Consider the following 72089-nt stretch of genomic DNA (forward strand, 5'->3'; position numbering starts at 1 on the left):
AAGTTATGAGAACTTTTCGAAATCCTCAAAAATTAATTTGACAACTGCAAACGACAGTTATTGTCATTTCGAAATTGATTGAATCCCCATTCTCCCATCTGTAACTAAGCGAGGAACAGATCAGATGTTTAGTGACTACTGTCTTGTTTCTGTGCACTCCGTTCTAATGAAAGTATTTCTGTATTCGTGACAGACAATGTGGAAATTTTGTGAAATTCTTCACTAACGTGCTAAATCAATAATAGGTAATTCTCGATATGTTGATGCTCAAATCTTCTAATAAAACTTTCCTCACGCTGATTTACCTAGCCTGATTACTTATGATGTCTTCCATAATCATAAATTTTCTCATTTCTTTCTTGTCTCCAATGTTAATTCTTCAATTTGACTCTTATATGGTTGTTATCTGTATTATTCAAATTCTTGCATTATATATACGTGAATCATGGAATTTATTATAACTATTTCCTTCCCATTTCATTTATCTCTCAATAAAAAAATTTGTTTAATTTGCCACAATCAAAACTTCAGTAACTATGATATATACGCACATTGATTTTTCATTCAAAAACAATAACTGAACAAAACAATTATTTCAGCCGAGATACCTCTTCTCTTGAGATTTTGTGAGTGCTATTATGGTTACACCATTTTTACGTTAATTAAGACTCGGCTTACAACTTTGAACAGAAATGAGACGGGTCACAACAAAAATTTTGTGAATGGTTTTAACGAATTTTATTAGCAAGTTCATTGAACTTCAGTTCAATGAAGAAGACATCACGTGATAATGACGCCATTCTGTTGTGTTCAATTTGCTACTGCTAAATGTACTGAAAGCTATGCTTAGAGTCACATAGAATATTATGATATTCTTCGAATTTTCTGGACTAGGAGTAAAGAGTAAACATAAAATATGTATGATTCAAAAATATTTATATTTTTATGTCAAATATTATAATCCATTGTAATCTTACATTCCCAGCAAACCAACATGTTACATGCATAAGGGTGCTACATAACATTTGAAACACAACTGTGGATTTATAAATAAATATTCCATATACATAACGTTCTCATTTCACGTGATACATATCAAACATAATATAATATTTATGTATCATATACATTAATTTGTTATGTTTTTCATGGAAAGTATATGGTATATCAATTTCGTATTATCTATGATATGTATCATTTTGAATGAGAATATTATAAAATGGTGTGATATATACAGATATGATATATATTATACTTTATTAGAGTGGAACACATCCCTTATAGTTTTAAAGTGATTGTCAGAAATAAAGCAGCCAGTAGCCAGTTGACAGCCAACCGTCCTTTGATTAACATATCCTCTATCCTCTATGACACGTTACATGGCGCAGTCTCAAACGGATTGAACAAAACGCAAAACCAAGGTGGGCGCTAAAGTGAACAGGAGCCACCAACTATATTCAAAATGGAATTTAGAGGAGTACCACCCATGAGATTCACAGGGAACTTGTCGGAAAATTGGAGATTCTGGAGGCAGCGATTCGAGACCTAACTTTTAGCCACCGAAATAAGTAAAAAGGAGCAAACAACACAATGTGCTCCACTTCTGACGCTAAGGCTGGAAACGCACCGGATGCAACATTTTGTTGCGAGACGTTGCGCATCATTTTGTCTCGCAACAAAATGTTGCAAGCTAAAATCTAATTATCTTTCGCTTGCAACATTTCGTTTGCAACAAATTTTTCCTAGTGTATTTCTGAAGTTTTACAGAATCACACGTATTTCGACTTTCGTGTTTTCGAGGTGAATTAATTTGTATACGTATAAAAAATGTACCCGAATATCCTTATATGGCAATTTCTTCAATTACTGGAACCTGAAAAGAAGATTTGGATACATCCTTTCAACAAAAAAAGAAACATACTGTGGTTCATTGGAGAGCTCAGGAATGATCCAGAGAAATTTTATAACTATTGCCGAATGAACATCGAAACTTTCGACCATCTTTTGAGTTTAATCAAAGAAAAAGTTCGCAAGCAAGATACGAATTATTATTATTATTCATATTATAATTATTATTCATGATTACTATTATTATTTCGGAGGGTTTGGAGGTCATGGGGACTATTGAGAAATGTCCTATAGTATATAACATTACTAGCAAGGTAAGAGGGTTTTACCTCCTTGAGCCAGTAAAACCCGTTACTTTGCGTGTATTGTTTTATATTTTATTTGTTTCTCATTTGTAAAAAAGTTAGATAAATTCAAAAAAAATCTCAATGATTTGTCGCAAATGTCGTAAGCTATGGAAGCGTTGCCATGAACATGTCTGTTTATTTTTCTTTACATTTGTTTTGGCGAAAGCGAAAATTAATGTAACAGAAGAAATTATTCAGGCTGCCAGCTTCAAGTTTATTACCTGCAAAATCAGCTTCAAGGTACGAGCGAGAATACGACGACTTCAAAAAGTGGCAAAACAAAAATAGTGTGATTGGGGTAACTGAAGATGTTTTGTTGGTCTACTTGAATCAACTATCAGCTAGATTCAGCCCTAATACTTTACGGGCAAAATGGTCTATGCTGAAAAGCTGCTTGGAAATGAAAGAAAATGCCCCTGTTCACAGGTTTGTTTTCCTTAAAAAATTTATTGAAAAATATGACGTTTAGTTGTCATTTGCAGATTTCAAAAGGTAATAGCGTTTCTGAAACGAAAAAATGAGCGTTATAAGCCAAAAAAGGCCAAGGTATTAAGTAAAGAAGAGGCTGAACAATTTCTTTTACATGCTCCTGATGATCAGTGGTTGCTGGCGAAAATTGTAACAATATTTGTGATTTTTGGATGTTGTCGATGTGACGAAATTTTCCCCTCAAACATGAATGATGTAAAAGATATGGGAAAATACGTTATTGTGTTATTGCGGCAAACAAAAAATTCACCATAACCGATGATGGCTGCAGCTTCAAGCCCTGCATGTTGTACAGAAAATATGTAAATCTTCGGCCTCCTGGAACAGATAGCCTAAGATTTTTTTTGACATACCGACATGGAAAGTGCATTTCCCTTAATGCTGGCCAGCACACTATTGGTGGTGTCCCAAAGCAAATAGCGAAATATTTAGGTTTAAAAGACCCAGAGTTATACACCGGCCACTCTTTTCGCAGAACTGGAGCCACTATGGTTGCGGATTCGGGTGGAGATATTTTAGCACTAAAGCGTGCAGGGGGGTGGAAGAGCACCGAAATTGCGATAAGTTTTGTCGATGATTCGGTCAACAAAAAAATCGAAATGTCTAGCAAATTATTTAGTAGTAACGAGAGTACAAATGTCCTTGAGTTCAGCAGTTTCTGAGTTGACAGATGGTTCATCATCATCAGTATCAACTCTTTCATCATCAAAAATCTGAGTTGCTGGAAATAACAATTGTACCATGATTTTCAACATATATGACGATAAAACAAAATTTTCTAATGTAAATAATACTACTAACTTGTAAAAATTTTGCAAGTTAACTGTCAGTTTTACAGTTAGGGACTCGATAAAATAAACTTTCTTGATTAATATTGTGTTTTTGGAAACTGACGTTTACAAATGAGAAACAAATAAAAACATTAAGTGCACTGAATAGTACAGGTATAAATTTTCTTGCATTGGTGACGCAATGAGATACAGAATGCCTCATAATGTGAAAGCAAAAAGTGACCTAAATCAACTATTGACTAAAGTATAGTTTGTATTATTTCTATTCATCATCTGGACAACAGAACTTCGATCAATACTCTAGTATGTTTCAAGGTGAATGTTGCAACCTCTTCGGCAGGGCTGCTTCGCCTTTTTGTTGCGAAACGTCTCGCAACGTTGCAAGCAGTGACTTTCTTCCCATTTCATTCTGAAGGGAACGAGAAGCTTGCAACATCTTGAAACAAAATTTTGCGTTCGATCATTTCGAACCTTCGGTAGAGCACCTACTAAATTTGATGCGAAACATCTTGCAACGTCTCGCAACGTTTCGAACCCGTGTTGCAAGCGGTGCGTGCCGTCCCATTTAATTCTGAAGAAAATGCGGAGCTTTCAACATCTTGCAACATCCCGCAACGTCTCGCAACAAAATGTTGCATCCGGTGCGTTTCCAGCCTAAGGCTGGAAACGCACCGGATGCAACATTTTGTTGCGAGACGTTGCGCATCATTTTGTCTCGCAACAAAATGTTGCAAGCTAAAATCTAACTATCTTTCGCTTGCAACATTTCGGTTGCAACAAATTTTTCCTAGTGTATTTCTGAAGTTTGACAGGATCACACGTATTTCGACTTTCATGTTTTCGAAACGCGCGCAGCTGCATCGGCGGTGTCTTTGAAGATTTGCGGAGAAGTGCCATGGGTTTGAATGTAGTTGGATGAATTTCATCTATCGATTGCCCTCATTTACTAACTGAATTTCGCTTGAAGATTCATTTAACTCTCATTTGAAAATACATAAGTTGTATTTATGTATGAATGGTACTGAAGGAGTCAATCATCACAAAAAGCTGTAGTTTCAAAATAAAAGATTATACATTGTCCAAATTATATTTTTTCCAAAGTGTAAAAAAAAATTTTCAATTAATGGTTGAATTTGACTGGGTTATATTTTCATGTTGTTGATTTATTTTCTCATCGATTCATTTTTCATCGATTTCTTACAACTGGAGATTGCTTCAAACTTGAAAGGGGAACTCTGTCAAAAATATCGAGTGTCGCCTGACTATGTTTCGGGTGAAAAATTGGAAATGAATTTAAAAATAGAATATTTGTCTCCAAATATGTAATGGCACTAGAGTTTGATGATTGCTGTGGATATAATCATTTCCACTGCATGAGTTTACTCAATTATGGTTGTTTTCTGCATTTCATCTGTAAGTTACGAATATGTAGCCTACGATGAAGAAAACAGTCAAATTTTAATTACAGAATAGTACAGGTATAAATTTTCTTGCATTGGTGACGCAATGAGATACAGTATGCCTCATAATGTAAAAGCAAAAAGTGACCTAAATCAACTATTGACTAAAGTATAGTTTGTATTATTTCTACTCATCATCTGGACAACAGAACTTCGATCAATAGATCAGTCCTCTAGTATGTTGCAAGGTGAATGTTGCAACCTCTTCGGCAGGGCTGTTTCGCCTTTTTGTTGCGAAACGTCTCGCAACAACTTTCTTCCCATTTCATTCTGAAGGGAACGAGAAGCTTGCAACATCTCGAAACAAAATGTTGCATTCGATCAGTTCGAACCTTCGGTAGAGCACCTACTAAATTTGATGCGAAACACCTCGCAACATCTCGCAACGTCTCGCAACGTCTTGCAACGTTTCGAACCCGTGTTGCAAGCGGTGCGTGCCGTCCCATTTGATTCTGAAGAAAATGCGGAGCTTGCAACATCTCGCAACATCCCGCAACGTCTCGCAACAAAATGTTGCAAGCTAAAATCTAACTATCTTTCGCTTGCAACATTTCGGTTGCAACAAATTTTTCCTAGTGTATTTCTGAAGTTTGACAGGATCACACGTATTTCGACTTTCGTGTTTTCGAGGTGAATTAATTTGTATACGTATAGAAAATGGACCCGAATATCCTTATATGGCAATTTCTTCAATTACTGGAACCTGAAAAGAAGATTTGGATACATCCTTTAAACAAAAAAAGAAACATACTGGGATTCATTGGAGAGCTCAGGAATGATCCAGAGAAATTTTAGAACTATTGCCGAATGAACATCGAAACTTTCGACCATCTTTTGAGTTTAATCAAAGAAAAAATTCGCAAGCAAGATACGAATTATTATTATTATTCATATTATAATTATTATTTCGGAGAGTTTGGAGGTCATGAAGATTATTGAGAAATGTCCTATAGTATAGAACATTACTAGCAAGGTAAGAGGGTTTTACCTCCTTGAGCCAGTAAAACCCGTTACCTTGCGTGTATTGTTTTATATTTTATTTGTTTCTCATTTGTAAAAAGGTCAGATAAATTCCAAAGAAATCTCAATAATTTGTCGCAAATGTCGTAAGCTATGGAAGCGTTGCCATGAACATGTCTGTTTATTTTTCTTTACATTTGTTTTAGCGAAAGCGAAAATGAATGTACCAAAAGAAATTATTCAGGCAGCCAGCAGTATAGCTTTGTTTATTACCTGAAAAATCAGCTTCAAGGTACGAGCGAGAATACAACGACTTCAAAAAGTGGCAAAACAAAAATAGTGTGATTGGGGTAACTGAAGATGTTTTGTTGGTCTACTTGAATCAACTATCAGCTAGATTCAGCCCTAATACTTTATGGGCAAAATGGTCTATGCCGAAAAGCTGCTTGGAAATGAAAGAAAATGCCCCTGTTCGCAGGTTTGTTTTCCTTAAAAAATTTATTGAAAAATATGACGTTTAGTTGTCATTTGCGGATTTCAAAAGGTAATAGCGTTTCTGAAACGAAAAAATGAGCGTTATACGCCAAAATAGGCCAAGGTATTAAGTAAAGAAGAGGCTGAACAATGTCTTTTACATGCTCCTGATGACCAGTGGTTCCTGGCGAAAATTGTAACAATATTTGGGATTTTTTGATATTGTCGATGTGACGAAATTCTCTCCTTAAACATGAATGAAGTAGAAGATATGGGAAAATACGTTATTGTGACATTGCGGCAAACAAAAAATTTAACAACAAGAAGATTCACCATAACCGATGATGGCTGCAGCTTCAAGCCCTGCATGTTATACAGAAAATATGTAAATCTGGAACAGCCCCCTGGCCTCCTGGAACAGAAAGCCTAAGTTTTTTTTTGACATACCGACATGGAAAGTGCATTTCCCTTAATGCTGGCCAGTACACTATTGGTGGTGTCCCAAAGCAAATAGCGAAATATTTAGGTTTAAAAGACCCAGAGTTATACACCGGCCACTATTTTCGCAGAACTGGAGCCACTATGGTTGCGGATTCGGGTGGAGATATTTTAGCACTAAAGCGTGCAGGAGGGTGGAGGAGCACCGAAATTGCGATGAGCTATGTCGATGATTCGGTCAATAAAAAAATCGAAATGTCTAGCAAATTATTTGGTAGTAAGGAGAGTACAAATGTTCTGCAGTCCTCGAGTTCAGCAGTTTCTGAGTCAACATATGGTTCATCATCATCAGTATCAACTCTTTCATCATCGAAAATCTGTGTTACTGGAAATAACAATTGTACCCTGATTTTCAACATATATGACGATAAAACAAAATTTTCTAATGTAAATAATACTACTAACTTGTAAAAATTTTGCAAGTTAATTGTCAGTTTTACAAGTTAGTGACTTGATAAAATAAACTTTCTTGATTAATATTGTGTTTTTGGAAACTGACGTGTACAAATGAGAAACAAATAAAAACATTGACTGCACTGAATAGTACAGGTATAAATTTTCTTGCATGGGTGACGCAATGAGATACAGTGTGCCTCATAATGTAAAAGCAAAAAGTGACCTAAATCAACTATTGACTAAAGTATAGTTTGTATTATTTCTACTCATCATCTGGACAACAGAACTTCGATCAATACATCAATCCTCTAGTATGTTGCAAGGTGAATGTTGCAACCTCTTCGGCAGGGCAGCTTCGCCTTTTTGTTGCGAAACGTCTCGCAACGTTGCAAGCAGTGACTTTCTTCCCATTTTATTCTGAAGGGAACGAGAAGCTTGCAACGTCTTGAAACAAAATGTTGCATTCGATCATTTCGAACCTTCGGTAGAGCACCTACTAAATTTGATGCGAAACACCTCGCAACATCTCGCAACGTCACGCAACGTTTCGAACCCGTGTTGCAAGCGGTGCGTGCCGTCCCATTTGATTCTGAAGAAAATGCGGAGCTTGCAACATCTTGCAACATCCCGCAACGTCTCGCAACAAAATGTTGCATCCGGTGCGTTTCCAGCCTAATAGGAGATGAAGGTATGAGAATTTATAATACTTTCACTTTCACAAACGACGAGAAGAACAAAATCAACAACTTGCTGACGAAGTTTGATTCCTACTTCAATCCAAGGAAGAATCTAACTTACCAAAGGAACAAATTTCTGACGTGCAAGCAAAAAGAGGGAGAAACTATTTAACAATACATCACAAATTTGAAAAACTTAGCACTGGACTGTGAATTGGGTACACTGAAAGACGGTCTCATCAAGGATATCTTGATATGTGGAATTAGAAATGAAGAAATGAGAGAAAAATTGCTTCAAGAGGACCATGACCACCTCGATGATGCAGTGAAAACTTGCATAAATATTGAAGGTGCAAAGGAGCGAAACAAGGAGATCACAGGTTCGTCAGAGAATGGTTCAGCACAGGTTGACGCAATCAAGAACAGAGGTGACAGAGGTGTACGTTTCCACGACAAGAAGTACAGAAGAGGCCCCAGTACGAGCACATATAATTCCAAGTCCCTGGCATCTTGTGGAAAATGTGGACGAAACCATGGAAGAGGAAAATGTCCAGCCTATGGTCAAAAATGTATGGTCTGTGGAGGAAGAAATCATTTTGCTGTGGTGTGCAGATTCAAAAAGAAGGACGGCATCAATTTTAACAAATTTACTAATAGAAAACAAAAACATTTTAGTAGAGTAGATAGTATTCAGGATAAATTTGCAGAAAGAATAGATGATTCTGTTGAACAAAATTTTTCTGATGATTGTTTGTTCATAGGTACAGTGGAAAAAAGAAAATCTGGAGACCTCGGGCGAGATTCGTGGGTCGAGACAATCCTGATAAATGAACATCATGTTCCAGTCAAGCTGGACACGGGGGCAGCAGCCAATGTCATGTCTCGGACAGCCTTGAGTAAGATCAATTTTAATTTGAAAGATATTAGTAAGTCAAATGTAAGCCTTGCTTCATTTACTGGTGATAAATTGCCATTACTGGGACAGTGTAGCTTTAAATGTCGTTATGAAGATAAGGTTGAAAATCTCATTTTTCATATTGTTGATTTTGATTGTATTTCAATTTTGGGATTGAAAGATTGTGTAAGGTTAGGCATGATAAAGAGAGTTGACTCCTTGCAAGAGAATATTGTAGACCAGCCCCAATTAGATGTTCTGTTGAAGACCTTTGGTCATTTGTTCCGGGGAATAGGTTGCTTGGAGGAGCCATATCATTTGGAACTCAACACTGATGCGAGGCCAGTTGTGCACTTGCCAAGAAGGGTACCTTTTGTTGTTCAAAGTAAATTAAAAAAGACTCTCGATAAATTAGAGAGTGATGGAATAATAATTAGAGATGAAGGTAGCGCTGAATGGGTAAATCCGATAGTGTTGGTTCGGAAGCCCTCTGGGGACATTAGAATTTGTATAGACCCAAAGTACCTGAATGCTAGTATTAAGTTAAGACAATATTTTCATATACCAACAATTGAGGAGCTGACTGTGAAATTTGCTGGGTCTGCAGTATTTAGTACCCCGGATTGCACACAAGGATTCTGGCAGGTGCGATTGGACCATGAGAGCTCCAAATTATGCACTTTTGACACACCAATGGGCAGGTATCGTTTTTTAAGAATGCCTTATGGCTTATCCAGCGCTTCAGAGGTGTTTCAGGAGCGGATGCAGGAGATTTTCGGTGATATTGATAATTGCGTGGTGTACATTGACGACCTGATTATGTTCTCCAGAGACATAAGAGATCATATAAAACTATTGGAGAGAGTTTTCAAAAGAGCTCAGGACTATAATTTACGATTCAATCTGGAAAAGTGCAGGTTGGGTCTCAGTGAGGTCAAATATATGGGTCATGTTTTCTCTGCTGAAGGTATAACACCTGATACCTCAAAAACGGAGGCAATCAAAAATTTGCCAACTCCTAAGGATAAAAAAGATGTCCAGAGATTTTTGGGACTTGTTACATATGTCGGCAGATTTGTTGAAAACTTATAAGAGAAAACAGCTGATCTAAGAGCCTTACTGAAAAAGGACATCATCTTTGAATGGAACGAAAAACAGAATAGATGCTTCAATGAATTGAAAGAATTAATAAGTAAGGCTCCATGTCTGAGATATTTCAATCCGAGGGAGCCAATGGTGATACCTGTTGATGCATCTGGGGAATGAATGGGTGCATCACTGATGCGGAACAATTTACCTTGTGCGCATGCTTCTCGAGCTTCAACTGAAGCTCAGAAAAACTATGCCCAAATAGAAAAACAGTTGCTGGCCGTTTGGTTTGGTTGTATCAGGTTCCATCAGTATGTTTTTGCTAGTCACTTCAAGGTCGAAACTGACCATAAACCACTCATACAAATTATTAAGAAGCCTATAAGCTCTTGTCCAGCCAGGTTACAAAGAATGCTGGTGCAGTTGAAAAAATATGACTTTGAATTAGTCTATAAGCCTGGAAAATATTTAGTGGTTGCTGATGCACATTCTCGAGCATATGAAAGGCAGATTTTCGACGAAAATATAGATCTTGACTTGGAGGCTAAAGTCTGTTTGATCGAGGAATCTTTGAACGCAACTGAAGAAAAAGTCAAGGAGATTGTACAACTCGGTCAGGAGGACGCTGAAATTGGCGCTCTCAAATTGCAAATAAAAAATGGATGGCCAAGCAATATAAAGGCAGTGCCAGAAATAATCAGATTTTATTTCAAGTTCAAAGAAGAAATAACGGAAAATAGGGGGCTTGTCTACAAAGGAACTAAACTCATAGTTCCGAAATCTCTCCGCGAGGATATTCTAAATAAGCTACATATTGGTCATCTTGGAGTTAACAAATCGATCATCAGGGCAAACAGTTCATTTTTTTGGCCCGGTATGAGTAAGGCTGTTCGGGATATGGTTTTGTCCTGTCAAAAATGTAGTAAATTCAATAGGTCGGATCCCATGATTCCGTACGACGTCCCTAAATTACCTTGGTGTAAGGTAGCCGCTGACCTCTTTCATTTTAACAATGAAGTGTTTTTAATTGTGATTGATTACTACTCAAAATTTTTCGAGATTAGAAATCTGCAAGGGGATCTCAGTAGTGAAAATGTAATTTCTAACTTAAAATCCATCTTTTCTAGTCAGGGGATTCCAAAAGTATTTGTATCAGATGGGGGACCAGAGTTCACAAATTTTCCAAGGAATGGGAGTTTGAACACGCATATTCATCTCCCAGGTATGCTCAATCTAATGCAGAAGTTGAACGGCGCATACAAACGGTGAAAACAACTCTGAGAAAATGTAAATCTGATAACACAGATCCCTATTTAGCCTTTTTGGCTCTTAGAAATACACCTGTTGAAAAAGAGAATTCTCCTGCTAATATTTTATATTCTAGAGATCTGAGAGAACTCTTACCAAGACGAAACTCACTGTATAAGTCCAAGCAGATTGATGTTGAGAAATTTGATGATTTCATTGCCAAATCGCAATGCAAGCAAAAAATGTATTATATTATGATAGGAGAAAGTCGGTGAGAGAGCTCCCAGAGTTAAGTAAAGGAATGTTGGTTTTAGTCAGAAAGCAAATTGACAGTGGGTGGCAGAAGGCTACTGTTTTAGAAAAAGTTGGAATTCGATCATATAAATTGAGATTACATAACATAACATAACATAACTTTATTCACAAATATGGTACATGGTCTAAAATAGAATTTTGGAATGAAAAGAAAACCGTGAAACATGAGCCAGGCTCGTGCGTTTCCAATTTTCCCCTATGTATTGAATAAAGAAAAAACATCCGACCATAATACATACACATCATTCTATTCATGAAATAGGTACAACCAGAAAAGAGCAGACAAACCAACGCGACGCCCCCGAGGAGAGAGAGAGATCGCCAAGTAGCCAACACAATTGAAAACAACTTTTTTCAATCACTTCCTCAAAACATCATTGAATCTTTCAAAATTTTCCATCACATAGTTCATTATTGCGTTACGATTGGTTTTTTTCTTTGTATTTATGTTTCTAAAAGAAGCCGGAAGAAGATTGAGAAACTTGGGACCCATGAAGCAGATATTCCTCTGTAAATGACTTCTCTGCAGGAACGGGACCACCACTGATGCATTTTGTCTAAATCTAGTGAGATAACTGTGTTCAACATAATTTCTGTTGTTCTTTATTTGATGAATCACAGAGTTGAGCACATATAGCTGTCTTATATTAGATTTTTTGGATTTCAAAAACAGTAGTTCGGAACTGAAAGTTTTTCTCACATTGAGTATGATTTTCAAAATGTACTTTTGAACTATTTGCAAGCCCTCCAGGGCATTGTCATAAGAGCCACCCCATATGGATATTCCATAGCGTAATATTGATTCCACCAACGACTCATAAACCTTAAGTAAACACATTCTATTCGTAGTTTCACGGAGTACATAAAAAACAGGTATTAATTTTTTACATCGCTTTTTCAAGTACTCAGTATGGGCTTCCTATCTTATATGCTGGTCAAAATATACTCCCAAATATTTAATCGATGTTTTTTTTTGTACTTTTGGACAAGAACATTCAACACGTCTGCATTGTGTCTGGTGGACGGACATGGAAGTGAAGTGTGGCTGTCCTATCATGCTGAGAGAGAATGTGATAAATTTGGTTTTTTTCGAATTGAGGCTCAACCTATTTTCACTCAGCCATCTATGCAAGAGCTCCATACCGTCTTCAGCTCCCCGTAGCACCTCATCCCGAATTTCGAACCCAATCAAGATTACTGTGTCGTCCGCGTACGATAAAATCTCTCCACCGCGTATACCAACAGACAACATTTCATTAATATAAATGGGGAACAGAGTTGGCCCCAGAACTGTGCCTTGAGGTATTCCCATCTCGATCCTACGCCGCCCACTCACCACCTCGCCCATCTTAACTCTCTGGTATCTCCCACACAGATAGTTCCTAAACAACACCAAGGCATAGCCCCTGATTCCCACATTCTCCAATCTCTCAAGTAGTATGTCGTGTGCAACCGTGTCAAAGGCCTTCGCTAGGTCTAGAAATATAGCCATACATTTTTTGTTTGAGTTTATATGGGAGATCACAGAATTTATCAGTTTCTCCATTGCGTCCTGTGTAGTCGTGTTCGCTTGAAATCCAAACTGTTTCGGGTTTATAATACTAGAGCTTTCCAGAAATTGTGTTACACGGTTTTTCAAGCATTTTTCAAAAACCTTCGCGAAATTGTTTATTAGAGCAATCGGTCGGTAGTTAGTCATATTTTCTTTATCTTCAGACTTATGTATACAGACAATCAAAGATTCTTTCCATCCGACAGGAACCTCAGATGTTTCAAATGTAAGATTTATTATATGAGCCAGGGGCATTTTCAAGTGGTGGTGAATGGTTTTTATGAGTTTTACACCAATTCCATCTGGTCCAGGCGAAGCACTGTTTCTCAAGGAATCTATGACCTGAACAATCTCATTTTCTGTTACTGGGCTCAAAAAAATTGATGAATCGTTTGATTTAGATTTCCGGAATTCGGAACCTTCAAACCTAGGTATATCAGACGCCATTCTGCCCCCAACGCTCACAAAAAAATCATTGAATTTGTTCGCCTTGCTTATATCGTCCACGATCAATTCTCCCTCTTCATCCACTATCACTTGAGGTTTATAGGATCTGAAACCTCTATTAGCCACTTCATTGATAACCTCCCAGACTTTTTTCGTGTCCTTCCCTGCATCTCTTAACTTTTCTTCATAAAAATTTCTTTTTGTTAGTCTTATAAGTTCACCCACTTTGTTTCTATATCTTTTGTAATTTTCTCTGGCCTCGTCACTACCATTATGTTTTGAATCTTTTCTCATTTTATCTCTCATTCTAATTGATTTAACGAGCCCGATAGTAATCCACGGTTTCAGCTCTTTCACATATGGGGGTTTGACAGTTCTTTTATATTGAGCACTATTGATTATTGCTCTTATTTTATTAATAAACGTAGTATAGGCAACCTGTGGGCTATTTCTCTCAAGAATTACCTCCCTCCAAGTCTCCCGCTCCAATCCCTCAGTCAGAGTCCTATAATTTATTATTGAGCCAGAACCGCATAGTGGTCCGTTAAAGAAGTTTGATAAATTCCAGATTTAATTTTTATATGTTGGCGTGATGAATTATTTGTTCGCACAAATATATGGTCCAAAATGCTGGACGAATCACCAGATTCTCTAGTTATCTCGTTGATGTAGGAAATGAAACCATTTTGGCCAAGATTACACTGATATAAGGTGGTTATATTATCGCTATTTTCTTTTAGATCGATATTTATATCGCCAGTAAAAATTTCGATTTCAGATTTTTCCAAGTCTAGGAAATAATTGTTCAGTTCGGTAATGAAATTCATACAATTAGTTGAAGGCGGCCTATAGGTAGCCATAATGGAATAATATTGATAAGAAATAGAAAGTTCATTAAATGTTTAAAATTAAATTCAGAATTTAAAAGACCTAGGGTAGCTACATCAAAGGCTACTCAAGGTCCTGGAGAAAATTATAGAAATCTCTACTTATCAGTACAAACTGATAATTGTCAAAAGAGGGATGAAGTGGGGACAAATAAATTCTTGAACAATCAACTTTCAGATCAGAATATTATGAACAATCAACTTTCAGATCAGAATACAAATTTTGATATTGAAACTCCACCAGTACTAAGTTCTTCAGATGAGTTATCTTGTAGTACAGACAATGAGAAAGAAACTGGACAACTTAATGACAAAAATACTGTTGTACTTTCTAGACAGACCACAACTACAAGATCAGGTCGAATTAGTACATTTCCTAAAAGATTTGATATATTCAACTTTTGAGTAGTTGTTAGATGTGTTAATCTGTAGTTGTAAGATGTGTAAATCTGTAGTTGTAAGATGTATAAGTCTGTAGTTGTAAGATGTGTAAATCTGTAGTTGTAAGATGTATAAATCTGTAGATGTAAGATGTGTTAATCTTGTTGTTCAAAGAGGGAGATGTGATATATACCGATATGATATATATTATACTTTATAAGAGTGGAACACATCCCTTATAGTTTTAAAGTGATTGTCAGAAATAAAGCAGCCAGTCAACAGCCAACCGTCCTTTGATTAACATATCCTCTATCCTCTATGACACGTTACATATGGTATATCAATTTATAAATGCACAATTTTCATTCAAATGTTCTGTTAATTTTATGTAGCAATCAGAGCATTAAATCCATATTATTACAATAAGAGACTATACACATAACATAAACTTATAAGTATTAATTTTTCAGCAGTCATCCCGACCATGAAACTTATGACGGTATGATGTATTGAATCGTGAAAAAGTACAAACATCAGTACTGAAAATAGCTGTTATCGAAACTGTTTTATTCAATTCCTTACTACTAGCGGATAGAATCCGCCAAAATAGGCGAATTATAAATGAACTTTGATAACTCAACTTTCATAACCTCAATTATTGACGTTCGGAGGAAAAAGAAGGGTTGTGTGATTATGATGAATGTTCACATTCATGGGTCAGTATGACAAATTTATTATATATATTATAATATTTGCAGGGATAGTAAACCTGATTCCATTCATCAGAGATACAATATTGTGTATATCTGATGATTTTTTGTGACAAATGAAAAAAGCAAATACTCGAGTTATTTTTTAGAACATAAATAGTGCGATTTTAGTTAGAGTTTTGAGAATTATTTGGTTTCCGCATTGATATAAGAAGCAATTTTTATTCCATACAGTTAATATGGTGCACTTATATGAAAAGTCACATGTTTCCATAGCTAGATAGGTTGGAGGGACCACTCAGGAACACAAGATGTCGAAAAGTTAAGCAGATTCGAGCCCGGAATGAGAAGGTATTTTAGGTCGGACCGGGAGACAACCACGGATCGTAGACATAGGTTACTACTAAAGATGTCTCAAGTATGAAAACTGACAATCAATCAGGTGCAACAATAAATTATCGTTTTGGTACAGTTTTTGCCCAAAATAAGTACGTATTTCATCAAATATGGCGATCCATTGAATTTTGGATGTCCTTGTATTTAGTGAGTTTAAATTTCAAATTGGTAGCAGATGTTCTGTACCAGAGCTATCATCCTTTGCACATAGCATGTAAGGTACAAAGTACCTATATGTGTACCGAACAAGTAATATTGCAGTTTCGTTACAGTATACATAGCGAAATGCGGACATAGAGCTCTCGTTGGACAAATAACGGATAGATCGTGTACGGAACTTAGCTATGTAACATAGAACGTTGCAATATGTATGATACGTTGATGTTATGCAATTGTGTTTGCTGGTTTACTAATTAAGTATTTGTTACTGTGTAGTTATATAAGGAAATTAAAGAAATTTAATTATTTTCTATATTCTATGAGAATATGAATAATTATGCATAATAATTATATAATTCTTATGCTTCTTGCAATGTATTGAGCAAATCTTTTCGATTTGGAGGACTGTTTAGTGTCCATGGATTTCTCAATAACTTTTTGAATATGAATATTTTCATTTGAAAGCTAACATGTTCTCGATGAAAATGAGAAAGGATATGATATGCATGTGATTCATACTCATCATTTCTCATTTTATTTGGTCCACTATCAGGTTCATGTGTCGATGAAATCTTAATGACGCGCTTATTCAAACTCATAATCGGAGCGGTCATCCAGGTACCGAAGAAAGAAAACCGATTAAATTGAAGATGCCTAAAACTCTGCCGAACTCTTTCCATGAACAAACTAGAACTACCCTGAAAATTCCAAAGGCGCATAGTAAATGTCGACATTCAAAATTTATCTGAAAAAGCTGTATATACCTAAAACTAGGTTGTTAGGACTTTATGGGCTATTGCCATCATTCTGTTCAATTACCGCGTTCGGCAATTACCTCAGACATTTCGGATTAGTATGAATCGTTCGTTTACTGTATCCAGATGCAGGATAAACGTTCTATTGAACAGAGGATTCCTATGATAACCTATGATCTGTAAAATATTCGTCCGCTCTCGGATGGTATTGCCGAACGCCGTAAATGAATCCTAGTACAAATTTTCCCTACCTATTTTTTTCAACAATATTCGATATGTTTTTATTGCTCACAGTGCTCACTATCCATGCTATTAATTTTTTTTCGGCAATTTTTGACAGGAATAAAATTAAATATTGATTTAATGTCCTCCATGGGAGCCAAAAATAAAACATATTCGTCTCATGCAATAAAAAAAGTTAGATTAATATATTTTCTAAAAATATGTCATTTCAGTTATTAAGAATGAGTTTTTTATTCTCATCACATATGTGGAGTCGGTACCACTTCAAAGTATTATTCCTCTGAAGTCATCGAAACATACCGCCCCTAGAATGGAAAATATATTTTCTAAACAATTCTTCAGTATATACCTGCTTAGTTCATTCATTTATATTATTTCTTTCAAATCCTAACAGATAAATGTAGATGAGAAATATATAATCAAACTTCCTTTTAAAATATTTTTCGACAGCCATAAATGAAGAATGTTGTCTACATAAGAATACAAATATGAGAGCAATGAATGAAAAATTGTCCGAAGATAAGAGTAGCAGGTAGAAAACACACCCTTTCGGAATCACGAATATGCCTAAGTTTCTAAGGAAAATTAAGAATTCCGAGAAGTATTTGAGAATCAGTTTTACTTGAATGCATAGAACACTTATGCGGTCATACCTAGATGGAGAACCTCTTTATATAACACTAATAGTAGTTAACAAAGCGAGGCAGCTAATTTTTGAAAGAAAGGATTAGAGAAAATAATGCACCTTATGATTGGTATTTGATTATTGAATGAGTAATACTGAATTTTTGGCGGTTTTCATTGGGAAATCGTTTGCTTTTCTCAGAGTTTTATGTGAAGAGTTACTAGCTTTCGAGTGGTACACAGTTTTCTAAACATTGTAAACATATTCACTCTGAATTATTTGAAATCGGCAATGTTCTGTAGTACCACGCTCGGAAATACTTTGTCCTCCAAACACTGGATAAAGAAAAGACTGAACCCTTATATCCTAGCTGGAGGTGGTATCTTCAAATTTTGTGATTTGAAAAGCTTTTTTCTTGTGATGATATCTATTGTTATAAATAATTGGGTTCTGAATTCCTGCTGCATTTTCACGAAACAATTAGAAAACTTGATTTTTCGATCTGTCATTTTTGACTGAAACATGGTGCATCCTAGAGGTAGGTAGAAAACAAGGGAGCAACTGTACCTAGTTGCTGAAGACGAGTTGTCCAACGTAATGAGGTGTGCCTTCTCGTCAAATCTCGTTCGAATATCTCAAGTCGTTTCGAAAATATCGCACAATTAGTTATGACACTTGTGTTATTGTTCAATACTTCCCTTCGCCATATGCTTTATAATACAATTTATTTCCATCCTAATTCGAAAACGGAGAATTGAATTCGTCCCATTTTTAAGATGTACGCTCAGACAAACTAGAACTAGAATTCTTAGGGGATAATGTCTTTTGTGGGGAATAGTATCTGTTCTTTTCATTATTGACTTATCCTAGACATACTTGTTTGTCTCGAAGGATTAATAAAATTCTATTCTATTATGGTCATAATGAGAAAACTGGAAGACGTGGTTAATAACATCAGATAAATGAAACACTATATACCGAAATTCATTTAATCCAAAAACAGTTTGTGAGATAGCACTAAAAATAACTTTTCTTATGGTTTTTCAACAGCCTGTATCTTTTAAACCGACCCAGTCAACCAGAAATGTAACATTAAGTCGCAGGGAATACCCAAAAATATCGCATTGAAGCGCTTCTTTGAGAATTTTCATGGATGTACATAAGATTTCACATTGTGGACATTAACGTCCGCATATTGTTGAGTTTGCGAATTCCTCAACTTTACATCCCTAGTGGTTGCATGAAACATCATATCGAGATGTTCCGATGAAGTGAACATAGGTACTACTATGCGACTTCTCTCTGTTGATATTTTTGAAATATTGAATCTGTGATATTTTTAGAACATGAAATGATGTGTTGTGAATAAATTTCGATGAACTCTACCCAGCGACTTCTCTAAGAAAAACTTTCAGTAACTGTCTGAAATGTTCTATTTATCAACACGTGGTCTCGAGGTTAACTTATAACCTAAATCCCGCATGCAAAACGTGGTGTGACTATTCGTATTTCGTGCTGTGGCTGCGTTGTGTTGAGAGAATAAACAAACAAAATCTTTATGAATGAATTTTGAGAATAATTTTTTTAACCGACCTGTTCATCTATTATTAAATTTCGTTTTAGTTAAGTGTAACTCGACGTTGATTGATTAATTAATATGCAGTAAAAGGTGAGTAGTTATATAACCTATTGAAATAATGACTATATCATGATCACTTCTTGGCCCTCTTATCCTCCCCATTTTTGCACCTTTGTAACGTTCAACTTTTAACATACCTCATATGAATTTAGGTGATTATTAAGTCATAAGTAACATTCACAACCTTCAAAATCAAATTTGGAATTGATTTGAATCATCGATAGAACTTCAAATTATTATTTTAGATACTGTGCTGAAAAAAATTACCTTTTACTGTTGTTAGATTTTTCATGACACTCAATTTATTACTATCAATACAGCTCTGATTTTTTCTTCTTCAGCTGGACCATGCCGTTCCTGAAGTGGAATGAAGGTTTATAACAAGATATACGTTCTTTATTTTATATAGTTGGATTTGTATGAAACATATTAATCTTGAATAAAAAGATATCAGTAATTCATATAGTTGTTCAATTTCCCTTTTGAGGATGAGAGCAGAATGCGAAATATATGTAGGTAAGAGTAAACCCAGGGAAAAAATGAGGCGTTCAGAGCTGAAGAGGCCCAAGCTACAATTTTTCTGAAATTGAGTTTACGAGTATCTATAAAAAATTTTGATTCATTTTTAGGCAGTTCGTAATTGTTGTTAATTCAATTCCAGAAAAATTGTAGCTTGGGTCACTTTTGCTCGGAACGCCTCAAATATAGAGTGCAAATTGATTGCCACGATGGTAATTATCAAATTGAACATGAATATAACTTCAATAGAGGATACACTCTGGTGGTTTATTCTGTTGAATAATCGTTCCAAAAACCTTCAAAATGAGAAGTCGCAATGTTGCTGTCTATGGTGCTTTTTTTACACCTACTATGTGATGTACTGGGTAATTACCCGCGATATGCGATGTTGCGGACATTAAGCACTCTCCAGTAAGTACTGGTGGCCTTTTTTCAAATCAACATTGTGAAGTCGCATTTCCACAGTGGTAATTCCCAACAACTTCCCTGTGACTGAAACTCGTTGACTGGGGAGCCAATTTGGAAAAATGGTAGAGGAAAAAATGTTTACTTTGATTTCAAGAATCTACTGTTGAAATATTTGTACGAGTCAAAGTGTTGGGGTGGTATCTCAATTTTACGTCAAGTTCTAAGAGTTCTGGGTTGGTGAAAACTTATGGACTCGAGGATTGAGATTGATAATGCGGATCACTTGATAATGAACGTTTATTTCCTAATCTAACAAACTTTATATAGTAAAATTGTATAATGACGTCAAGACCACATAATCGAAATCGACTTACATTTTGCATATTCAGTACATTTTTCTTTACTTGCAAAATTGCTGCAGTTGAATTAAGGAATGTTAGATATTAAAACAAACTATTGCAATCCTTTGTCTCACCTGACCTACTTACACAGGAAATAACAATTATGAAAGAGAGAATGATCTAAATAGTTTCGAATGGAAATATTTGGTTGAATTCAGTTTATGAATTTTTGATATATCTAATTTTGGGTATTTATTGTACGTTTCGTACATATTCCCGGCGGCCAAGGTGATGTGGTTGGGGTCTTGATGTCTCTGTTGGTGGTTGTCATCCCTGGAGATGGCTGCCTGGTCTGGGATCATTGTATATTGGCTGCAGCTCGATCTCCTCATGATGAACTGGTCTACTGCTCGCGTGTGCATTAGCCGGTGCTTGTTGTTGTTTCCTATGTTTTAAAAAGTAAACAATAAGTAAAACAATGACAATGATTATTACGATGTTCGTGCTGGAGTTTATCGTTGAATGCAAGTGATATTGTTTCCAACGGTAACTTGATACTTCGTCGCCCAGGTCAGATTGTTTTACCAGGAGTTTGTTTATTTCTCCAGATGTTTGGAGTTCTTCTTCTTCCGCTATGTGATGTGCCACTGGGAATTCCTGCGTCGTCAAGTTCATGGTCATTGCATGGACGTATGTTCCAATGACGACCTTTTCGTCGAAAGTGTCGGCTCTTAAGATGCTCCCGTCGGTGTGTATCGTACAATGTGGGGATACTTGTACTATTCCTGTTCCGCGTATATTGATTTCTTCTCTTCCACCATCAGATGTGATTGAAACTGTCACTGCATGGTCGGAAATGTAGAGCCAGGAGTTCGGTTTTTTCAATTTTCTCCACAATATACTGGATACCCGGTAGCTGTAGGAAGGACATCTTTTTTGATTTGGTTGTTTGAATAATTCGTTGATTACGCAGTTGGGGTGCTTGTCCATGTTCCTGACGATACTGGGGTTGCATAAATCGATGTTATCTGCAACTTTTCTTGTCTTGGCGTCCTTCCGTTCTGTGAGCTCGAAGTATTTTTGAGTGTTATACTCAACTCCAAGAACTGAAGAGGATATCCCTGGTTCCACAAATGTTTTGTTTGGTTTTTCTTCTGGTATCGGTTTTATGAGGATCTTCAGGTCAGATGGCAATTTCATTTCAACATCCTTAGCGATTTTTCTTAATGCTGACGGTGTTATGAAGTCTATTATGTGCCCTTGAGAGTAGTGGGCTTTCATTATCTTTTGATACTTTTCGCATATTTCTTCAAGGTAGTTGCTTGCAAGTTGGAACTTGTTCATCGCTTGTAAATTCAAGGAATTTTCATCGACTGTTTTATACCATGCGTGCATATCATTGATTACTCTTATTCCTTCATTGAATTTTCGGCGGAAATTTTCTTCTGGTTGATTCGTGTTTCCGTTGTGTTCAAAGTGGCCAGTGTAGATATCATTATTTTGGATTGATGATTTGTGAGGCTGATCAAGTGTTGTTGGCTGTCATGTAGGTCGTCGATATCACGGTATACTTCTTCATTAACTCCAAAAACAGCTGTCATGAGTTTTCCAAGGATTCCTCTTCGTTGTCTTGTTTTTCCATCAAGCAAACTTTCTATCAAGGACACAGCTTCATTTTCCATTACCCTTATATGATGTTCAAATTCTCTGCAATGTGTATTTACTGAATGAGTAGCGATCCTTTCGCAGATGGTGTGAAATTGTAAGGAGGTGTTACTGACGTTATCTCTGTCCGCTGCTATTTGTTCCCTGGATACGTTTAGTTTGAGTTTGAGTGTGCCAGCATTTATACAGGCTTGTCCCATATGTTCCTCTTAGAGTCCGGGTTTCATTGGACTTTTTGTGAAATCGGCATATGATGGGGTGAAGATGCACAACAAGGTCAGAAGTGTTGTTAGAAATTTGTTTTTTCCTTTCCTTTTTGTGTAGGTGCCATGGGAATTTTCAGGTTTTCTTCTTCTTCGCTTGTGACGGGCAGTTTACAGATTTTCGTAATTGGTCTTTTTAAGTTAGGATTATCTTTGTTGCGTAAGGTCACCACTCGTACTAAACCATCGTTGCCGTGGTGCGTTTCACTCACTTGTGCGAGAGGCCAGTTGTTTGGGTTGATGTGTTCTTGCTTTATTAACACAATATCTCCTATTTTCAAGTTCTCTTCTCTCCTTGTCCATTTCGATCTATGTTGAAGGCGAGTCAGGTATTCACTGGACCATTTCCTCCAAAAGTCTTTCTTTATCGCCTGGATGAGAGACCATCTATTTCGAAGACTCCATCTTTCATCCGATGGCTGTGATGATTCTGGAATCGCCTTGAGGGGGTGACTGATTAGGAAATGTTCTAGTTTAATGACATCTATTTCCTCTGGATCTTCTGAGAGTGCTATTAGTGGGCGTGAATTCAGGCATGCAGTTGACAGAGCAACGTTGACAGTTCTTCATATGTTAAAGTGTGATTGCCGATTGTTCGTTTCAGATGATATTTGATGGACTTGACTCCAGCTTCCCAAAGACCTCCATGATGGGGAGATGCTGGAGCGTTCCAGTGCCATCGCACGGCTTCGGTGGCAACTGCTTCTTTTATGGCTTGTTCGTCAATGGCATCTTTTGTTTCCTTGTCCAGGATTTTCTTAGCTCCTACGAAGTTTGTGCCATTGTCTGAGTACAAATCGGTGCATATTTCCCTGCGCGAGATGAATCTCCTGAAGGCAGCCATGCAGGCGGTCGATGTAAGGTCCGTGACAGCTTCTATGTGGATTGCCTTCGTTGATAGAAATATAAAAACTGCTTTGTATCCTTTGTAGGATTTACATCCTCTTCCTCTGGGAGTCTTATCTGTATCGGTCCAGCGTAATCGACACCAGTGTGGGTGAATGGATCAAGTATAAGACAACCTAAACCAAACTATCAACCCAGAGAAAATTATTTCAGAGCAAGAGCACCACCAAACTTTGTATCGGAAGAATTAGCTAATACAGAAGAACAAAATGAATTTCTGCTAAATGAACAAACAAATAAAAATTGCGATCTAGATTATGAATACGTTCATTCCAGTAATTCAGAAGAGAATCAATGTATAGCGGAATAGAGGATGAAAATTTTCAGGAAACTGCTTATCAATCACACATGACCTAAATTTTAACGACGAAAGAATTGCAAGTCTTCCTTATATCAAGTTAGAAAATCCACCATGTAAGTTACTAGTAGATTCCGGTAGTTCGATTTCTATTATAGATCCCATGATTGCAAACAACTATTTTCCTGATTCGATTTATAAAGAAAATACATATTTCACAACAGCTACAGGTAAAGAATCGTGTAATAATAATAATAATTTCCTATAAATATTTTCGGTTATGATACAACGTAGCCATTTGTTGTCTATAAATTTCATCCCCAATACGATTTAGATTTAAAAAAAAGGATATTAACCAATGGAATTGTTTCCTACGAACTCCATTTACAACAAGTAAAACCCCGTGAAAATCTGCCTATAGACTCAAGTCATTTGAATGGAAACTTGAAAAATCAATTGACAAAAATTCTGCAAAGTAACAAATCCGTTTTACAGTTACCAGGACAACCTATAAATTTCACAAATAAAATCAAGCATAATATTCGAACTATTGATGATAATCCAGTGTATGTTGAACGATACACATACCCAGAAGTTCATAAAGAAGAAGTGAAACGCCAAATTTCAGACCTCTCAGATCAAAATACATATAATCAGACCAAGTATATCTCCCTGGTCATTTCCTATTGTTATTGTTCCCAAAAAAGCAGATAAATCCGGAAAACAAAAATGGCGCATTGCTATAGACTATCGTAAACTTAACGAAAAAACAGTTGATGATAAATTTCCTATTCCAAACATTGACGAAATCTTAGATCATCTCAAAGGCGCAAATTATTTCAGTACACTTGATCTTGCACCGGGATTCCATCAAATCGAGTTAGACGAGGAATCTATTAAAAAAACAGCTTTTGCCACAGATGAAGGACATTTCGAATTTTTAAGAATGCCCTTTGGATTGAAAAATGCCCCTTCAACTTTTCAAAGAGTAATGAATCGAATTCTCCATCCTATTCTTGGAATAATTTGTGTTGTCTACATGGATGATATTTTGATATTTTCTAAAGATCCAGATAAACACTTAGCAGATATCCAAACAGTCCTACTGTTACTTGAACAAGAAAATCTTAAAATACAGTTGGATAAGTCTCATTTTTTCAAAAGCGAAGTAATGTTCTTAGGCTTTAAGATCTCAAATAAAGGAGTAGAACCTAACCCAGAAAAAATTGAAGTTATTAAAAATTTTCCAATACCGAAAACCCCAAAGGAAATCAAATCATACCTAGGCATGATAGGCTATTATCGAAAATTTATTCCAAATTTTTCTAAACTTACCAAACCATTGACTCAATGCTTGAAGAAAAATTCTAAGAAGATCAAGAAGCATTCAATATCAGTAAAAATATGTTGATAAATCATCCTATACTTCAATTTCCAGATTTCAATCAACCCTTTGTTCATACTACGGATGCATCAAAATACGCCGTTGGTTCAATTTTATCACAAGGAAATCCACCTTATCATTTACCAATAGCCTTCGCGAGTAGAACTCTCAATACTGCCGAAATTAATTATTCAACTATCGAAAAAGAATTACTTTCTGTAGTATGGGCAACAAAACATTTCCGACCATATTTATTTGGTAGAAAATTCACCATTTATACAGATCATCGACCTCTTACTTGGCTATTTTCACTTAAAGAGGCCTCTTCGAGATTAGGAGCGTTGGAGAATTAAACTAGATGAATTCAATTTTGATATCAATAATCGAAAAAGTGTCAATAATAACGCAGATGCTCTTTCCAGGATTAAAATCGATGAATTCAATATTACAGAAAAAAAACAACAATTGTTATCAGATTTAGAATCAATAATGCCACAATTATCACATGAAGATCTTGACTTAAGAAAAGAAGATTTCAACGAATTAATTGCAATTAACCCAGATGAAAATTCAGATGCGGAAACGGTACATTCTAATGAAGAAGATCCAATTTCAGAAATACTGGTACTGATGACGTCAAATAAGCCAGAAACTGATCTACCTAATTCTCTTTCGATCGATGACGGCATGTTCCATGCAGTTCACTTCTCAATTTAGATTTCACTAGTCTATTTCCAGTGTTGAATTGAGAATATACAAGACAGTAGGTAATAAGGGCGACAATAACACACGCAGCGTAGAGTTGGAAGGAAAAAAATCCATAACCTCTACCTAAGACAGGCAATAGGATCTGCAATGAACTGATTCACAAGACATAAACATGACATTATTGAACGGCCATGCAATGAAAATAAATGAAAACCTTGCATGAGAAAATTGCAAAAATCACAGCAATCCACAAATCAGGAAAATAATGGAATAAAATCAAGAAAAGAGAAGAATACTGTCGAACAAATTACAAGACGGCCGAAAAAAGAAAATAACTTCGCAACGCGAAAAAAAGGGAAAAACACGATACAGTAAATTGCTTTCGAAATTGACAATCGACGCAGATTCACAGTGACATTTCAGTTATAAGTTATATAAGATGATTATACAGAGCATTTGCTGCCGACCCGAAGCTATTTCTGTCGGTTTTGTCATTGTTTTATTATGGTAGATTACTCATTTATTTTACTAGCTGTCTTCAGAATAAGTGGACATTTTTGCAAAAATTTCACAATGAAGGATTCAAAAAGAGAGTTTAAACGTGACATCCGAGTAAAATTTCAACTCTGAATAAGCAGAAGGGGATAACGGTAAACGCATTTCTTGGAAGGACTGTAAATACCAAAATGATTTACTGAGAGGACTTGAAGCTTTGTTTGCATAATACTTTTCGTGCAGTGTTCGGTTGTAAATTCAACCTCACTGGGTGGAATCTTCCTCAAGGTTGTTTAAATAACGACAAATACAAGATACAAGTGTTATAATAAAAATATTTTATAAAAAAGAAAAAGATGTAAATTTATGTTAGTCTAGATTCTATGATCAAATTCGATATGGTTAGGTAAAATTTTAAGAAACAGTAAGATACGAGATACGAGTTGAGTTGAGGTGAGTTGAGATTGTTGAGAATTAGTTGTGTGTAAATTATTTGTGAATAAACTTTGTTAAACGTTATCCATTCTGTTGAGTTTGAGTAATAAGAAACAGTGCGATAAATAAATAGATATAGATAAATATATAAATAAATATATATAACACAAGGATCCAAGAAAACATGTTATTCTGCAACAACAACAAAATATACGTGTAGGATTTATTGGGCTATTACCGCTTTCTCTCCAACGTTTCGGCAAGATTTTGCTAGCCGTCTTCAGAATCATAAAATTTATTGGGTTATGAAGTTGACATTTTTGCAAAACTTTCACAATGACGGACTCAAGAAGTGAGTTTAAACGTGACATCCGAGTAAAATTTCAACTCTATGTATACTAACAATTTTGAAAAATTCGTTTCGTATATCATTTCATTTTTCATAGTTCAATATTTAGTGATTCTATATTCACTAATTACATAATTTTTGGTTGAAATCTGTCAAGAAAAAACTGCTCTCAATGTAATACATATCTGGCTATTCAAAATTACACCACAATTATTAAACGTTTTTATCTTTCGAATACTGAAAAAACGTTTCATTTGAAAATTTTCAGTTCAGTTTCTCTTATCATTCCACAATTGATCTGTGAAAAATTATGCTGGATAAGAGACTCAGAGATGGCGTACCCTGTAGACAAGAGAAAAAAAATTATTTATTCAGGACAATATGTACGAAGTGTGGTCCATTAGCTTTACAAGATGTGGATAGGCTACTATATAAACAGATCTTGTATAAATGCTACACTATTAGTACAATGAGAATGAATCAAATGAAGCTTAGAATAATTGAACAATGATTTCAGTAGTTTCTTTTTTTAGGTGTTGTAGTGGGGGTTCCATACAAGAGAGGCGAAATTCAATTTGCTGAATACATATAGAAGTCATACAGCGCAATGAGAGATCTGTAGATGGAAAACGATAAATAATCTATTATTCCGAAGAGAAATTTCACAGTTCACACTATTATAGATTTTTGAAGTCTGAAATATTCTTGTAAAAATTGGGAAAACATATAAAAACTCATTATATTTTTGAAAAAGATGTGTTCGTTTCGAAGGTATTTGAAAAATTTTAGTGTCATCTGGCGAACACTTTTCGAGATGCAAAATGTTTTTGAGATTTTATTTTCACTTTTTAGTGATACGATTTCCACAAATGCTCCATGAGTCTAGCAAAATTGAATTACATCGAAATGTTTACAGGCATGTTTTTTGTTTTTCAAATTAAGATTTTTTGAATTAAGGTTGGAATATTGGAAACACTTCGAAAATTAGGAGTCTCAGAAGTGATTCCAGTTATTAATGTTTATCACAGGTGTCTATTGCATAATTTCTTCAAGAAACGATAAATATAGGTAACTCACTGATAATTTATGGCAATCGGATTTCAGAACTAGCTCTCAACTTTCATCTTTCGAAAAATATTCCTTTTCTAAAAATCTGCCTCTTACTTATGAAAGCTTGATTTATGTATAAAATTTTCAGAAGTAAAAACAAGGTGCAAATAAATACGTACCTACTTGTTTGCAAACAAACTAATCGAGTGTTATCAAAAACCAACAAACTGACAAATAGAGATTGAGCAAGCGAAAAGGTTCTCCAAAAAGTTTTTGCTGGTGTTTCTCTGTATGATTGCGAGATGAAAGGTGTAGGAAAAGCTACCGCTTAAGCATCTCTCAAGCTTGTTTCCCGAAAAATATTTTCCTTATTCTTATTATGCCATGGAAATAGTTATTTTCCCAACAAGTGTCGAAAGTGAAACTTTTCCGCAAGAGACTCCAGTTGACAGAATGACGCGGAGCGGAGCGGAAAAATATATTTAAGAGAAAGTTTGATTCACTCTGAACAAATGAGGTCTCTTATAATTTCCTACACAACGTTTTAGAGAAAAAAATAATGAATCAATGGATTCGTAGAGGAACAATAAAAAATTTAGCATGACAATTCGCCTATTTTTTATCTATTTTCCTTATTTTTTACAATCCAAGGGGAACATCACTTAACATTGAGACCAAGGTGCCTTCTCGGTCGCATAAAATCGCCCCCTTTTTTATGAACTGTATATTACCAGAGGCTCAGAGACCACCCTCCTTTTTGACAAGGAACCACCATACAAAATTTTCCGCAGCTTTTATTCACATCCTGTACCTATATTCGAAATAGTCATAATTGATATTTAGAATATCAAACGGTAATAAAAAAAAAACCGTGGTACCCCTGAAAACTTTAAACTTTTTCTCTGCTCCAGCTTATCATTAGTAGAAGAATTTTACCCTTTCACAGTCGAGAATTCCTGGAAGTATGACTTCACTTCCAATAGTTGTTAAATACTTTTACCCAGAACTAGCAGGGATGCTTATCTTCAACAGACTTGAACGAATGGTTCGTATAAAAGGTACCTGTTATAAATGTTTAGAATAGGTATAGTCGTAAAAGAAGTGGAAGTAAAGAACAAGCATTATTTACAATATGAGTAGTGATTCACATGTACCGACAGGTAACAAATTTCATTTTACACTCTGTACCTGCGCAGATCTGGATTCCATGCCCGAAACGAGTTGCAGCTTGTATAAAGGGTACTGCCAGAAAAAAGAATATTCAAACGAAAACCGGGATTCAGAGAGTTCATACCTTAAGTTTTAGTTGTGAAGAATCTTCGCTCACTTTTTTTCTTTTGAGATCCATTCCAAAACTATTTTTCTAAATTAAATTATTTCCCAAGTTCGTTGAACATCATGGAGTACAATTACAGAAACGTTTCAGCTGTTCAATTCGTCAAGAATGTGAAATGTCATTGGACCGTCGAAAATGTGGCAGACTTTTTGGAGAATAGGCTGCCGCATTTGGATTTCAGTGTGGACACTTGGAGTTATCAGAGGAAAACTGCCTTAGAATTATTGGTAGGTGACAAGACTCGTCATAGTTCCAGGGACAAGTTAGTGATGTGCCTTCTTCTGAAGCATGGAGCAAATCCTTTGAAATGTAGGAGCAGGGAAACCATTATGCAGAGGATTTTACGACATAAGGGTAAGTTGTTCATATTTCTGACTCGGATATTACTTATTTTGCTATGCGTAAGCATCATTTCGCACAATTCACTAATCTAAAATAGATTGTTATTGATATATATTTCATTTCAACGGCTATTTTGATGTTTTTTGATCAATTTAATTGTTCAATTCAAAAATCTCGGGCTCATAATTATCAGTTCATAGTAATAGTTGGGGAGCATACAAAAAATTCATTAATCTGACACTAATCAGGGGAGTTTCCTTAATCTGATAGTTTCATAATAATAAGGCATTTTTTTTTAATTATCTCCCTTCCTGTACCTCTAATCGTTTCTGTATTCTTTTTTAAAGCTGTAGATAATAAAATTCTTTGCAACTTTTGTCTGCAGCAGAGCAAAAACCCGTACCAAGTTTATCACGGAACTTCAATATGCAGACGACTGTTCACTCATCGCTAGCAGCTCAGAGGATCTACAGATAATGATGGACACCTATAAACATATATACGAAGCTTTAGGCCTTAGACTCAATATTGACAAGACCAAAATCCTGGTAAGTCCGCCAGAAAGCCTTCAAACAGATATCAGCCTGGACAATGAAACTCTAGAACAGGTCGAGCAGTTCAAATACTTGGGAAGCTTCATAAATACTAGGGCTAACCTTGACACGGAAATACACAACCGTATCAATTCGGCATCACGGGCATTCTGGAAGCTGAAGGACAGAGTGTTCCAAAATCACGACCTCAATCTGAAGACCAAGACAGCTGTTTACAGAGCAGTGGTCCTCCCAACGCTTCTTTACGGAAGCGAAAGCTGGACTCCCTACAGGCGACATATTAAACAGCTTGAACAGAAGCAGCAACGTCATCTAAGACAGATAATGCACATCAGATGGTTCCACAAAGTTTCGAATGCAGAAGTCTTGCAGCGCGCGAGTTGTACAACAATTGAGACTCAAGTAACGAGGGCCCGACTCAGATGGAGCGGCCACATTCTGAGGATGCAAGACACAAGACTCCCCAAAATAGCTCTATACGGCGAACTCACTGAGGGAGCCCGGAAACCAGGAGGCCAGTGTAAGCGGTTTAAGGATACACTACATCAATCCCTAAAATCAGTTAATGCTAATCATAACTGGGAACAACTAGCGTTAGACAGGTCACAGTGGAGGTCTTTGGTCCACAGTTATAATGGAGAATCGAGAAGGATACAGCGGCGGCCAGATCTGGTTGGAGACTATCCATGCCCTGAGTGTGGAAGGATCTGCAGGTCACGGTTGGGTCTCTTTAGTCACAGGAGGGCACACAATCGCAACTAGCACTAAGAAGTTACAAGTCTGTTCGAATTTATTTTTTTTTTTTTTCTTCTTCTTCTTTTTGTAGATTTATTTCCGGTAACGGGATACAGCAATGAATGAATGAACTGCAGCAGTTTTATAACAGTTTCCGAGTAATAGGGCGATAAGGGCGAGGAGCTTAGCCAGAAATACGAAAATCCAAGGTCGATGTAGAATCACAGTCTAATATACACTTATCGCCATATATCTCAAAAACGTTCGAAAGTAGAAAAAATTGCTTCGGACAAAATTCATAGAAAATGTTATGCTCTATAACTTTCATGTTGAATGCGATAACAATTTGAATCCCAGGAGAGGAGATAATTCAAAAAAACTGATTTTAGTGACCTTTATGGCCATTTTTTTTTGTTTCGGCTTGCTGAAACTGTCATATTTTATTTCTTCTGTTATTCTTGAATCATTAGCTTAAAATTAGGGCGCTAAAACGTGCCAATATCCTAAACGAAACCACATGGTCGAATCGATAAGTTTTTTCCATTGCTTTGTGATAATTCAGCTAACAAAAGGTCTAGGGTCGTATCAGGATCTATTTCAGTAATTTTTTTCAATTATTTTATTATTTATTTAATTAATTTTTGTTTTTAGATTTGTCATTTTGAAAGTTTTGTATAGGTGATTTTTGGTGAAACGCTTCATTTCAACCAGTTATATTATACCTTCTGTTAAAAAAAGCCTCACCTTTAAATACACCCTTATAATTTATATTATAAACTCTTGCCTATTTTGAAAAAAAAGTGGAAAATGATGAAACAAAAAATATTTAAGAAAATTTTATCGGAAAAAATTCTTGTTATCACTATTTTTTTTTAACTTCTCTATCACAATATCATCTCCAGATGGGTGAAAGTAAAAGATGTTGGTGAAAATTATATATTTCTGTTTTTAGTTTAAATATGGATTTTCCTTATGTATCGGCCACATCAATTCAACGTTTTCTCAACATTATTTTGTTACAGATTCTGCCTTGATCATCAACTTTCTTATGTTCGTGAAAGATATAAACATTTTTCATGGAGGAAGTACTGCCTTACATATCGCCGTTAGTAGAAGATTGAAAGACGTGGTGGAATATATTATCAGTAGGAACGAGTTAAATATAAACATGAGGACGAATGGAAAATGGACAGCTTTACACGAAGCTACAAAAGCAGGAAGGCTAGATATCATTAAAACCCTCCTGGACAATGGGGCGGACGTAGAGGCCAGAGATGAAGCTGGGCAAACTCCACTGCATTGGGCTGTCAGTATCCATTCTTCCATGGATCTAGTCAAGACACTGGTTGAAAGCGGAGCGGATGTTAACTCGAAGGATGAATATGGATGTACACCCCTGCATATCCTCTGTACTAAAGGAGCAGGAGTGAATATGGATATATTTGATCTCCTGCTCCAAAAAATGGACAATCCAAATACAGAGGACTCAAAGGGATCTACACCAATTCATAACCTGATGAGACTCTTACCAGTCAATTCCCTGCCTAGAAATAAGAAGCTCGTAGAATTATTTTTGAAATATGGTGGAAGCTTGAACAAGGAAGACGGTATATTTGGTACCGTGCTTCACGTGGCAGCTTGTTCAAACCATTCTGCGAATTTTTTGATGTTCCTTATGGAAAAGGGAGCCTATGCGTGCATTTTGAATGGGGCAAACTCAACGTTCTTGGACTACATTATACGGAGCGATAGGAAGAAAGTGAAAGAAATCGTGAAAAATATGATTGTCCAGGAGTTCAAGGGAAGATTCGATTTGGATCCCCTACTTTTGAATTGCGTGAGGACAGACCGTGAAATCAATGAATATGTGAGGTCGTGTAAGATTGAACTCTGCTTACTTAATGGCCGTCAACTGGGGAACGAAAAACAAGTATCCTTATTCACGGTCTTGTCCTCGGATGACAGAACCCTGGCAAATATTTTCAGAAATGCTCTTACCAGGAATGAAATGGCCAAATTTCATAGGCGAAAATTTCCTATGTTCAAGAAAAAAATTCCTATTTATGGGCGGAATTTGATTTGTAACTATAAACTTGGTTTGAAAAGGATGCAGTCTGAAAATATTTTTCACGATTTCTTAACACGAATCGGTGGAAACGATCTGAGCATTTACTCAGTGGAAGAAATAATAAGACTTTGTCCTACTGAGGAAATGATTAAACTGAAACCGATTTCATTCCAACGGTCTGCTCCTATAAAGAGTTTGATCACTGAAAGAGTAGCGAATTTCCAAAATCACAACGCGGACAATTTTGTAAGGAATATTTTATTCAGTATTCATTTGTATATTTTCGTTTATCTTATTACCATTTCTTTCAAATCTGACATTTAATAATTCATTTAAATGTATTAATTTATATATTATTCATTTGATATTTATGTTTTAAATACTGGTGAGGTTTAATTTGTGTTGAAACCCTATTTATACCTTTTGTTAACTTATTTTTATTCTATGATATAATATATATTTTGTTATGATCCGTTTTCATTTTCTATTTTATATATGAAGCGTGAGTCTTTGACTTGTACCGTTAAGTATTAAATATCAATACTCAAATGCTTGTACACAAATTTTCACAGATAATTTCTGAAATCAAAAGAAACCCTTTTTTCCTTTACCATCCTTTACATGTTGTTGAAAATCCATATAAAAATGTAATATTCAGAGTTATATAAAGCCGTTTGTAAGAGCCAGAAATTCTCTACAGAATTTTGGCAAGAAAAGAACAGAAAGTCTATTTTTAGAAAATACCTGCAACGGCAAATTTGGGATTATAATTTGAAAAATGAACACTCAGTACCAGTACCTATTGACACACACAACTTAATCATGCAAAATATAACGGGAGACGGACATCGTTTCAGACAAAATTACTTTCATACAATATAAATCTTTGTGTGTGAAGATTTGTGTTTCTTGACGAAACTTGGATTTACCAAGTGGTTTCTGTTCGACAACTGATGTAAGGTCTTCAACCTTTAGCCAAAGAAGATAACCAACATTAACTCTTCTCAAGCAACTGTATATTATTATATTTGTCATCAAATTAATTTTCACCCATTGCGAAAATAGATATATTCAAAAAATGATTTCTAGTACTTTCTATGCAAATAACTAGATAAGGAATCCCTTTCACCAGTTTGTTTAAACGTAAGTTATGTTTATCACTTATAGTCATGTTAAACATATATATTTTCGACTTAATTTATTTTTTGAAGAAAATACGTAATTACTGAAACTTTTACGTATAACGGACAACATAACGCTGATTTCAAAACAAAAATGTTTCGACAAGTGTCATAACCTCACATTTTCGTATCAGTGTGGAATGTGTCAAATTTCCACGTCCAATAACCGAGTGCTTTCATAAAAAAGAATGGAGTATATATAGTCACTGTACCGAGAAACAAGCTTCAGCGCTCCGTTTCACGGTACATGTACTAATTCGAAAAAACAATTGTAAATGATTCTATACCGCACATTTCAAGTTTTCTATTAGTAATCCAGACAAACATCTGTGAAACTAGCCAAAGGAAAATCAGAGAAAGATTCGCATCAGTTGTTTATTGCGAAATTGTTTTTAATGAAGAACTAAAGCTAAAAAGAATCTTATTCTATTTTCTTTCCTCGTATTTACGACCATGTTCAAAGCCACTGCACTTTCTTGTAGTGTAGAACTACCAGAAATATTTGGAAGATATCACCGAGCATTTCTCTGTCTCTTCACTCGATCATATTCGATCGAATCCATTTCATTATGCAACTATTTTACAGAAAACTAGAAATTAATTCTTTAGTTTTCGAATGATTTATTATTTCATTGAAGTTTTTAGTTCGATTATGTTTTATAAAAACGTTTTCATCATAACGTGATCTTTCGAACTTTTTCCTGAGCTTTGCCTGCAATATTCGAAACTTATCTGAGTTCATCGAAATTAAGGTTGATGCTAACGAATCGGAATTAACTGATTCCTTCAAAGAGTCCACTCAATTAGTTGCCTGATAGTTAGCTGAAACGGAAATTATTCATGTCGGACGCAGTAGATCACTACAGAACACAATGTTGATCACGATCATTCAGGAGTGGCCACGATCTGCTTTCTCCGAATGCAGCTACACCCATCAGCCATCAATTTCAGCATAATTTTTGTTTTTTACTGTACCATCCTAACAGGTGGCGCCAGAAACAAGAGGTTCATATATGTTATTAAATTAATCTTTTATGGATTTTCAACAAACTGTATCTTCTGAACCGAGCAGAAATGGAAAAAAATGGCGAAGAAAAAGTGTTTCTTTTGATTTCAGGAATCTTCTGTAAAAATGTTTTCACAAGTCAAGGACTAGCCCACTGTATACTTATTCATATAAAACTGGGTGTTCTCATATAATTAATAAATTGATTATTATGTATTTTTAAAATGTTATATGTGGCCCCTTCTACGCCCTTCTGGGCGGAAGGAAGTTCCTATAGTTCATAAATATCGAAAAGGATGAATCAGAAGATAAAGGCATAAAAACAGGAGTCCGCCAAGGTTCAATGTTGGGATTTGTCGAAAACTCCAAACACAAAACTTGCTAAGTAGGTACCTGTGCAAACACCACAATAATAGCCAATTTAAGCAATTTAACAAGTATATAGCATGATCTACTTTGGTAGGTTATGTGCTTCCTGCTAGATAGATGGATTGAATTAAAGTGAATCCAGTTGTACTATTTCATTATGAAAAAACTTCGAGCAAATCTACTAGTAGTATAAACTTAAAAAGCATCCCAATCTCACCAAGTATTTACGAGTAATATTCGAGGAGAAACTCAATTTCAACGCCCATATCAGACAAATGAACATATCAACGCTAGAAGAATGAGAAGCTTTCTCTATTCATTACTGAACAGGAACAACAAAGTCATAATAAATAATAACACCGGAAATGGACCAGTGGAAATCTAAATTGAGAAGTGAACTGCATAGAACGTGACGTCATCGATTGAGAGAATAGTAGGCAGAAACAGGTTGTCTGTGGTATTAGGCTCATTTGCCGTCATCAGTACAGCCAAAATGCAATTAATATAAGCTCTGCATTTCATTTTGGTTGTCATCATCGATTTGAGCCAGGTGATACTGATGACGTCAAATAAGCGAGAAACTGATCTACCTACTTCTCTTTCGATCGATGACGGCATGTTCCATGCAGTTCACTTCTCAATTTAGATTTCAACTAGTCCATTTCCAGAGTTGAATTGAGAATATACAAGACAGTAGGTAATAAGGGCGACAATAACACACGCAGCGTAGTGTTGGAAGGAAAAGAATCCATAACATCTACCTAAGACAGGCAATAGGATCAGCAATGAACTGATTCACAAGACATAAACATGGCATTATTGAACGGCCATGCAAAGAAAATAAATGAAAACCTTGCATGAGAAAATTGCAAAAATCACAGCAATCCACAAATGAGGAAAATAATGGAATAAAATCAAGAAAAGAAAAGAATACTGTCGAACAAATTACAAGACGGCCGATAAAAGAAAATAACTTCGCAACGCGAAAAAAAAAAAACACGATACAGTAAATTGCTTTCGAAATTGACAATCGACGCAGATTCACAGTGGCATTTCAGTTATAGGTTATATAAGATGATTATACAGAGCATTTGCTGCCGACCCGAAGCTATTTCTGTCGGTTTTGTCATTGTTTTATTATGGTAGATTACTCATTTATTTTGCTAGCCGTCTTCAGAATAAGTGGACATTTTTGCAAAAATTTCACAATGACGGACTCAAAAAGTGAGTTTAAACGTGACATCCGAGTAAAATTTCAACTCTGAATAAGCAGAAAAGGATAACGGTAAACGCATTTCTTGGAAGGACTGTAAACTCCAAAATGATTTACTGAGAGAACTTGAAGCTTTGTTTGCATAATACTTTTCGTACAGTGTTCGGTTTTAAATTCAACCTCACTGGGTGGAATCTTCCTCGAGGTTGTTTAAATAACGACAAATACAAGATACAAGGATCCAAGAAAACATGTTATTCTGCAACAACAACAAAATATACGTGTAGGATTTATTGGGCTATTACCACTTTCTCCCCAACGTTTCGGCAAGATTTTGCTAGCCGTCTTCAGAATCATAAAATTTATTGGGTTATGAAGTTGAAATTTTTGCAAAAATTTCACAATGACGGACTCAAAAAGTGAGTAAAATTTCAACTCTATGTATACCTACTAACAATTTTGAAAAATTCGTTTCGTATATCATTTCATTTTTCATAGTTCAATATTTAGTGATTCTATATTCACTAATTACATAATTTTTGGTTGAAATCTGTCAAGAAATAACTGCTCTCAATGTAGTACATATCTGGCTATTCAAAATTACACCACAATTATTAAACGTTTTTATCTTTCGAATACTCCGAATTCGACTGAAAAAACGTTCCATTTGAAAATTTTCATTTCAGTTTCTCTTATCATTCCACAATTGATCAGTGAAAAATTATGCTGGATAAGAGACTCAGAGATAGCGTACCCTGTAGACAAGAGAAAAAATTATTTATTCAGGACAATATGTACGAAGTGTGGTCCATTATCTTCACAAGATGTGGATAGGCTGCTATATGAACACATCTTGTATAAATTCTACACTATTAGTACAATAAGAATGAATCAAATGAAGCTTAGAATAATTGAACAATGATTTCAGTAGTTTCTTTTTTTAGGTGTTGTAGTGGGGGTTCCATACAATAGAGGCGAAATTCAATTTGCTGAATACATATAGAAGTCATACAGCGTAATGAGAGATCTGTAGATGGAAAACGATAAATAATCTATTATTTCGAAGGGAAATTTTTACGTAGAGGGTTTCTATAAGCAAATAAGAGTCCCACAAAAATTTCACAGTTCACAGTTCATTATTATAGATTTTTGAAATCTGAAATATTCTTGTAAAAATTGGGAACACATATGAAAACTTATTATTTTTCGAAAAAGATGTGTTCGTTTCGAAGGTATTTGAAAAATTTTAGTGTCATCTGGCGAATACTCTTCGAGATGCAAAATTTTTTTTTATTTTTATTTTTTAGTGATACGATTTCCACAAATGCTCCACGAGTCTAGCAAAATTAAATTACATCGAAATGTTTACAGGCATGTTTTTTGTTTTTTAAAATAAGATTTTTTAAATTAAGGTTGGAATATTGGAAACACTTCGGAAATTAGGAGTCTCAGAAGTGATTCCAGTTATTAATGTTTATCACATGTGTCTATTGCATAATTTCTTCAAGAAACGATAAATATAGGTAACTCACTGATAATTTATGGCATTCGGATTTCGGAACTAGCTCTCAACTTTCATCTTTCGAAAAATATTCCATTTCTAAAAATCTGCCTCTTACTTATGAAAGCTTGATTTATGTATAAACTTTTCAGAAGTAAAAACAAGGTGCAAATAAATACGTACCTACTTGGTTGCAAACAAACTAATCGAGTGTTTCCATCAAAAACCAACAAACTGACAAATAGAGATTGAGCAAGCGAAAAGGTTCTCCAAAAAGTTTTTGCTGGTGTTTCTCTGTATGATTGCGAGATGTAAGGTGTAGGAAAAGCTACCGCTTAAGCATCTCTCAAGCTTGTTTCCCAAAAAATATTTTCCGTATTCTTAGTATGCCATGGAAATAGTTATTTTCCTAACAAGTGTCGAAAGTGATACTTTTCCGCAAGAGACTGCAGTTGACAGAATGACGCGGAGCGGAGCGGAAAAATATATTTTAGAGAAAGTTTGATTCACTCTGAACAAATGAGGTCTCTTGTAATTTCCTACTCAACGTTTTAGAGAAAAAAATAATGAATCAATGGATTCGTAGAGGAACAATAAAAAATTTAGCATGACAATTCGCCTATCTTTCATCTATTTTGCTTACTTTTTACATACATAGGGGAACATCACTTAACATTGAGACCAAGAGTGCCTTCTCGGTGGCATAAAATTGCCCCTTTTTTGTGAACTGTATATTACCAGAGGCTCTGAGACAAACCTCCTTTTTGACAAGGAACCACCATACAAAATTTTCCGCAGCTTTTATTCACATCCTGTACCTATATTCGAAATAGTCATAATTGATATTTAGAATATAAAACGGTAATAAAAAAAAACCGTGGTACCCCCGAAAACTTTAAACTTTTTCTCTGCTCCAGCTTATCATTAGTAGAAGAATTTTACCCTTTCACAGTCGAGAATTCCTGGAAGTATGACTTCACTTCCAATAGTTGTTAAATACTTTTACCCAGAACTAGCAGGGATGCTTATCTTCAACAGACTTGAACGAATGGTTCGTATAAAAGGTACCTGTTATAAATGTTTAGAATAGATATAGTCGTAAAAGAAGTGGAAGTAAAGAACAAGCAATATTTACAATATGAGTAGTGATTCACATGTACCGACAGGTAACAAATTTCATTTTACACTCTGTACCTGCGCAGATCTGGATTCCATGCCCGAAACGAATTGCAGCTTGTATAAAGGGTACTGCCAGAAAAAAGAATATTCAAACGAAAACCGGGATTCAGAGAGTTCATACCTTAAGTTTTAGTTGTGAAGAATCTTCGCTCACTTTTTTTCTTTTGAGATCCATTCCAAAACTATTTTTCTAAATTAAATTATTTCCCAAGTTCGTTGAACATCATGGAGTACAATTACAGAAACGTTTCAGCTGTTCAATTCGTCAAGAATGTGAAATGTCATTGGACCGTCGAAAATGTGGCAGACTTTTTGGAGAATAGGCTGCCGCATTTGGATTTCAGTGTGGACACTTGGAGTTATCAGAGGAAAACTGCCTTAGAATTATTGGTAGGTGACAAGACCCGTCATAGTTCCAGGGACAAGTTAGTGATGTGCCTTCTTCTGAAGCATGGAGCAAATCCTTTGAAATGTAGGAGCAGGGAAACCATTATGCAGAGGATTTTACGACATAAGGGTAAGTTGTTCATATTTCTGACTCGGATATTACTTATTTTGCTATGCGTAAACATCATTTCGCACAATTCACTAATCTAAAATAGATTGTTATTGATATATATTTCATTTCAACGGCTATTTTGATGTTTTTTGATCAATTTAATTGTTCAATTCATTAATCTGACACTAATCAGGGGAGTTTCCTTACTCTGATAGTTTCATAATAATAAGGCATTTTTTTTAATTATCTCCCTTCCTGTACCTCTAATCGTTTCTGTATTCTTTATTAAAGCTGTAGATAATAAAATTCTTTGCAACTTTTGTCTGCAGCAGTTTTATAACAGTTTCCGAGTAATAGGGCGATAAGGGCGAGGAGCTTAGCCAGAAATACGAAAATCCAAGGTCGATGTAGAATCACAGTCTAATATACACTTATCGCCATATATCTGAAAAACGTTCGAAAGTAGAAAAAATTGCTTCGGACAAAATTCATAGAAAATGTTATGCTCTACAACTTTCATGTTGAATGCGATAACAATTTGAATCCCAGGAGAGGAGATGTAATGTATCAACTCTTAGGGTTAGATACAAAAAGTATTTGAGTTTAAAATAAATTTTATTCCTATAACAAAGCGAAAATAACGTTCTCATGTGTCGTATAATTTGATACTGATAGATATAGATAAATATGCACATGCACTGAATAACATATGGAAATGGTCATGCGTACACATACCTAGTATGGCAAATTCAAATTATTCTAGAATATACTACAATACCTTCCCCCTACAAAAAAAAATTAGAAATTACCAAATAGAAAAATTTAACAATTGTTACAATTATGCCAAAATCCTAAAATTACTTATAGTTTAACCTATCTACAGGTTTAATTAGTCTTTTTGGTCGAACAGTCATAGTGTCATTATCACTGGGGTTATTTTCGATTATCGCGTTTTCCTTTTCACTGGGAGTAACACTTTCTGTGTTTTGCATTTCACTGGGACGCATCACTAAAGAATGTAAGAATCAGGTAAATCATAATTCATATTGGGAGAGTCACCCGATCCAATTTTTTCTGAATTTTCACTTGGTGAAAATTTTGATGAATTACTCCCAGAAAATTCTGGCAGCTGTAACCTTCGCTTAATTTGATCAAGGTGACGCTTCCAAACGACGTTATCTAAATCAGGTATTTTTACAAGGTACAAAGTCTTTCCAATTCTTCTGAAAATTATACCCCTAATCCATTTAGGTTTTGAAACATCTCTATAATCTCTAACAGTGACCTCATCATTACTAACAAATTCTATATAACGTTTTCCTCCATGGTATATCTTCTGTTTGCTTTGTTTACTTAGAACGTGATCTTTCAAACCTGAATTTTTATTTTCAATTTCTGGCAAAAGTATATCAAATCTAGTCCTCAATTTTCTACCGAATATGAGATGTGCGGGACTTGAACCAGTAGTACAATGAATAGTATTTCTATAATCGAAAAGAAAATTGTTAATAGCTTTATTAAAATCTAAGTTTGAACTTTTGCCGAGGGCTCTCTTCAAAGAATTTTTAACAATTTTAACAGCATTTTCGGCTGCTCCGTTAGATGATGGCTGATATGGAGGAGAGGTAATATGCTTAATGTTGTTTCCCTCCAAAAAATTCTTAAATTCATTTGAAGTGAAAGTGGTAGCATTATCGGTAACAATTTGTCGGGGTAAACCGAAACGAGCGAAAGTAGATCGTAATACCTCAATGGTTAATTTTGAAGTGATTGATGTCATTGGGTACACCTCTATCCATTTTGAATGAGAGTCTATCAAAATTAAAAAATATTTATTTAAAAATGGACCCATGAAATCCAAGTGAATACGGGACCACACCTCTGGGGACCAAGGCCAATGATTTAATGTAGCTTTATCAGGACTCTTTTTATGAAGCAAACAATTTTCGCAGTTGTTGCATAATTCTTCAATATTTTTATCTAGTCCTGGCCACCAAAAATATGATCTCGCCAAACTTTTCATCTTAACAACTCCCATGTGGGAAGAATGCAGATCTTTCAAAATATCGTTCCTTAGGGATTCTGGAATAATTAATCTGTTATTCCACATCAAACAACCTTGATCAATACTGATTTCACTTCTTATTCTATGAAATGGTTTAAGATATTCCTTCTCAGGTTTACGTGGCCACCCTGTACGGACAAATTCGATAATTTCCAAAAAACAACGATCCTTAGAAGTTTCTTTTTTTACATTTGAAAAGGTTATGGGAAATTCAGGGTTATTTGAAAAATAGTTTATAAAATCTACATCTACATCTTCCCAATCAGCATTCTGTTTAGTTCCCGGTAAACGAGATAAACTATCTGCGTAGACTTTAAAGTCACCACAAATCCGTACCGAACCATCCTTTTTTAATACTGGAACAATAGGTGTTCCCCATGGGCTATAATCCACGGGTTCCAAAACATCTAATCTAATTAATCTGTTTAATTCTACCTCAACTTTCTCTCTAATTGCGAAAGGAAGAGGACGAGCGCGGAAAAATTTTGGTGTGACATCTTCTGTTTTCAAATTTATTGAAATAGTGCCTTTGATAAATTTTCCTAAACCAGGCTCAAAAACGAATTTAAATTTATTTACGAGATATTGTAAATCTGGAAGAAATTCAATGAAATTATTATCAGAAATATTCAACTCAAACAGGCTAAAAAAATCACGTCCTAAAAGGGGAGGACCTGTAGCAGTTTTAACCACATATATGTTCAAATTATTTTGTTTGTTTTTAAAAGAAATGCAACAATTAAACATGCCTAATGGAATAATATGATTACCATTATACAAGTTAAATATTTTATCAGTTTTCGTTAACTTATAGTTCGAAAAATTATCAGAATAATATCTCTCAGAAATTACTGTGAAACTAGAACCGGTGTCTAAATTGAAAATATAAGGAATTCCATCTATAAAAATTTCAACTAAAATCGGTCTAGTATTTGAATCTAAATTGAATAATGAATTTTGCTCAACCGATTCTAAATAATTTTGAGATCTTCGGTAAGAATTTTTCTTTTGATAACACATTGGAGCTAAATGCCCCTTTTTATTACAAATATGACAGATACAATTTCTGAAAGAGCACTTAACTGATGCGTGATTTCGTCGACCACAGACGGTGCATTTTGGAGATTTTTCAGAGTGAGAATCCTGCTGTGACTCCGTGTCTATCCTGCCTCGATGTGTCGAAAATGTTCTTGTTCCTGCTGCGCCCTCAGCGGAAAAACCATGCGTGCGTCCCTTATCTGCCGGATTCTGTCTGCGTTTAGAAGAAGAAAAATGTAATTCCGTCTCTTTCTTCAGGAAATTTTCGAAACTGGAACTCGAAGAAGTTGGTTGAACCACTGATTTTATAGAAGCTACTTCCACCGCTTCTTCGAAAGTTAGAGTTTTCTTTTCCTCCATCAACCTATCTTGCACTGGACCTTTATTATAAGCCACAATGAATATGTCCCTCAATAACACCTTCATTTCGTCCAATTCGAACTGACATGGATCAGCTAAACTTTTTAATCGTGCGGCCCATTCTTTGGGTGATTCGTTTTGAGATTTCCTTGCGTTATAAAATTTGAATCTTGCACCAAAAATACTGCCACTCGGTTTGTAGTATTCGGTGAGCCGTTCGGCTAGGTCCTTGTAGGTTTTTGATTCTGGTTCATCCGGAATACACAGGTTATATAATAATCTGTAAGCATCTTCACTCAGAATGTTCAAAAGTATAGCTCTCTTACGATTTTCGTCCTCAATTTGATTTGCCACAAAATAAGATTGTAATCTTTTCTTGAATATCGACCATTCTGAATTTTCGGGATCGAATTCACGTAAATGTCCAACGTGATCCGTCGCCATATTTTTCGACGTATGGTAAATTCTTGATTATTCCACGAATACAATGTTTATCAAGGTTCACTAAAAATATCCTCGTCGCCACTTGTAATGTATCAACTCTTAGGATTAGATACAAAAAGTATTTGAGTTTTAAATAAATTTTATTCCTATAACAAAGCGAAAATAACGTTCTCATGTGTCGTATAATTTGATACTGATAGATATAGATAAATATGCACATGCACTGAATAACATCTGGAAATGGTCATGCGTACACATACCTAGTATGGCAAATTCAAATTATTCTAGAATATACTACAGGAGATAATTCAAAAAAACTGATTTTAGTGACCTTTATGGCCATTTTTTTTGTTTCGGCTTGCTGAAACTGTCAGATTTTATTTCTTCCATTATTCTTGAATCTTGAAGCTTAAAATTAGGGCGCTAAAACGTGCCAATATCCTAAACGAAACCACATGGTCGAATCGATAAGTTTTTTCCATTGCTTTGCGATAATTCAGCTAACAAAAGGTCATGGGTCGTATCAGGATCTATTTCAGTAATTTTTTTTAATTATTTTATTATTTATTTAACACGTTGACGGACAGTTGCGTCTATAGCCGTCAAGTTCAAGTTCACTATGAGTAAAATTATACTTCTAATATTCTAAAAATTACAAAAACATATATTGTCAATTTTCGAATTTCACTTGTTTCTACTGTCCCCAACGTGTTAATTAATTTTTGTTTCCAACTTTGTCATTTTGAAAGTTTTGTATAGGTGATTTTTGGTGAAACGCTTCAATTTAACCAGTTATATTATACCTTCTGTTAAAAAAAGCCTCACCTTTAAATACACCCTTATAATTTATATTATAAACTCTTGCCTATTTTGAAAAAAAAGTGGAAAATGATGAAACAAAAAATATTTAAGAAAATTTTATCGGAAAAAAATTCTTGTTATCACTATTTTTTTTTAACTTCTCTATCACAATATCATCTCCAGATGGGTAAAAGTAAAAGATGTTGGTGAAAATTATATATTTCTGTTTTTAGTTCAAATATGGATTTTCCTTATGTATCGGCCACATCAATTCAATGTTTTCTCAACATTATTTTGTTACAGATTCTGCCTTGATCATCAACTTTCTTATGTTCGTGAAAGATATAAACATTTTTCATGGAGGAAGTACTGCCTTACATATCGCCGTTAGTAGAAGATTGAAAGACGTGGTGGAATATATTATCAGTAGGAACGAGTTAAATATAAACATGAGGACGAATGGAAAATGGACAGCTTTACACGAAGCTACAAAAGCAGGAAGGCTAGATATCATTAAAACCCTCCTGGACAATGGGGCGGACGTAGAGGCCAGAGATGAAGCTGGGCAAACTCCACTGCATTGGGCTGTCAGATTCCATTCTGCCATGGATCTAGTCAAGACACTGGTTGAAAGCGGAGCGGATGTTAACTCGAAGGATGAATATGGATGTACACCCCTGCATATCCTCTGTACTAAAGGAGCAGTAGTGAATATGGATATATTTGATCTCCTGCTCCAAAAAATGGACAATCCAAATACAGAGGACTCAAAGGGATCTACACCAATTCATAACCTGATGAGACTCTTACCAGTCAATTCCCTGCCTAGAAATAAGAAGCTCGTAGAATTATTTTTGAAATATGGTGGAAGCTTGAACAAGGAAGACGGTATATTTGGTACCGTGCTTCACGTGGCAGCTTGTTCAAACCATTCTGCGAATTTTTTGATGTTCCTTATGGAAAAGGGAGCCTATGCGTGCATTTTGAATGGGGCAAACTTAACGTTCTTGGACTACATTATACGGAGCGATAGGAAGAAAGTGAAAGAAATCGTGAAAAATATGATTGTCCAGGAGTTCAAGGGAAGATTCGATTTGGATCCCCTACTTTTGAATTGCGTGAGGACAGACCGTGAAATCAATGAATATGTGAGGTCGTGTAAGATTGAACTCTGCTTACTTAATGGCCGTCAACTGGGGAACGAAAAACAAGTATCCTTATTCACGGTCTTGTCCTCGGATGGCAGAACCCTGGCAAATATTTTCAGAAATGCTCTTACCAGGAATGAAATGGCCAAATTTCATTTCAATGGGCGGAATTTGATTTGTAACTATAAACTTGGTTTGAAAAGGATGCAGTCTGAAAATATTTTTCACGATTTCTTAACACGAATCGGTGGAAACGATCTGAGCATTTACTCAGTGGAAGAAATAATAAGACTTTGTCCTACTGAGGAAATGATTAAACTGAAACCGATTTCATTCCAACGGTCTGCTCCTATAAAGAGTTTGATCACTGAAACAGTAGCGAATTTCCAAAATCACAACGCGGACAATTTTGTATTTTATTCAGTATTCATTTGTATATTTTCGTTTATCTTATTACCATTTCTTTCAAATCTGACATTTAATAATTCATTTAAATGTATTAATTTATATATTATTTATTTGATATTTATGTTTTAAATACTGGTGAGGTTTAATTTGTGTTGAAACCCTATTTATACCTTTTGTTAACTTATTTTTATTCTATGATATAATATATATTTTGTTATGATCCGTTTTCATTTTCTATTTTATATATGAAGCGTGAGTCTTTGACTTGTACCGTTAAGTATTAAATATCAATACTCAAATGCTTGTACACAAATTTTCACAGAAAATTTCTGAAATCAAAAGAAACCCTTTTTTCCTTTACCATCCTTTAAATGTTGTTGAAAATCCATATGAAAATGTAATATTCAGAGTTATATAAAGCCGTTTGTAAGAGCCAGAAATTCTCTACAGAATTTTGGCAAGAAAAGAACAGAAAGTTTATTTTTAGAAAATACCTGCAACGGCAAATTTGGGATTATAATTTGAAAAATGAACACTCAGTACCAGTACCTATTGACACACACAACTTAATCATGCAAAATATAACGGGAGACGGACATCACTTTACAAAATTTTAAAATCAATGGGTTATACATAAAAAAGGGTGAACGAACGAAAAATTTTATGTGAACAAATGCATATCGTTTCAGACAAAATTACTTTCATACAATATAAATCTTTGTGTGTGAAGATTTGTGTTTCTTGACGAAACTTGGATTTACCAAAATGGTTTCTGTTCGACAACAGAGGTAATGTCTGCAACCTTCAGCCAAAGAAGATAACCAACATTAACTCTTCTCAAGCATCTGTATATTATTATATTTGTCATCAAATTAATTTTCACCCATTGCGAAAATAGATATATTTAAAGAATGATTTCTAGTACTTTCTATGCAAATAACTAGATAAGGAATCCCTTTTACCAGTTTGTTTGAACGTAAGTTATGTTTATCACTTATAGTCATGTTAAACATATATATTTTCGACTTAATTTATTTTTTGAAGAAAATACGTAATTACTGAAACTTTTACGTATAACGGACAACATAGCGCTGATTTCAAAACAAAAATGTTTTGACAAGTGTGATACCTCACATTTTCGTATCATACAGTGTGGAATGTGTCAATTTTCCACGTCCAATAACCGAGTGCTTTCATAAAAAAGAATGGAGTATATATAGTCACTGTACCGAGAAACAAGCTTCAGCGCTCCGTTTCACGGTACATGTACTAATTTGAAAAAACAATTGTAAATGATTCTATAGCGCACATTTCAAGTTTTCTATTAGTAATCCAGACAAACATCTTTGAAACTAGCCAAAGGAAAATCAGAGAAAGATTCGCATCAGTTGTTTATTGCGAAATTGTTTTTAATGAAGAACTAAAACTAAAAAGAATCTTATTCTATTTTCTTTCCTCGTATTTACGACCATGTTCAAAGCCACTGCACTTTCTTGTAGTGTAGAACTACCAGAAATATTTGGAAGATATCACCGAGCATTTCTCTGTCTCTTCACTCGATCATATTCGATCGAATCCATTTCATTATGCAACTATTTTACATAAAACTAGAAATTAATTCTTTAGTTTTCGATTGATTTATTATTTCATTGAAGTTTTTAGTTAGATTATGTTTTATAAGAACGTTTTCATCATAACGTGATCTTTCGAACTTTTTCCTGAGCTTTGCCTGCAATATTCGAAACTTATCTGAGTTCATCGAAATTAAGGTTGATGCTAACGAATCGGAATTAACTGATTCCTTCAAAGAGTCCACTCAATTAGTTGCCTGATAGTTAGCTGAAACGGAAATTATTCATGTCGGACGCAGTAGATCACTACAGAACACAATGTTGATCACGATCATTCAGGAGTGGCCACGATCTGCTTTCTCCGAATGCAGCTACACCCATCAGCCATCAATTTCAGCATAATTTTTCTTCTTTACTGTACCATCCTAATAGATGGCGCCAGAAACAAGAGGTTCATATATGTTATTAAATTAATCTTTTATGGATTTTCAACAAACTGTATCTTCTGAACCGAGCAGAAATGGAAAAAAATGGTGAAGAAAAAAGGGTTTCTTTTGATTTCAGGAATCTTCTGTTAAAATGTTTTCACAAGTCAAGGACTAGCATACTGTATACTTATTCATATAAAACTGGGTGTTCTCATATTAATAATAAATTGATCATTATGTATTTTTAAAATGTTATATGTGGCCCCTTCTACGCCCTTCTGGGCGGAAGGAAGTTCCTATAGTTCATGAATATCGAAAAGGATGAATCAGAAGATAAAGGCATAAAAACAGGAGTCCGCCAAGGTTCAATGTTGGGATTTGTCGAAAACTCCAAACACAAAACTTGCTAAGTAGGTACCTGTGCAAACACCACAATAATAGCCAATTTAAGCAATTTAACAAGTATATAGCATGATCTACTTTGGTAGGTTATGTGCTACCTGCTAGATAGATGGATTGAATTAAAGTGAATCCAGTTGTACTATTTCATTATGAAAAAACTTCAAGCAAATCTACTAGTAGTATACACTTAAAAAGCATCCCAATCTCACCAAGTACTTACGAGTAATATTCGAGGAGAAACTCAATTTCAACGCCCATATCAGACAAATGAACAAATCAACGCTAGAAGAATGAGAAGCTTTCTCTATTCATTACTGAACAGGAACAACAAAGTCATAATAAATAATAACACCGGAAATGGACCAGTGGAAATCTAAATTGAGAAGTGAACTGCATAGAACGTGACGTCATCGATTGAGAGAATAGTAGGCAGAAACAGGCTGTCTGTGGTATTAGGCTCATTTGCCGTCATCAGTACAGCCAAAATGCAATTAATATAAGCTCTGCATCTCATTTTGATTGTCATCATCGGTTTGAGCCAGGTGATACTGATGACGTCAAATAAGCCAGAAACTGATCTACCTACTTCTCTTTCGATCGATGACGGCATGTTCCATGCAGGTCACTTCTCAATTTAGATTTCAACTAGTCCATTTCCAGTGTTGAATTGAGAATATACAAGACAGTAGGTAATAAGGGCGACAATAAAACACGCAGCGTAGAGTTGGAAGGAAAAGAATCCATAACATCTACCTAAGACAGGCAATAGGATCAGCAATGAACTGATTCACAAGACATAAACATGGCATTATTGAACGGCCATGCAAACAAAATAAATGAAAACCTTGCATGAGAAAATTGCAAAAATCACAGCAATCCACAAATAAGGAAAATAATGGAATAAAATCAAGAAAAGAAAAGAATACTGTCGAACAAATTACAAGACGGCCGATAAAAGAAAATAACTTCGCAACGCGAAAAAAAGAGAAAAACACGATACAGTAAATTGCTTTCGAAATTGACAATCGACGCAGATTCACAGTGACATTTCAGTTATAGGTTATATAAGATGATTATACAGAGCATTTGCTGCCGACCCGAAGCTATTTCTGTCGGTTTTGTCATTGTTTTATTATGGTAGATTACTCATTTATTTTGCTAGCCGTCTTCAGAATAAGTGGTCATTTTTGCAAAAACTCTGAATAAGCAGAAAAGGATAACGGTAAACGCATTTCTTGGAAGGACTGTAAACACCAAAATGATTTACTGAGAGAACTTGAAGCTTTGTTTGCATAATACTTTTCGTACAGTGTATCAGTTTCCCAAGATTTTGCTAGCCGTCTTCAGAATCATAAAATTTATTGGGTTATGAAGTTGAAATTTTTGCAAAAATTTCACAATGACGGACTCAAAAAGTGATTTTAAACGTGACATCCGAGTAAAATTTCAACTCTATGTATACTAACAATTTTGAAAAATTCGTTTCGTATATCATTTCATTTTTCATAGTTCAATATTTAGTGAATCTATATTCACTAATAACATAATTTTTGGTTGAAATCTGTCAAGAAATAACTGCTCTCAATGTAGTACATATCTGGCTATTCAAAATTACACCACAATTATTAAACGTTTTTATCTTTCGAATACTCCGAATTCGACTGAAAAAACGTTTCATTTGAAAATTTTCATTTCAGTTTCTCTTATCATTCCACAATTGATCAGTGAAAAATTATGCTGGATAAGAGACTCAGAGATAGCGTACCCTGTAGACAAGAGAAAAAATTATTTATTCAGGACAATATGTACGAAGTGTGGTCCATTATCTTCACAAGATGTGGATAGGCTGCTATATGAACACATCTTGTATAAATGCTACACTATTAGTACAATAAGAATGAATCTAATGAAGCTTAAAATAATTGAACAATGATTTCAGTAGTTTCTTTTTTTAGGTGTTGTAGTGGGGGTTCCATACAATAGAGGCGAAATTCAATTTGCTGAATACATATAGAAGTCATACAGCGTAATGAGAGATCTGTAGATGGAAAACGATAAATAATCTATTATTTCGAAGAGAAATTTTTACGTAGAGGGTTTCTATATGCAAATAAGAGTCCCACAAAAATTTCTCAGTTCACAGTTCATTATTATAGATTTTTGAAATCTGAAATATTCTTGTAAAAATTGGGAACACATATGAAAACTTATTATTTTTCGAAAAAGATGTGTTCGTTTCGAAGGTATTTGAAAAATTTTAGTGTCATCTGGCGAATACTCTTCGAGATGCAAATTTTTTTTTTATTTTTATTTTTTAGTGATACGATTTCCACAAATGCTCCACGAGTCTAGCAAAATTAAATTACATCGAAATGTTTACAGGCATGTTTTTTGTTTTTTAAATTAAGATTTTTTAAATTAAGGTTGGAATATTGGAAACACTTCGGAAATTAGGAGTCTCAGAAGTGATTCCAGTTATTAATGTTTATCACATGTGTCTATTGCATAATTTCTTCAAGAAACGATAAATATAGGTAACTCACTGATAATTTATGGCATTCGGATTTCGGAACTAGCTCTCAACTTTCATCTTTCGAAAAATATTCCATTTCTAAAAATCTGCCTCTTACTTATGAAAGCTTGATTTATGTATAAACTTTTCAGAAGTAAAAACAAGGTGCAAATAAATACGTACCTACTTGGTTGCAAACAAACTAATCGAGTGTTTCCATCAAAAACCAACAAAGTGACAAATAGAGATTGAGCAAGCGAAAAGGTTCTCCAAAAAGTTTTTGCTGGTGTTTCTCTGTATGATTGCGAGATGTAAGGTGTAGGAAAAGCTACCGCTTAAGCATCTCTCAAGCTTGTTTCCCAAAAAATATTTTCCTTATTCTTAGTATGCCATGGAAATTGTTATTTTCCTAACAAGTGTCGAAAGTGATACTTTTCCGCAAGAGACTGCAGTTGACAGAATGACGCGGAGCGGAGCGGAAAAATATATTTTAGAGAAAGTTTGATTCACTCTGAACAAATGAGGTCTCTTGTAATTTCCTACTCAAAGTTTTAGAGAAAAAAATAATGAATCAATGGATTCGTAGAGGAACAATAAAAAATTTAGCATGACAATTCGCCTATCTTTTATCTATTTTGCTTACTTTTTACAATCATAGGGGAACATCACTTAACATTGAGACCGAGAGTGCCTTCTCGGTGGCATAAAATTGCCCCTTTTTTTGTGAACTGTATATTACCAGAGGCTCTGAGACAAACCTCCTTTTTGACTAGTAACTACCATACAAAATTTTCCGCAGCTTTTATTCACATCCTGTACCTATATTCGAAATAGTCATAATTGATATTTAGAATATATAACGGTAATAAAAAAAAACCGTGGTACCCCCGAAAACTTTAAACTTTTTCTCTGCTCCAGCTTATCATTAGTAGAAGAATTTTACCCTTTCACAGTCGAGAATTCCTGGAAGTATGACTTCACTTCCAATAGTTGTTAAATACTTTTACCTAACTAGCAGGGATGCTTATCTTCAACAGACTTGAACGAATGGTTCGTATAAAAGGTACGTGTTATAAATGTTTAGAATAGATATAGTCGTAAAAGAAGTGGAAGTAAAGAACAAGCAATATTTACAATATGAGTAGTGATTCACATGTACCGACAGGTAACAAATTTCATTTTACACTCTGTACCTGCGCAGATCTGGATTCCATGCCCGAAACGAATTGCAGCTTGTATAAAGGGTACTGCCAGAAAAAAGAATATTCAAACGAAAACCGGGATTCAGAGAGTTCATACCTTAAGTTTTAGTTGTGAAGAATCTTCGCTCACTTTTTTTCTTTGAGATCCATTCCAAAACTATTTTTCTAAATTAAATTATTTCCCAAGTTCGTTGAACATCATGGAGTACATTTACAGAAACGTTTCAGCTGTTCAATTCGTCAAGAATGTGAAATGTCATTGGACCGTCGAAAATGTGGCAGACTTTTTGGAGAATAGGCTGCCGCATTTGGATTTCAGTGTGGACACTTGGAGTTATCAGAGGAAAACTGCCTTAGAATTATTGGTAGGTGACAAGACCCGTCATAGTTCCAGGGACAAGTTAGTTATGTGCCTTCTTCTGAAGCATGGAGCAAATCCTTTGAAATGTAGGAGCAGGGAAACCATTATGCAGAGGATTTTACGACATAAGGGTAAGTTGTTCATATTTCTGACTCGGATATTACTTATTTTGCTATGCGTAAGCATCATTTCGCACAATTCACTAATCTAAAATAGATTTTTATTGATATATATTTCATTTCAACGGCTATTTTGATGTTTTTTGATCAATTTAATTGTTCAATTCAAAAATCTCGGGCTCATAATTATCAGTTCATAGTAATAGTTGGGGAGCATACAAAAAATTCATTAATCTGACACTAATCAGGGGAGTTTCCTTAATCTGATAGTTTCATAATAATAAGGCATTTTTTTTAATTATCTCCCTTCCTGTACCTCTAATCGTTTCTGTATTCTTTATGGAAGCTGTAGATAATAAAATTCTTCGCAACTTTTGTCTGCAGCAGTTTTATAACAGTTTCCGAGTAATAGGGCGATAAGGGCGAGGAGCTTAGCCAGAAATACGAAAATCCAAGGTCGATGTAGAATCACAGTCTAATATACACTTATCGCCATATATCTCAAAAACGTTCGAAAGTAGAAAAAATTGCTTCGGACAAAATTCATAGAAAATGTTATGCTCTACAACTTTCATGTTGAATGCGATAACAATTTGAATCCCAGGAGATGAGATAATTCAAAAAAACTGATTTTAGTGACCTTTATGGCCATTTTTTTTTTGTTTCGGCTTGCTGAAACTGTCATATTTTATTTCTTCCGTTATTCTTGAATCATTAGCTTAAAATTAGGGCGCTAATACGTGCCAATATCCTAAACGAAACCACATGGTCGAATCGATAAGTTTTTTCCATTGCTTTGCGATAATTCAGCTAACAAAAGGTCTAGGGTCGTATCAGGATCTATTTCAGTAATTTTTTTTAATTATTTTATTATTTATTTAATTAATTTTTGTTTTCAAATTTGTCATTTTGAAAGTTTTGTATAGGTGATTTTTGGTGAAACGCTTCATTTTAACCAGTTATATTATACCTTCTGTTAAAAAAAGCCTCACCTTTAAATACACCCTTATAATTTATATTATAAACTCTTGCCTATTTTGAAAAAAAAATGGAAAATGATGAAACAAAAAATATTTAAGAAAATTTTATCGGAAAAAAATTCTTGTTATCACTATTTTTTTTTAACTTCTCTATCACAATATCATCTCCAGATGGGTGAAAGTAAAAGATGTTGGTGAAAATTATATATTTCTGTTTTTAGTTTAAATATGGATTTTCCTTATGTATAGGCCACATCAATTCAATGTTTTCTCAACATTATTTTGTTACAGATTCTGCCTTGATCATCAACTTTCTTATGTTCGTGAAAGATATAAACATTTTTCATGGAGGAAGTACTGCCTTACATATCGCCGTTAGTAGAAGATTGAAAGACGTGGTGGAATATATTATCAGTAGGAACGAGTTAAATATAAACATGAGGACGAATGGGAAATGGACAGCTTTACACGAAGCTACAAAAGCAGGAAGGCTAGATATCATTAAAACCCTCCTGGACAATGGGGCGGACGTAGAGGCCAGAGATGAAGCTGGGCAAACTCCACTGCATTGGGCTGTCAGATTCCATTCTTCCATGGATCTAGTCAAGACACTGGTTGAAAGCGGAGCGGATGTTAACTCGAAGGATGAATATGGATGTACACCCCTGCATATCCTCTGTACTAAAGGAGCAGGAGTGAATATGGATATATTTGATCTCCTGCTCCAAAAAATGGACAATCCAAATACAGAGGACTCAAAGGGATCTACACCAATTCATAACCTGATGAGACTCTTACCAGTCAATTCCCTGCCTAGAAATAAGAAGCTCGTAGAATTATTTTTGAAATATGGTGGAAGCTTGAACAAGGAAGACGGTATATTTGGTACCGTGCTTCACGTGGCAGCTTGTTCAAACCATTCTGCGAATTTTTTGATGTTCCTTATGGAAAAGGGAGCCTATGCGTGCATTTTGAATGGGGCAAACTTAACGTTCTTGGACTACATTATACGGAGCGATAGGAAGAAAGTGAAAGAAATCGTGAAAAATATGATTGTCCAGGAGTTCAAGGGAAGATTCGATTTGGATCCCCTACTTTTGAATTGCGTGAGGACAGACCGTGAAATCAATGAATATGTGAGGTCGTGTAAGATTGAACTCTGCTTACTTAATGGCCGTCAACTGGGGAACGAAAAACAAGTATCCTTATTCACGGTCTTGTCCTCGGATGACAGAACCCTGGCAAATATTTTCAGAAATGCTCTTACCAGGAATGAAATGGCCAAATTTCATAGGCGAAAATTTCCTATGTTCAAGAAAAAAATTCCTATTTATGGGCGGAATTTGATTTGTAACTATAAACTTGGTTTGAAAAGGATGCAGTCTGAAAATATTTTTCACGATTTCTTAACACGAATCGGTGGAAACGATCTGAGCATTTACTCAGTGGAAGAAATAATAAGACTTTGTCCTACTGAGGAAATGATTAAACTGAAACCGATTTCATTCCAACGGTCTGCTCCTATAAAGAGTTTGATCACTGAAAGAGTAGCGAATTTCCGAAATCACAACGCGGACAATTTTGTAAGGAATATTTTATTCAGTATTCATTTGTATATTTTCGTTTATCTTATTACCATTTCTTTCAAATCTGACATTTAATGATTCATTTAAATGTATTAATTTATATATTATTTATTTGATATTTATGTTTTAAATACTGGTGAGGTTTAATTTGTGTTGAAACCCTATTTATACCTTTTGTTAACTTATTTTTATTCTATGATATAATATATATTTTGTTATGATCCGTTTTCATTTTCTATTTTATATATGAAGCGTGAGTCTTTGACTTGTACCGTTAAGTATTAAATATCAATACTCAAATGCTTGTACACAAATTTTCACAGAAAATTTCTGAAATCAAAAGAAACCCTTTTTTCCTTTACCATCCTTTACATGTTGTTGAAAATCCATATAAAAATGTAATATTCAGAGTTATATAAAGCCGTTTGTAAAAGCCAGAAATTCTCTACAGAATTTTGGCAAGAAAAGAACAGTAAGTTTATTTTTAGAATATACCTGCAACGGCAAATTTGGGATTATAATTTGAAAAATGAACACTCAGTACCAGTACCTATTGACACACACAACTTAATCATGCAAAATATAACGGGAGACGGACATCACTTTACAAAATCTTAAAATCAATGGGTTATACATAAAAAAGGGTGAACGAACGAAATTTTATGTGAACAAATGCATATCGTTTCAGACAAAATTACTTTCATACAATATAAATCTTTGTGTGTGAAGATTTGTGTTTCTTGACGAAACTTGGATTTACCAAAATGGTTTCTGTTCGACAACAGAGGTAATGTCTTCAACCTTCAGCCAAAGAAGATAACCAACATTAACTCTTCTCAAGCAACTGTATATTATTATATTTGTCATCAAATTAATTTTCACCCATTGCGAAAATAGATATATTTAAAGAATGATTTCTAGTACTTTCTATGCAAATAACTAGATAAGGAATCCCTTTTACCAGTTTGTTTAAACGTAAGTTATGTTTATCACTTATAGTCATGTTAAACATATATATTTTCGACTTAATTTATTTTTTGAAGAAAATACGTAATTACTGAAACTTTTACGTATAACGGACAACATAGCGCTGATTTCAAAACAAAAATGTTTTGACAAGGGTCATAATCTCACATTTTCGTATCATACAGTGTGGAATGTGTCAAATTTCCACGTCCAATAACCGAGTGCTTTCATAAAAAAGAATGGAGTATATATAGTCACTGTACCGAGAAACAAGCTTCAGCGCTCCGTTTCACGGTACATGTACTTATTTGAAAAAATAATTGTAAATGATTCTATAGCGCACATTTCAAGTTTTCTATTAGTAATCCAGACAAACATCTGTGAAACTAGCCAAAGGAAAATCAGAGAAAGATTCGCATCAGTTGTTTATTGCGAAATTGTTTTTAATGAAGAACTAAAGCTAAAAAGAATCTTATTCTATTTTCTTTCCTCGTATTTACGACCATGTTCAAAGCCACTGCACTTTCTTGTAGTGTAGAACTACCAGAAATATTTGGAAGATATCACCGAGCATTTCTCTGTCTCTTCACTCGATCATATTCGATCGAATCCATTTCATTATGCAACTATTTTACATAAAACTAGAAATTAATTCTTTAGTTTTCGAATGATTTATTATTTCATTGAAGTTTTTAGTTAGATTATGTTTTATAAGAACGTTTTCATCTCAACGTGATCTTTCGAACTTTTTCTTGAGCTTTGCCTGCAATATTCGAAACTTATCTGAGTTCATCGAAATTAAGGTTGATGCTAACGAATCGGAATTAACTGATTCCTTCAAAGAGTCCACTCAATTAGTTGCCTGATAGTTAGCTGAAACGGAAATTATTCATGTCGGACGCAGTAGATCACTACAGAACACAATTTTGATCACGATCATTCAGGAGTGGCCACGATCTGCTTTCTCCGAATGCAGCTACACCCATCAGCCATCAATTTCAGCATAATTTTTCTTCTTTACTGTACCATCCTAACAGATGGCGCCAGAAACAAGAGGTTCATATATGTTATTAAATTAATCTTTTATGGATTTTCAACAAACAGTATCTTCTGAACCGAGCAGAAATGGAAAAAAATGGTGAAGAAAAAAGTGTGTTTTTTTTGATTTCAGGAATCTTCTGTAAAAATGTTTTCACAAGTCAAGGACTAGCATACTGTATACTTATTCATATAAAACTGGGTGTTCTCATATTAATAATAAATTGATCATTATGTATTTTTAAAATGTTATATGTGGCCCCTTCTACGCCCTTCTGGGCGGAAGGAAGTTCCTATAGTTCATGAATATCGAAAAGGATGAATCAGAAGATAAAGGCATAAAAACAGGAGTCCGCCAAGGTTCAATGTTGGGATTTGTCGAAAACTCCAAACACAAAACTTGCTAAGTAGGTACCTGTGCAAACACCACAATAATAGCCAATTTAAGCAATTTAACAAGTATATAGCATAATCTACTTTGGTAGGTTATGTGCTACCTGCTAGATAGATGGATTGAATTAAAGTGAATCCAGTTGTACTATTTCATTATGAAAAAACTTCAAGCAAATCTACTAGTAGTATACACTTAAAAAGCATCCCAATCTCACCAAGTACTTACGAGTAATATTCGAGGAGAATATTACTCGTATATATTATAATAATAATAAATTATATATTCATATATAAATGAAAACCTTGCATGAGAAAATTGCAAAAATCACAGCAATCCACAAATAAGGAAAATAATGGAATAAAATCAAGAAAAGAAAAGAATACTGTCGAACAAATTACAAGACGGCCGATAAAAGAAAATAACTTCGCAACGCGAAAAAAAGAGAAAAACACGATACAGTAAATTGCTTTCGAAATTGACAATCGACGCAGATTCACAGTGACATTTCAGTTATAGGTTATATAAGATGATTATACAGAGCATTTGCTGCCGACCCGAAGCTATTTCTGTCGGTTTTGTCATTGTTTTATTATGGTAGATTACTCATTTATTTTGCTAGCCGTCTTCAGAATAAGTGGACATTTTTGCAAAAATTTCACAATGACGGACTCAAAAAGTGAGTTTAAACGTGACATCCGAGTAAAATTTCAACTCTGAATAAGCAGAAAAGAATAACGGTAAACGCATTTCTTGGAAGGACTGTAAACACCAAAATGATTTACTAAGAGAACTTGAAGCTTTGTTTGCATAATACTTTTCGTACAGTGTTCGGTTGTAAATTCAACCTCACTGGGTGGAATCTTCCTCGAGGTTGTTTAAATAAAGACAAATACAAGATACAAGGATCCAAGAAAACATGTTATTCTGCAACAACAACAAAATATACGTGTAGGATTTATTGGGCTATTACCACTTTCTCCCCAACGTTTCGGCAAGATTTTGCTAGCCGTCTTCAGAATCATAAAATTTATTGGGTTATGAAGTTGAAATTTTTGCAAAAATTTCACAATGACGGACTCAAAAAGTGATTTTAAACGTGACATCCGAGTAAAATTTCAACTCTATGTATACTAACAATTTTGAAAAATTCGTTTCGTATATCATTTCATTTTTCATAGTTCAATATTTAGTGATTCTATATTCACTAATTACATAATTTTTGGTTGAAATCTGTCAAGAAATAACTGCTCTCAATGTAGTACATATCTGGCTATTCAACATTACACCACAATTATTAAACGTTTTCATCTTTCGAATACTCCGAATTCGACTGAAAAAACGTTTCATTTGAAAATTTTCATTTCAGTTTCTCTTATCATTCCACAATTGATCAGTGAAAAATTATGCTGGATAAGAGACTCAGAGATAGCGTACCCTGTAGACAAGAGAAAAAATTATTTATTCAGGACAATATGTACGAAGTGTGGTCCATTATCTTCACAAGATGTGAATAGGCTGCTATATGAACACATCTTGTATAAATGCTACACTATTAGTACAATAAGAATGAATCAAATGAAGCTTAGAATAATTGAACAATGATTTCAGTAGTTTCTTTTTTTAGGTGTTGTAATGGGGGTTCCATACAATAGAGGCGAAATTCAATTTGCTGAATACATATAGAAGTCATACAGCGTAATGAGAGATCTGTAGATGGAAAACGATAAATAATCTATTATTTCGAAGAGAAATTTTTACGTAGAGGGTTTCTGTAAGCAAATAAGTGTCCCACAAAAATTTAACAGTTCACAGTTCATTATTATAGATTTTTGAAATCTGAAATATTCTTGTAAAAATTGGGAACACATATGAAAACTTATTATTTTTCGAAAGAGATGTGTTCCTTTCGAAGGTATTTGAAAAATTTTAGTGTCATCTGGCGAATACTCTTCGAGATGCAAAATTTTTTTTTATTTTTATTTTTTAGTGATACGATTTCCACAAATGCTCCACGAGTCTAGCAAAATTAAATTACATCGAAATGTTTACAGGCATGTTTTTTGTTTTTTAAATTAAGATTTTTTAAATTAAGGTTGGAATATTGGAAACACTTCGGAAATTAGGAGTCTCAGAAGTGATTCCATTTATTAATGTTTATCACATGTGTCTATTGCATAATTTCTTCAAGAAACGATAAATATAGGTAACTCACTGATAATTTATGGCATTCGGATTTCGGAACTAGCTCTCAACTTTCATCTTTCGAAAAATATTCCATTTCTAAAAATCTGCCTCTTACTTATGAAAGCTTGATTTATGTATAAACTTTTCAGAAGTAAAAACAAGGTGCAAATAAATACGTACCTACTTGGTTGCAAACAAACTAATCGAGTGTTTCCATCAAAAACCAACAAAGTGACAAATAGAGATTGAGCAAGCGAAAAGGTTCTCCAAAAAGTTTTTGCTGGTGTTTCTCTGTATGATTGCGAGATGTAAGGTGTAGGAAAAGCTACCGCTCAAGCATCTCTCAAGCTTGTTTCCCAAAAAATATTTTCCTTATTCTTAGTGTGCCATGGAAATTGTTATTTTCCTAACAAGTGTCGAAAGTGATACTTTTCCGCAAGAGACTGCAGTTGACAGAATGACGCGGAGCGGAGCGGAAAAATATATTTTAGAGAAAGTTTGATTCACTCTGAACAAATGGGGTCTCTTGTAATTTCCTACTCAAAGTTTTAGAGAAAAAAATAATGAATCAATGGATTCGTAGAGGAACAATAAAAAATTTAGCATGACAATTCGCCTATCTTTTATCTATTTTGCTTACTTTTTACAATCATAGGGGAACATCACTTAACATTGAGACCGAGAGTGCCTTCTCGGTGGCATAAAATTGCCCCTTTTTTTGTGAACTGTATATTACCAGAGGCTCTGAGACAAACCTCCTTTTTGACTAGTAACTACCATACAAAATTTTCCGCAGCTTTTATTCACATCCTGTACCTATATTCGAAATAGTCATAATTGATATTTAGAATATATAACGGTAATAAAAAAAAACCGTGGTACCCCCGAAAACTTTAAACTTTTTCTCTGCTCCAGCTTATCATTAGTAGAAGAATTTTACCCTTTCACAGTCGAGAATTCCTGGAAGTATGACTTCACTTCCAATAGTTGTTAAATACTTTTACCTAACTAGCAGGGATGCTTATCTTCAACAGACTTGAACGAATGGTTCGTATAAAAGGTACGTGTTATAAATGTTTAGAATAGATATAGTCGTAAAAGAAGTGGAAGTAAAGAACAAGCAATATTTACAATATGAGTAGTGATTCACATGTACCGACAGGTAACAAATTTCATTTTACACTCTGTACCTGCGCAGATCTGGATTCCATGCCCGAAACGAATTGCAGCTTGTATAAAGGGTACTGCCAGAAAAAAGAATATTCAAACGAAAACCGGGATTCAGAGAGTTCATACCTTAAGTTTTAGTTGTGAAGAATCTTCGCTCACTTTTTTTCTTTGAGATCCATTCCAAAACTATTTTTCTAAATTAAATTATTTCCCAAGTTCGTTGAACATCATGGAGTACAATTACAGAAACGTTTCAGCTGTTCAATTCGTCAAGAATGTGAAATGTCATTGGACCGTCGAAAATGTGGCAGACTTTTTGGAGAATAGGCTGCCGCATTTGGATTTCAGTGTGGACACTTGGAGTTATCAGAGGAAAACTGCCTTAGAATTATTGGTAGGTGACAAGACCCGTCATAGTTCCAGGGACAAGTTAGTTATGTGCCTTCTTCTGAAGCATGGAGCAAATCCTTTGAAATGTAGGAGCAGGGAAACCATTATGCAGAGGATTTTACGACATAAGGGTAAGTTGTTCATATTTCTGACTCGGATATTACTTATTTTGCTATGCGTAAGCATCATTTCGCACAATTCACTAATCTAAAATAGATTGTTATTGATATATATTTCATTTCAACGGCTATTTTGATGTTTTTTGATCAATTTAATTGTTCAATTCAAAAATCTCGGGCTCATAATTATCAGTTCATAGTAATAGTTGGGGAGCATACAAAAAATTCATTAATCTGACACTAATCAGGGGAGTTTCCTTAATCTGATAGTTTCATAATAATAAGGCATTTTTTTTAATTATCTCCCTTCCTGTACCTCTAATCGTTTCTGTATTCTTTATTGAAGCTGTAGATAATAAAATTCTTCGCAACTTTTGTCTGCAGCAGTTTTATAACAGTTTCCGAGTAATAGGGCGATAAGGGCGAGGAGCTTAGCCAGAAATACGAAAATCCAAGGTCGATGTAGAATCACAGTCTAATATACACTTATCGCCATATATCTCAAAAACGTTCGAAAGTAGAAAAAATTGCTTCGGACAAAATTCATAGAAAATGTTATGCTCTACAACTTTCATGTTGAATGCGATAACAATTTGAATCCCAGGAGATGAGATAATTCAAAAAAACTGATTTTAGTGACCTTTATGGCCATTTTTTTTTGTTTCGGCTTGCTGAAACTGTCATATTTTATTTCTTCCGTTATTCTTGAATCATTAGCTTAAAATTAGGGCGCTAATACGTGCCAATATCCTAAACGAAACCACATGGTCGAATCGATAAGTTTTTTCCATTGCTTTGCGATAATTCAGCTAACAAAAGGTCTAGGGTCGTATCAGGATCTATTTCAGTAATTTTTTTCAATTATTTTATTATTTATTTAATTAATTTTTGTTTTCAAATTTGTCATTTTGAAAGTTTTGTATAGGTGATTTTTGGTGAAACGCTTCATTTTAACCAGTTATATTATACCTTCTGTTAAAAAAAGCCTCACCTTTGAATACACCCTTATAATTTATATTATAAACTCTTGCCTATTTTGAAAAAAAAGTGGAAAATGATGAAACAAAAAATATTTAAGAAAATTTTATCGGAAAAAAATTCTTGTTATCACTATTTTTTTTTAACTTCTCTATCACAATATCATCTCCAGATGGGTGAAAGTAAAAGATGTTGGTGAAAATTATATATTTCTGTTTTTAGTATAAATATGGATTTTCCTTATTTATCGGCCACATCAATTCAATGTTTTCTCAACATTATTTTGTTACAGATTCTGCCTTGATCATCAACTTTCTTATGTTCGTGAAAGATATAAACATTTTTCATGGAGGAAGTACTGCCTTACATATCGCCGTTAGTAGAAGATTGAAAGACGTGGTGGAATATATTATCAGTAGGAACGAGTTAAATATAAACATGAGGACGAATGGGAAATGGACAGCTTTACACGAAGCTACAAAAGCAGGAAGGCTAGATATCATTAAAACCCTCCTGGACAATGGGGCGGACGTAGAGGCCAGAGATGAAGCTGGGCAAACTCCACTGCATTGGGCTGTCAGATTCCATTCTTCCATGGATCTAGTCAAGACACTGGTTGAAAGCGGAGCGGATGTTAACTCGAAGGATGAATATGGATGTACACCCCTGCATATCCTCTGTACTAAAGGAGCAGGAGTGAATATGGATATATTTGATCTCCTGCTCCAAAAAATGGACAATCCAAATACAGAGGACTCAAAGGGATCTACACCAATTCATAACCTGATGAGACTCTTACCAGTCAATTCCCTGCCTAGAAATAAGAAGCTCGTAGAATTATTTTTGAAATATGGTGGAAGCTTGAACAAGGAAGACGGTATATTTGGTACCGTGCTTCACGTGGCAGCTTGTTCAAACCATTCTGCGAATTTTTTGATGTTCCTTATGGAAAAGGGAGCCTATGCGTGCATTTTGAATGGGGCAAACTTAACGTTCTTGGACTACATTATACGGAGCGATAGGAAGAAAGTGAAAGAAATCGTGAAAAATATGATTGTCCAGGAGTTCAAGGGAAGATTCGATTTGGATCCCCTACTTTTGAATTGCGTGAGGACAGACCGTGAAATCAATGAATATGTGAGGTCGTGTAAGATTGAACTCTGCTTACTTAATGGCCGTCAACTGGGGAACGAAAAACAAGTATCCTTATTCACGGTCTTGTCCTCGGATGACAGAACCCTGGCAAATATTTTCAGAAATGCTCTTACCAGGAATGAAATGGCCAAATTTCATAGGCGAAAATTTCCTATGTTCAAGAAAAAAATTCCTATTTATGGGCGGAATTTGATTTGTAACTATAAACTTGGTTTGAAAAGGATGCAGTCTGAAAATATTTTTCACGATTTCTTAACACGAATCGGTTTAAACGATCTGAGCATTTACTCAGTGGAAGAAATAATAAGACTTTGTCCTACTGAGGAAATGATTAAACTGAAACCGATTTCATTCCAACGGTCTGCTCCTATAAAGAGTTTGATCACTGAAACAGTAGCGAATTTCCAAAATCACAACGCGGACAATTTTGTAAGGAATATTTTATTCAGTATTCATTTGTATATTTTCGTTTATCTTATTACCATTTCTTTCAAATCTGACATTTAATAATTCATTTAAATGTATTAATTTATATATTATTTATTTGATATTTATGTTTTAAATACTGGTGAGGTTTAATTTGTGTTGAAACCCTATTCATACCTTTTGTTAACTTATTTTTATTCTATGATAAAATATATATTTTGTTATGATCCGTTTTCATTTTCTATTTTATACAGGGTGTGGCGTAATGAATGGATAATATGGATCCTGCAGGTAGAGGACTCTATGGCGGTTCAGAAAAATATATTTTACGTTCAGTAAAAGTGCCTTGGTTTTCGAGATATTCGAGATTTTCGAAAATTCAAGAAAATCACACCCTTCGACCCTCTTCTTGCAGGCAAGACTCCAAATGAAGGAATTTTTTCAAACTGTTTTTTGGATAGTATTCCTGGATAGATGCGCTATCGAATGTAAATTATTATTTTTGAGGCGCATGAATAGTTTTTCATAAATAAAAGAATTAACTCAAATTTTCCGTTTTGCTTATTTTTTTTTCCTTAGTTCAACCCAGCGTGGTGTGAAAAATAATATGGTTACCGGAGTGCCAAAGCAAGAGAAAACATGCCTGTTTCACTGAGATTCTGAAATGGTATAACTCACTCTATTTTTAGCATTAAATACAAAATAAATTTCTATTACAATGAGTCAAGGCAGAGTTTGACGTTAGCCTTTTTCTTCAATTTTTAGCAACTGAAATGAGACTTGCAAGCAGAATAAAGCAATTATTCATAAAAAGTTGTAGAGGATCTAGTACAGCTCCTGATGCACACTTTGAACACATTTTGTAAAACTCGATTCAATTAAACAATATTTTAAATTTGGGTTTTTTCCCTCGTATCCTTTCATTATTAAGCCCTATAGTTATAGAGTTAATAGTTGTTAAGCGAATTTCAAGTAACGAAGTGAATTTTAGCACTTTTGTAATTAAGAAAAAAAGCTGAAAATTAGGTAATTTTTATTACATTGAGTCAAGACCCTTGTTACAAAAATGCTGAAATTTAATGCATAACTTGAAATTAACTTGATAATATTGATTTCACAACGTTGGGGTTCAATAATAAAAGAAAACGAGAAAAAATAACAATTGTAAAATATCGTTTCATTGAATAAAGTTTCACAAATCACAAATGATGCTTAAATTGGCCACCATGAGTTCTGATACATGCTCTATAGTCTACACTAATGAATCATAGCTTTATTGCATAGATATCAACAATTTTGAAATGAGTGTCGTTTCATTGAATTAAATATCACAAAAGATTCTCTAAGAGGCCACCATGAGCTTCAGTAGACGATTACTTCATTCTGCTTGCATTTCTCATTTTAGCTAATAAAAATTTTAGAAACACTGTTTACATTAAACTAGGCCTCAACTGATTGCAATAGGAATTTATTTTGTATTAAATGCTGAGAATACAGAGAGTTATACCATTTCGGAATCTCAATGAAACTGGCATGTTTTTTCTTGCATTGGCTCTCAGGTAACCATATTATTTTTTACACCGCGCTAGGTTTAACTTATGAAAAAAAATTAGCAAAACGGAAAATTTGAGTTAATTCTTTTTTTCATAAAGAACTATTCATGCCCCTCAAAAATAATGAATTACATTCGATAGATCATCTATCCAGGAATACTATCCAAAAAACACTTTGAAAAAATTCCTTCATTTGGAGTCTTGCCTGCAAAACGAGTGGCGTAGGGTGTAATTCTCTTGAATTTTCGAAAATCTCCAATATCTCGAAAACCAAGGCAGTTTTACTGAACGTAAAATATATTTTTCTGAACCGCCATAGAGTCCTCTACCCCCAGGCTCAATATTATCCATTCATTACGCCACACCCTGTATATGAAGCGTGAGTCTTTGACTTGTACCGTTAAGTATTAAATATCAATACTCAAATGCTTGTACACAAATTTTCACAGAAAATTTCTGAAATCAAAAGAAACCCTTTTTTCCTTTACCATCCTTTACATGTTGTTGAAAATCCATATAAAAATGTAATATTTAGAGTTATATAAAGCCGTTTGTAAGAGCCAGAAATTCTCTACAGAATTTTGGCAAGAAAAGAACAGTAAGTTTATTTTTAGAAAATACCTGCAACGGCAAATTTGGGATTATAATTTGAAAAATGAACACTCAGTACCAGTACCTATTGACACACACAACTCAATCATGCAAAATATAACGGGAGACGGACATCACTTTACAAAATCTTAAAATCAATGGGTTATACATAAAAAAGGGTGAACGAACGAAAAATTTTATGTGAACAAATGCATATCGTTTCAGACAAAATTACTTTCATACAATATAAATCTTTGTGTGTGAAGATTTGTGTTTCTTGACGAAACTTGGATTTACCAAAATGGTTTCTGTTCGACAACAGAGGTAATGTCTTCAACCTTCAGCCAAAGAAGATAACCAACATTAACTCTTCTCAAGCAACTGTATATTATTATATTTGTCATCAAATTAATTTTCACCCATTGCGAAAATAGATATATTTAAAGAATGATTTCTAGTACTTTCTATGCGAATAACTAGATAAGGAATCCCTTTTACCAGTTTGTTTAAACGTAAGTTATGTTTATCACTTATAGTCATGTTAAACATATATATTTTCGACTTAATTTATTTTTTGAAGAAAATACGTAATTACTGAAACTTTTACGTATAACGGACAACATAGCGCTGATTTCAAAACAAAAATGTTTTGACAAGGGTCATAATCTCACATTTTCGTATCATACAGTGTGGAATGTGTCAAATTTCCACGTCCAATAACCGAGTGCTTTCATAAAAAAGAATGGAGTATATATAGTCACTGTACCGAGAAACAAGCTTCAGCGCTCCGTTTCACGGTACATGTACTTATTTGAAAAAATAATTGTAAATGATTCTATAGCGCACATTTCAAGTTTTCTATTAGTAATCCAGACAAACATCTGTGAAACTAGCCAAAGGAAAATCAGAGAAAGATTCGCATCAGTTGTTTATTGCGAAATTGTTTTTAATGAAGAACTAAAGCTAAAAAGAATCTTATTCTATTTTCTTTCCTCGTATTTACGACCATGTTCAAAGCCACTGCACTTTCTTGTAGTGTAGAACTACCAGAAATATTTGGAAGATATCACCGAGCATTTCTCTGTCTCTTCACTCGATCATATTCGATCGAATCCATTTCATTATGCAACTATTTTACATAAAACTAGAAATTAATTCTTTAGTTTTCGAATGATTTATTATTTCATTGAAGTTTTTAGTTAGATTATGTTTTATAAGAACGTTTTCATCTCAACGTGATCTTTCGAACTTTTTCTTGAGCTTTGCCTGCAATATTCGAAACTTATCTGAGTTCATCGAAATTAAGGTTGATGCTAACGAATCGGAATTAACTGATTCCTTCAAAGAGTCCACTCAATTAGTTGCCTGATAGTTAGCTGAAACGGAAATTATTCATGTCGGACGCAGTAGATCACTACAGAACACAATGTTGATCACGATCATTCAGGAGTGGCCACGATCTGCTTTCTCCGAATGCAGCTACACCCATCAGCCATCAATTTCAGCATAACTTTTCTTCTTTACTGTACCATCCTAACAGATGGCGCCAGAAACAAGAGGTTCATATATGTTATTAAATTAATCTTTTATGGATTTTCAACAAACAGTATCTTCTGAACCGAGCAGAAATGGAAAAAAATGGTGAAGAAAAAAGTGTGTTTCTTTTGATTTCAGGAATCTTCTGTAAAAATGTTTTCACAAGTCAAGGACTAGCATACTGTATACTTATTCATATAAAACTGGGTGTTCTCATATTAATAATAAATTGATTATTATGTATTTTTAAAATGTTATATGTGGCCCCTTCTACGCCCTTCTGGGCGGAAGGAAGTTCCTATAGTTCATGAATATCGAAAAGGATGAATCAGAAGATAAAGGCATAAAAACAGGAGTCCGCCAAGGTTCAATATTGGGATTTGTCGAAAACTCCAAACACAAAACTTGCTAAGTAGGTACCTGTGCAAACACCACAATAATAGCCAATTTAAGCAATTTAACAAGTATATAGCATAATCTACTTTGGTAGGTTATGTGCTAGCTGCTAGATAGATGGATTGAATTAAAGTGAATCCAGTTGTACTATTTCATTATGAGAAAACTTCAAGCAAATCTACTAGTAGTATACACTTAAAAAGCATCCCAATCTCACCAAGTACTTACGTGTAATATTCGAGGAGAATATTACTCGTATATATTATAATAATAATAAATTATATATTCATATATAAATGAAAACCTTGCATGAGAAAATTGCAAAAATCACAGCAATCCACAAATAAGGAAAATAATGGAATAAAATCAAGAAAAGAAAAGAATACTGTCGAACAAATTACAAGACGGCCGATAAAAGAAAATAACTTCGCAACGCGAAAAAAAGAGAAAAACACGATACAGTAAATTGCTTACGAAATTGACAATCGACGCTGATTCACAGTGACATTTCAGTTATAGGTTATATAAGATGATTATACAGAGCATTTGCTGCCGACCCGAAGCTATTTCTGTCGGTTTTGTCATTGTTTTATTATGGTAGATTACTCATTTATTTTGCTAGCCGTCTTCAGAATAAGTGGACATTTTTGCAAAAATTTCACAATGACGGACTCAAAAAGTGAGTTTAAACGTGACATCCGAGTAAAATTTCAACTCTGAATAAGCAGAAAAGAATAACGGTAAACGCATTTCTTGGAAGGACTGTAAACACCAAAATGATTTACTGAGAGAACTTGAAGCTTTGTTTGCATAATACTTTTCGTACAGTGTTCGGTTGTAAATTCAACCTCACTGGGTGGAATCTTCCTCGAGGTTAGTAGGGTAGGTAAGCAGATTCTGAACCACTTCAATGGCGATTGAAGAGTAATCCGACAAAGTATGATTCGGAGTACTTGAACATTATGTGGTTGGATTATGAAATGTTATACTGGTGTGTTATTAGATTGATTGATGAATATTTTTCAGAGTTAGATGAAAAAATCGTTGTTTAATTAAGGGTGGTGTCTCTGTGTGCGTGAAACGAAGAAGCTATAAAGGTGGTCCATGATTTCGTATAATAGATAAAATTGGAAATGTTTCTTTGTTCCTTTGACAGAGGTTTTTTTTTCTCATCTGTGGAGATGTTCCGAGAAAACGTTTGGGTCTTTTATTGTTTAAATAAGGGTGTCTTTGCATGCCGGAAAAAAAAGAGCAATAAAGATCGGTAATAATTCAGTATAATAGATGAGATTCCTTTGACAGGGTTTTTTTTCTTATCTATGAGGATGTTTCGAGAAAACTATCAGTTTGGGTCTTTTATCATAAAATGACAATTATCTGAATTAATGGTCACTCTTTTACTCCCCAATATACCTGTGGATTCTAACCGTAATAAAAATGTAAATTTTACCCATTCGAAATAGTTTTGGTGCTATAGGTATTCGAAGATGTCAGTCTGCATTCCGCCTCATGTGATAAGAATGACAGGTTTACTCATTCCCTTTGTCCCAAAATTGGTACATTATGACCGCTAATGGGGGCTGAAGGTTTATTGTGTTTAATGACAAAGGGCGGAGCTATCCCTTAATTCTTCTCGATACACCTGTCGAGTGGCGTTTCTCACCGTAATAAATAAAAGATTTAATTGGTCTTCAGTTCAGATTCGTTTGATGCAGATCTTTTATAACGAAAACAGTCTGGTTATTTTTTTGAATGGTAGGAGGGGCTATGATGTTGAAAAAATTGTAATGGTGAAATACATAAAACGTTGATGAATTGTATGTTCATATCAGTTTTCAATAAGAAATTGTTCAGCCTTATCCGAGGAATTCATACAATACTACTTCTGAAATATAATGGCTGAATATTCAGTAAATGATATCGTTTGGAAATATAAACACTTCATCCAATACATCGTCGTAGCAATAATAATAGTAATAGCAATTCTGGTGCTTATAAAATATTATAATTATAATAAATTGGTTAAGCCATCTACTATATGTCAAAAGTTCAAGTTTCATATTGATCATATTCAATGTCTTAGTTGTGGACTTACAATCTTCTGTTTCGGCAAAAGAATTCAAAAAGATTGTTTAAAAATGGATGCCGAAAGAAACAGTTTCATTATCGATGGAAGAATATACTGCTGTCCACTGAAATGCATCGGATGGGGACTAAATGTGGACTCTGTTGATGGAATTGCATGTTCAAAATGTGAATCCTTTGGAAATTGCAGATGCGATTGTGTAACTTATCAGTATATGAGACAAAATAAAAATTGATATTGCATAGTATGATTTTATCCTCCTATTCATCCTATTATATTTATTATTATTATTAAGACTTTCGCATTGGTGACTTCACACGCTTCTCCAGAGCAACATTCACTGATCTCAGATATCAAAAGGATTATGCTCTAATGTTTTTTTTCACATTTTAAGGATATAGATAAGATGAAGGTAGCTGAAATAAAAAAAAATATAAACTTGATACATTACTCTTTATTCAATCTTATATGTCTAGATGAACATTTTAGTTTTAGAAATCTATGTTTATTATGAAAAACATCAATCCATTTATCATTTGATCTATTAGCAGTGTCACACAACCATGTATACAATTTCTCACAATTATTTATAGTACAGATTCTCATATTATCCGCATGGGCAATGCATTCAGGTTTTTCCATTTCAAATTTCGGACATATCTCATTCCCCAAATTGATCATTGTAACGGTAGATTTCAATATATTCATTAAAAACTTATATTTTGAAGCCCTTTCAGATGAACAATATCAAGGCCAACCAATATCTTGTTGAATATGTTACAAGTTCCTTATAGTCAATGAACCCGTCACTATATTACATACTGATCATATCGATGTCAACTTTCGAACTGTTTCAGTTAGAGGCAAATACTCCATCACACAATCGTACACGATTATACAATATGCTTTAGTGGAGGTGGGAAAACCAACTCTAGATTCAATCTCAAGTTTCACATCAACAGTTGAAGATTTAAAAGATTCACTTCGTCTCGAGCAATCAATAACGAATTAGCATCTGTTTTTGAAGTCTGAATATTGCAATATTGGATTGATTTTCAGATTATTATAACTTGTTGAAAATTCTGTATAATTATAGTATGCTTCTGCATAATCATTTTTATTGAAATTCAATCTTAAATTTTCTTGAGGAATGAATTCACCATTCAGTAGCAAACGGACATTTGAGATGTCCAGATTGTCGAATAACGTGGAATTTTCAGTACTCTTATTTTTCTTATTTGTCTGAAAACAGCATATTATGAATCTAGGATAATCAATAATTGAAGTGGTTTTGATATTCCATATTTCTGTTAGGGAGTTCGCTGTCAGAGTTGGCAATTCGTGAATTTCCCATTTTCTGAATGGAAATAAAATTGCTCCATTTGATTTCATTGATTCTAGTAATTCAATCTTCAATACATCATTTGGATAGATATGGTTAACTTTCAGTTCGATACTATCAATTGTAAATTTGCCTTTTGTAGCATTGACTGTTTCCTCGGGACCAGGTGTGATTTTCATAGCATTATTGTCATTTTGAGATCTCATCAATCGAATAGTTTGCTTCCCACAGATAGCTAAACGGTAATCGTCGAAG

The 72089-nt window shown here is 34.5% G+C and overlaps 5 protein-coding genes across 5 annotated transcripts in view; 4 read left to right on the forward strand and 1 right to left on the reverse strand.

The window, feature by feature from the left end:
• The first annotated feature begins 29018 nt into the window (after window positions 1-29018).
• On the forward strand, window positions 29019-37909 carry LOC123321027 (putative ankyrin repeat protein RF_0381). Its single transcript, XM_044908530.1, has 4 exons — window positions 29019-29160; window positions 29529-29792; window positions 32092-32946; window positions 37851-37909. Exons 1-4 carry the CDS (start codon window positions 29067-29069, stop codon window positions 37907-37909), a joined length of 1272 nt encoding a protein of 423 aa, XP_044764465.1. The 5' UTR covers window positions 29019-29066.
• Window positions 37910-39282: 1373 nt separating this feature from the next.
• Window positions 39283-51767, forward strand: LOC123321028 (ankyrin-3-like). The gene is made up of 4 exons (XM_044908531.1): window positions 39283-39471; window positions 39840-40103; window positions 45097-46004; window positions 51648-51767. Exons 1-4 carry the CDS (start codon window positions 39378-39380, stop codon window positions 51765-51767), a joined length of 1386 nt encoding a protein of 461 aa, XP_044764466.1. The 5' UTR covers window positions 39283-39377.
• Window positions 51768-52399: 632 nt separating this feature from the next.
• LOC123321029 (ankyrin-3-like) lies at window positions 52400-55585 on the forward strand. Its single transcript, XM_044908532.1, has 3 exons — window positions 52400-52427; window positions 52693-52956; window positions 54216-55585. The coding sequence occupies exons 1-3, from the start codon at window positions 52400-52402 to the stop codon at window positions 55583-55585; spliced, it is 1662 nt and encodes a 553-aa protein (XP_044764467.1).
• Window positions 55586-61196: 5611 nt separating this feature from the next.
• Window positions 61197-71504, forward strand: LOC123321030 (ankyrin-3-like). Its single transcript, XM_044908533.1, has 3 exons — window positions 61197-61783; window positions 63042-64280; window positions 71350-71504. Exons 1-3 carry the CDS (start codon window positions 61492-61494, stop codon window positions 71502-71504), a joined length of 1686 nt encoding a protein of 561 aa, XP_044764468.1. The 5' UTR covers window positions 61197-61491.
• The window catches only part of LOC123321031, a 1047-nt gene continuing 458 nt past the window's right edge, over window positions 71501-72089 (reverse strand). Inside the window, exon 1 of the mRNA XM_044908534.1 lies at window positions 71501-72089. This exon is cut by the window's right edge and continues 458 nt beyond it. Coding sequence (XP_044764469.1) covers window positions 71501-72089 — 589 coding nt within the window.

Source organism: Coccinella septempunctata, chromosome 9, assembly GCF_907165205.1.
Source record: "Coccinella septempunctata chromosome 9, icCocSept1.1, whole genome shotgun sequence".
In the NCBI taxonomy this organism is placed as follows: domain Eukaryota; kingdom Metazoa; phylum Arthropoda; class Insecta; order Coleoptera; family Coccinellidae; genus Coccinella; species Coccinella septempunctata.

What these genes read in the sequence shown, in the direction of transcription:
- LOC123321027 (XM_044908530.1), top strand. Translation starts at nt 29,067, where the DNA reads ATGACTTCACTTCCAATAGTTGTTAAATACTTTTACCCAGAACTAGCA. An exon ending in ACGAATGGTTCGTATAAAAG is followed by an intron (nt 29,161 to 29,528) that starts GTACCTGTTATA and finishes GAAACGTTTCAG; the next exon opens with CTGTTCAATTCGTCAAGAAT. An exon ending in GAGGATTTTACGACATAAGG is followed by an intron (nt 29,793 to 32,091) that starts GTAAGTTGTTCA and finishes ATTTTGTTACAG; the next exon opens with ATTCTGCCTTGATCATCAAC.
- LOC123321030 (XM_044908533.1), top strand. Translation starts at nt 61,492, where the DNA reads ATGGAGTACAATTACAGAAACGTTTCAGCTGTTCAATTCGTCAAGAAT. An exon ending in GAGGATTTTACGACATAAGG is followed by an intron (nt 61,784 to 63,041) that starts GTAAGTTGTTCA and finishes ATTTTGTTACAG; the next exon opens with ATTCTGCCTTGATCATCAAC. An exon ending in ACGGTCTGCTCCTATAAAGA is followed by an intron (nt 64,281 to 71,349) that starts GTTTGATCACTG and finishes GAACTGTTTCAG; the next exon opens with TTAGAGGCAAATACTCCATC.
- LOC123321029 (XM_044908532.1), top strand. Translation starts at nt 52,400, where the DNA reads ATGAGTAGTGATTCACATGTACCGACAG. An exon ending in TGATTCACATGTACCGACAG is followed by an intron (nt 52,428 to 52,692) that starts GTAACAAATTTC and finishes GAAACGTTTCAG; the next exon opens with CTGTTCAATTCGTCAAGAAT. An exon ending in GAGGATTTTACGACATAAGG is followed by an intron (nt 52,957 to 54,215) that starts GTAAGTTGTTCA and finishes ATTTTGTTACAG; the next exon opens with ATTCTGCCTTGATCATCAAC.
- LOC123321028 (XM_044908531.1), top strand. Translation starts at nt 39,378, where the DNA reads ATGACTTCACTTCCAATAGTTGTTAAATACTTTTACCCAGAACTAGCA. An exon ending in ACGAATGGTTCGTATAAAAG is followed by an intron (nt 39,472 to 39,839) that starts GTACCTGTTATA and finishes GAAACGTTTCAG; the next exon opens with CTGTTCAATTCGTCAAGAAT. An exon ending in AACTGGGGAACGAAAAACAA is followed by an intron (nt 46,005 to 51,647) that starts GTATCCTTATTC and finishes CCTTATTCTTAG; the next exon opens with TATGCCATGGAAATTGTTAT.